This window comes from Oncorhynchus mykiss, chromosome 6 (genome assembly GCF_057628025.1).
Source record: "Oncorhynchus mykiss isolate SJ-2025 chromosome 6, ASM5762802v1, whole genome shotgun sequence".
Classification (NCBI taxonomy): Eukaryota; Metazoa; Chordata; class Actinopteri; order Salmoniformes; family Salmonidae; genus Oncorhynchus; species Oncorhynchus mykiss.
The window spans coordinates 28,142,074-28,214,162 of NC_143027.1; the positions used below are offsets into that span (position 1 = coordinate 28,142,074).

The 72,089-nt window shown below is 42.1% G+C and overlaps 1 protein-coding gene across 3 annotated transcripts; it reads left to right on the plus strand.

Annotated features, from left to right (window-relative positions):
• The first annotated feature begins 7,240 nt into the window (after positions 1–7,240).
• LOC100136655 (beta-3a-adrenergic receptor) lies at positions 7,241–32,951 on the plus strand. 3 transcript variants are annotated; one of them, XM_036979129.2, is made up of 2 exons: positions 7,241–9,499; positions 28,055–32,951. In XM_036979129.2, the coding sequence occupies exon 1, from the start codon at positions 8,145–8,147 to the stop codon at positions 9,495–9,497; it is 1,353 nt and encodes a 450-aa protein (XP_036835024.2). In that variant the 5' UTR covers positions 7,241–8,144; the 3' UTR covers positions 9,498–9,499; positions 28,055–32,951.
• The last annotated feature ends 39,138 nt before the right edge of the window (positions 32,952–72,089 follow it).

Genomic DNA, 72,089 nt, shown 5'->3' on the forward strand with positions numbered 1-72,089 from the left:
AAAGTGTGACACCAATCAGGTCCTCGAGGACTGGAGTTGCCCAACCCTGCTAGTGGGATTACATGAATCCCTACAGTGGGATTACTTTTTAATTTACGGTGAACTGATGGAATTTGATATAATACATTGGACATATGAAGAATAACAAACTTTACCCCCTATTGGCCAATTTGTTCATACTGAATCCGTTATATGACGTGATTTAAATTTCATTTTTGTTTGACTGAGTTAAAGCCTAAAGCCTCCCTGTAGGCCTTTGGGGTGGTGTCTCCTTGAGAAATAAGCACAACTGGAAACTTCAGTTTCATGTTTTAGGACACCTGCATTGCCTGATATACACCCCAAAATACCATAACTACATTTACATCAGGGGTATTTGCATGTATGAAAATACCTCTTTTTATTTTCTTTGGCTTCTCCAGCTGTATGACGAAATATCCTTTTCAGTAAAAGACAACAACATGCTGACAAGCACATGTCTCGTTAATCTAGTTACAACATAAGACTCACTCAAACTTGAGTCAAGCACATGGGAGCCTAGAAAATGTCATATTCATGAATTCACGAAAATCTCTTTTCTTCCCAGGTTTCTAATCTGCTTTACAATATTTTTTATCCATTGCCATAGGCCACTTTAGTAAGTCATCTAAGAACAGACACACACCAGTTGTGTGAGAGCACTAACTAATTTGATAATGGTAAAAGTTTCCATAGTAATGAAGAAAACATTCCCATGACGTGGGCAGGGTCTGTGATAAACAGGCTCCCTAACGCTCTGCGACAGTTCCCATGATTTATTGGCTGACACACTGTATTGAGCAGTTCCTGCAGAGCCTCTGAATTATGTAAACTGGGTTTCCTTCCTATGAAATATGGAGTTGCTGCTCTTAAACCTCTCAAAGGATGCAGAGTGTGTTCATCATAAAGGGTACAGTAAAAGTGAAATAATACTGAACAGATATGGATCTGTGTAGCGAGAGCACTTTGATTTCACCTTTATTTATAAAGTTAAGTCAATTTAAGAACAAATTATTATTTACAATGATGACCTGTAAAGCATCAATAAACAGCACATCAATTAACAACAATTACACTATACATACAGTGCCTTCAGGAAGTATTCACAACCTTTACCACATCTTGTTGTGTTACAGTTTGCATTTAAAATGGATTACATTTATGACTACCTCATCGCTCTACTCCACAGCAGTGGCGACCCATCATTCAGGGCACTTTTTGCTGATTTGATTTCCTACAGTTCTGACTTGGTGTACAGAGAGAATACCTGAAGAATGGCCCATGTTCTGAATTCTGTCGCTGTACATTTCAAAAGTGCTTAACAAATAGTTAAATTGACTACGCCCGTCCTAGCTCGCTCACAGATTGCCTCTTATGCGCTTGTCGTCCCCTTATACCATATTTTGTACATCTCAATTATCAGCTATGTTTTTTAAAAGGCAGTAAATGAGGCTGAATGAACTGTTTCACTTCCAGACAAGGCTCCTCTGATAGCCAGGTGTAGCAGGGGTAAGGTGTTGGGACTGCTGTACGCCCTAACAGTTTGTGGACACCGTTTGTCACCGTTATAGTGCAAAAATGTATTGTTTAGTGTTGTGTTGTGTAGTGTAGTGTCTTTGCTCGTATACATCCCCAACATTTTTTTTGTTTGTTTGCCCCACCAAGATTTACATTCTAAAATCGTCACTGCTCCACCCACACAATTATCTGTAAGGTCCCTCAGTCGAGCAGTGAATTTCAAATGCAGATTCAACCTCAAAGACCAGCGAGGTTTTTCAATGCCCCATGAGGCCAATAGTGACTTTAAAACAGTTACAGAGTTTAATGGCTGTGATAGGAGAAAACTCCACAATACTAACCTAATTGACAGATTTAAAAGAAGGAAACAGAATACAAATATTCCAAAACATGCAACCTGTTTGCAACAAGGCACTAAAGTAATGCAAAAATGTGGCAAAGCAATTAACGTGTTGTCCTGAACAAAGTGTTATGTCTGGAGCAAATCCAATACAACACATTACCGAGTACCACTCTCCATATTTTCAAGCATAGTGGTCACTGCATCATGGTATGGGTATGCTTGCAATCGTTAATGACAAAGGAGTTTTTCAGGATAAAAAATAAATGGAATGGAGCTAAGCACAGGCAAAATCCTAGAGGAAAACCTAGTTCAGTCTGCTTTCCACTAGACACTGGGAGAATAATTCACCTTTCAGCAGGACAATAACCTAAAACTCAAGGACAAATCTACACTGGAGTTGCGTACCAAGAAGACAGTGAATGTTCCTTGGTGGCCGAGTTACAGTTTTACTTAAATCTACTTGAAAATCTATGCAAGACCTGAAAATGGTTGTCTAGCAATGATCAACAACCAATTTGACAGAGCTTGAAGAATTTTGAAAAGCTCTTAGAGAAAAGCTCTTAGCTCTTAGAGACTTACCCAGAAAGACTCACAGCTGTAATTGCTGCAAAAGCTGCTTCTACAAAGTATTGATTCAGGGTAGTGAATACTTAAGTAAATAAGATATTTCTGAATTAAATTTTCAATAAATTTGCCAACATTTCTAAAAACATGTTTTCCCTTTGTCAATATGGGGTATTGTGTGTAGATGGATGAGGGCAAAAAGTATTTGATCCATTTTGAACTCAGGCTGTAACACAAAATGTGGAATAAGTCAAGGGATATGAATATTTTCTGAAGGCACTGTACAGTATATACACATAAATGATACCATACATGAAAGCAAACACGAGAAGCAAAACACGATCATATGATCCCATGTGGTTCAGTTGGTAGATCGTGGCACTTGCAACACCAGGGTTGTGGTTTTGATACCCACAGTGGACCAGAACAAATTAAAATGTATGCCCTAGCTACTGTAAGTCACTCTGGATAAGATGACAGTAAAATAAAATATGAAACAAACACATTATTCAGTAAAAAAGGCTTGAACAATATGTTACTAGTTGGTTGGAAAGGTTATGTGTATGTGAAGGCCTTAATTCAGAATAATGACTCTGGAATTACCAAATTAAAAATAAGTCCACTGCAAAGAGGGGGGAGGTCAACACAATAAAACAGATACATTTAAGTAATTTATGTTCTGTTATTTATCTTTGGCTTAGGCTACATGCCACAAGTTGCCCAAGTGGCATTTGTTTGAAATGCATCACAGCCATGATAGGGGCAGTCTCCAGAAATGTAAACAGCCTGTCCAGTGTGGAAGGGTGAGAAAGCTGTACCCATATCAGGCCCATTCCTCAATCAACACCTCAGACTGTGCCAGTCACCATGCCCCACTGGACTAGCACCAGCTCTGGATTCATCCATGGCATATTCTCACGCAAAGACAAACGAGTGGCTGTCAAGCTGTCATCTCGGTGTCACTGAGTCTCTCCCCTGATGCCTTTGAAACCGGCCTCTCTGCCAAAACCAAGGTTAAGCACTGTGTTCAGTGCTCTGTCTCCTCTTGCCTTTGCACCTCTGCCCTCCCGACTACCCTGCTTCATCTCTGAGCCGTACAGCACCACAGAGCCTTGGACAAATAATTACATTAGAGGGAACAGGGGAAGAGGGAGGGACTCACTCCTGAGAGGGCACTGAGAGAGTTAGTGGTAATGCATCATGGTGACAGGGAGCAGTACATGCTTTAACTACAATTCAATTACCGGTAAGCATCTAAAACAGTGGTCACCAACCGGTCGATCGTGATCTCCAAGCCATTCCTAGTCGATCACCAAACATTTCTGTAAAAAACCCAATGATAAAGCCTTGCATTCCATTTTTTTTTATTTGTTTTTATTTGTTTTTAGCACCAGGAAGGCAAAGTGTTCCCATTTTTAACCATTTCCTGTGTCTGAAGCTAGAACGCTTACCTGGCGGGCCCAGAGAGCAAATCAAGTGCACCTATAGGTCTACCGGTGGCCAATCAAATGGCACAGATCACCGTGTCTGCACAGTTTCCTTGTGTCATAGACTGTAAAAACTCTCTAATTCTCTCTTTCTTTCTCTCTCTCGGAGGACCTGAGCCCTAGGACCATGCCCCAGGACTACCTGACATAATGACTCCTTGCTGTCCACAGTCCACCTGACCGTGCTGCTGCTTCAGTTTCAATTGTTCTGCCTTATTATTATTCGACCATGCTGGTCATTTATGAACATTTGAACATCTTGGTCATGTTCTGTTATAATCTCCACCCGGCACAGCCAGAAGAGGACTGGCCACCCCACATGGCCTGGTTCCTCTCTAGGTTTCTTCCTAGGTTTTGGCCTTTCTAGGGAGTTTTTCCTAGCCACCGTGCTTCTACACCTGCATTGCTTGCTGTTTGGGGTTTTAGGCTGGGTTTCTGTACAGCACTTTGAGATATCAGCTGATGTACGAAGGGCTATATAAATAAATTTGATTTGATTTGATTTAAAAAGAAACCTTGAACACACAGCAAAATTTATAATGTAAGATTTCAAAACTTGACTAGAGATGACTAGAGAGAGACTCAACAAATACAGCAAAGAGTTGCTGTTTTTATGTGTAAGTTCATGTTTAAATTGTTATTCAGCACTGTCAACTCTTTGTTCAACAGTTTTATAAACCATAAAATGCACATTCGCTACTTCCACTCACGCTACAACCAGCACTGCAGCTGCAATGAATGTATAGAAAAGTGTTTCGATAAACTTATGTTGTAATTATTTGCAGCTTGTGTCTTTGTTAATATAAAGGAATGGTTATAGGAGTAACAACATGAATTGGTGCATGAGTCAGAAATAATGCAGTGAACCTTAAGTGAAGTTTTGCCAATCAGCTGGAAGACATTGTCCCCTTTTTTTACCGGGGGGCGGGAGAGAGGAGGGACGGTGAGTCGGGTGAGAGGCAGCCTCACCACTATTCCCTTCCTCCCCTCAGACTGATCATCAGATGCAGGCAATCAGTCCAGTAAAAAAAATCCTATTATTATGCTCATTCAGCTGTGCCTCACAAGTAATACAACAAATGATCTATTACCAGTGCCAAAATGTTGTATTTTGACATGTCTCTCCGTCAACCCTGTGTCACCTCTAGGAAGATTTTAATCCATTTAACCCCCTTAATTTCTCCAAGTTTGACCTTCATTGTAAAATTCATTGTAAAATGTATTTATTTTGTTGCTCTGACAAAGTCATTCCTGAAGATGATTGTTTATTTCAAGAGATTCGTGATTAATTTACTTCTGAACCTCATTTTAAGGTCAACCCTGTTACGTGAACTGAATTTTCATTTCAATATGGTGAAATTATTCCTTTTAAAATATTTATTTCTAAATTAACATTGAACATTAACAGTTAAATCACAGTATAAAAGCATATGAGCTGGTTGTACTGTTTTTGGCCATTTTCTGGTGTTTTGTGGTGGAAAACTGAGCAGGTCGAGCATAATACCTTAACCCTGTTGCCCAGAGACAGGCTAAAAATGTTTTAACAATAAAAACAACTTTGTGAAGCTTGAATTTAATTGTTGCACACACAAAGCTTCCATTCCCCCTGTCACAAGGGGATTTATGGCTGATTTAAGCTTAAATGGTCAACCCTATTACGGTCAATCCTGTTACTTTATTTGGCACTTAATAAACACTCACTATATAAACATGTTTTTTATGAAGTTGAACATGTGCTCTTCATGACAGAATGTTGAAATTAGGCCAAATCAAAAAGCCACACTTCTCAAAAGGCACCAAATTGGTGGAATGACCCTAATGGAACATTTACTTTAGAGAGAGCATTTATTACCCACAAACAAATGAGTACAGATGCAGACAGCATCTGTACAAATCTAATTCACCTTTTTTTTTCTTAAACCATGGTTAATAAAGGCAAATCAAAAAACATACAGTACTGTTATACTGGTATGGAATAAAGGACGTAATATCCCAAAAGAAGAGATGCCAGTCAATCTGATCTCTGGTTTGACATAGCTTCTATTTAAATGATCCCTGCAGCCAGTAAAGGAGTTACTGCATCAGCAACGGATCGATCCTACAGCCATGTCCTTGACCAAGGTACCTAAACTAAGCTGCTGCGTCAGTGAAGATCGTGATCTATGAAAGTCATAGGTAAATAGTTCATGTTTCTTATCATTATTAATGACCATTTTAGCAGAGGAGTCCCTCGTGTTCTGTTTTGTATTCCTCTGAACGTTTGAATAATTCAAACATAAATCAAAATGTTTATCCAAGATAAATAACAGTCAGAAGCTGGTTTTCATTTCCTAGAAATAAGTTCCTAATTAGCAATGGATTTATGTAAACATTATTATGTTTTGGAGTACAAAAAGGCAAGGCACAGTACTGTTCTCACCCCAATTGAATTAGAGAAACAGAAATGACATTATCATTGTGACAGATACACACTGAGTTAGTAAAAGGCATTTTGAAACTTCTGTTAGTGAACTGTCCATAGAAGGAACTACGATGACAACACCCCATAGCACCCCCACGGCTATCTGAGGTGGATGGCATGCCAGGCATTTGCTTGATTGTTCTTCCTCAATGTACTAGCTGGCGTGAGTCATGTCAAGATAACAATCTATTATTTTTAGTGCTGGTCTACTAAGTCAGAAGGAGGGCACTGGTTTCCTTTTCAGCTGGGGGTGTCCTGACTTGCAGTCTACACTTGTTCGAGAAACGTTACCACAAATTGTGTTAGTGTGTCAACAAATAACTGAAGCACATGCCCAGTCAAGAAACCTTTCAATTTTCCTCATGGATTAGAATTGATGGTATGAATTTTCCAGCGAATGAGGAAGGACTGAAAGTGTGACAAACAATATGTAAACAATACGTTTTTTGTGCAATTCCAATACCATCTGTAACAATATATAGAACAACTCAAAAAGGTCTGTGCAGCATGCAAGTGACAGTGATTCATCGGTTACATAATTGAAAAGCCACAGAATAAAAGGGAGCTGTCTATCTTAATGGGGCCAGCAACGAACAAGCCTGTCAAGTCGTGGGCACTATCAGGTGATGTCAGCAAAGTCATGGGTTAACCTACAGTAAAATCACGTAACCTCCGGCAATGCTCCATCAAGACTAAAAAGGAACACCAGTAGCTGCAGCACTTGATCACACTGAAGGAAACCTTACCTCATACAAGAATTGGTCTACTAACTAATAGTTACCTGCTAGGCTTTGAAAGTGAGTATCTTAGAGTGTTTTCCAGGCATGAATCGCCTGTGATTGGTTTAATTCAAATTCTACACACTGGGCACAGGCGTCAATTCAACATCTATTTCACATTGGTTCAACGTTATTTCATTGAAATGACGTGGAAACAATGTTGATTCAACCGGTGTGTGCCCAGTGGGGATTGAGTATGTGGTAGTGACTGTACAGCATGAGCAGATTGCTCCCTGACTAGCAGTGTCTCAGTACACACAGGCAGGCACGCTTCACAGCTCCTCCCTCAGCTAGGGTGTGATTAAAGCCAGTGCACACAGAGAGAGAGAGAGAGAGAAGGGTGGAGAGATAGGGAGGGAGAAACACTCAAAGAGGGAGGGGCAGCTACTTGGTGGACTTTTGTGGTTCTTGCAGCAGCGTCACAGCTACTTGCTCTCGACAGTGTGGCATCACTCTCATATTACACAAGGCGAAAAGCGCTCCAGCCAAATACTACAGTATGTATGATTGGATTTATTTCACAGGTATAAGGGTTGGCCTTCTTTTTGAAAAGTTTTTCTTTACTTCTTGAATTGGTTGTTTGTTTCACTATCCTCTCCATGGATGTATAAAACTAAGGCAAAATAAGCAAAAAGGATTGTAAAGTATTTTTTATTTTAATTTGTACATTTTGGATGCATTGCACTGACAAGACAACATGTTGTTGTCAGCGACATTAGAGGAACTTCTCACCAACCTTTTTTGTCTTTGGAGACAGACATCCATAAACCACTGGTAGTGTTTGGAGGATCTGGACACTGGCCAGTGATACATGAAAGCTGTTTTACGTTTGCTTTGAATGAATAGAAGCGAGAGGATGTGACATAGAGAGACCAAGTTCTTGTGAGTTTGACTTTAAAAATGCTGGTACAAAATGTATTTTTTTACCCTTAATACATGAAAAATATATTTTCACTTTGTGTATCTCTCTGCTTATGAAGATGGATTTCAACTTGAGTAGCACAGTGCTCTATGCGGTCAACAGCACTGTGACCCCCTTCCTCAACAATACAGGGCCCTACCATCCTGCAGCGGGACCCTGGAGTTTATTACTGCTGGTGATCATCATCATGACCATCGTGGTGGGCAACCTGCTGGTCATCATCGCTATAGCACGCACATCCCAGTTACAGACTATAACTAACATCTTCATCATGTCCCTGGCCTGTGCTGACCTCATCATGGGGGTCCTGGTGGTCCCTCTGGGGGCCACCATAGTGCTGACAGGGAACTGGCAACTGAGTGACACCTCTTGTGAGCTCTGGACCTCCGTAGACATGCTCTGTGTCACGGCTAGCATTGAGACTCTTTGCGTGATTGCAGTGGACCGCTATATTGCTATTACAAGGCCCCTCAGGCACAAGGTTCTGCTTAATAAGTGGCGTGCCCGGTTAATAGTGTGTGTGGTTTGGATTGTGTCTGCTCTGATATCCTTTGTGCCCATCATGAACCAGTATTGGCGAGCAGAGGATGACCCGGAGGCCGTGCTGTGCTATCAGGACCCTGCCTGCTGTGACTTTTTGATCAACCGGACCTTTGCCATTATATCCTCTGTAGTGTCATTCTACATCCCTTTGCTCATAATGATATTTGTCTATGCCAAAGTCTTCCTTATAGCCACACGACAAGTACAGCTCATAGACAAGATCCGTCTGCGCTTCCAGAGTGAGTGCCCAGTCCCCCAGACGCAACAGCTGAGCCACCACAGTAACAACATCCTGCCCTTGGGCTATGGAGGCTCCTGCAGCAGAAGCAGCACCAGCTCAGCTCGCAAGAGGAGCTCCAGGCGAAGGCCTTCACGGCTAACGGTTATCAAGGAGCACAAGGCCCTCAAGACCTTGGGCATTATCATGGGCACCTTCACCCTCTGCTGGCTGCCTTTCTTTGTGGCTAACATCATCAACGTGTTTGACAGGAATGTGCCCCCTGGAGAGATCTTCCGCCTGCTCAACTGGCTGGGCTACGTCAATTCTGGCCTCAACCCCATCATCTACTGCAGGAGTCCTGAGTTCCGCACTGCTTTCAAGAACCTACTGGGCTGCCCCTGGTTTTCCACCCCACGATTTAACATCTTCTACAAGGAGCTGCGGACACGATGCCCCTGCTTCCTGGGTTCGGCTGAGGCAGGGGCGGCCTCTTTTCAGAAGCCCCCTGCTGCTGCCACGCCTGAGGGTGATGAGAGCATGGCCAGCAGTCAGAGCAGCTATAAGAGTTTGGAACCTTCCCCAGGACCCCCACACTCCAACGGCATCACACAGTTCAGTGACTTCTCAGAACCAGAAAATTAATTGTAAGTTTCTTCTTGTTATGATTTCAAATTTTGCACACTACATTTTCTCATTCCATGCAGTAAAATACTATAAACAATGCATTAAAAAAAAATTGCACAGATAACTGGGTCTTTCCACCAATTCAGTGGCTTTTGAGATACAGTGCCTTCAGAAAGTATTCACACCCTTTGACTTGTTCCAAATGTTCTTGTGTTACAGCCTGAATTTAAAATAGATGAAATGTAGTTTTTGTATCACTATAACTACACACAATACCCCATAATGTCAAAGAGGAATGACGTTTAGAAATGTTTACAAATGAATAAAAATTAAAAGCTTAAATGTCAATAAGTATTATTATTTAGGCTTGTTACGGCAAGCCTACATAAGTTCAGGAGTAAACATTTGCTTAACAAGTAGCACGTAATAAGTTGCATGGACTCACTCTGTGTGCAATAATAGTGTTTAACATGATTTTTGAATGACTACCTCATCTCTTTACCACACACATACTGTAAGGCCCCTTAATCGAACAGGGAATTTCAAACACATATTCAACCACAAAGACCAGGCACGTTTTCCAATGCCTCGCGAAGAAGGGCACTTACAGTATTGGTAGATGGATAAAAACAAAGAAAATTAGACATTGAATATCCCTTTGAGCCTGGTGAAGTTATTCATTACACTTGGAAGGACACTGCTCAGGAACTTCACCATGAGGCCAACGGTGACTTTAAAACAGTTACAGAGTTTAATGGCTGTGATGGGAGAAAACTGAGGATGGATCAACAACACTGTAGTTAATCCACAATATTAACCTAAATGACAGAGTGAAAAGCAGGGGCGTAAAGTACTTAAGTAGAAATACTTAGTACTATTTAAATCGTTTTTGGGGGGTTTTGTATTTTACTTTACTATTTATATTTTTTGACTACTTTGACTTTTACTTCCCTACATTCCTAAAAAAATATGTACTTCTTACTCCCTACATTTTCCTTGACACCCAAAAGTACTTGTTACATTTTAAATGATTAGCAGGACAGGAAAATGGTCTAATTCACACACTTATCAAGAGAATAAGTGGTCATCCCTACTGCCTCTGATCTGACGCACTCACTAAACACAAATGCATCGTTTGTTAATTATTTCTGAGTGATGGAGTGTGCCCCTGGCTATCCGTATATTTAAAAAACAAGAACATGGTGCCGTCTGCTTTGCTTAATATAAGGAATTTGAAAAGATGTACACATTTTACTGTTGATACTTAAGTATACTTAGAACCAAATACTTTTAGACTTTTACTCAAATATTATTTTACTCGGTAACATTCCCTTTTACTTGAGCAACTTTCTATTAAGGTATCTATACTTTCACTCAAGTATGACAATTGAGTACTTTTTCCACTATTGGTGAAAAGAAGGAAGCCTGTATAGAATACAAATATTCCAAAACATGCAACCTGTTTGCAACAAGGCACTAAAGTAACACTGCAAAAAAATGTGGCAAAGCAATTACTGTTTTGTCCTGAATACAAAGTGTTATGTTTGGTGCAAATCCAATACAACACATTACTGAGCGCCAATCTTCAAACAGCCCTCACACTAAATTCCAACCTCAGTGTGGAAATATAACAAATCTAGTTTTTGACTGTACTGAGTCTTTAAAGGGAACTTTATTGAATATAAAATTCAATATTGGTGCACAATGTCTGCTTAAAAGATCAAAGGGATGCAAAAGTCCCTCATTTTGTGGAACGACCCAACTCACATTTTCACGTTTCAGCATTTGCACTATTAGATTTGGTAATGATAATCTTGAGAAGACACTATGGTCCATGTCCAAGGTGCTCAGTGTGGTCAAAATGAAATGCTTGTGCACATTTTAGCTCTGATAAAAGTTTTAGTCTATTGCCCACAGGACAGCTCAGGCACAGTTAAGACAGGCAGTATGTTTGGGAATCTGCGTAAATGTGTAATGTCTGTGGTAGTAGAAGAAAAATATTGCATCAGTGGTCTGACATGTGAGCATTAAATAGTTTTCTTAAAGTTTAGGGCTCCTCTTATCTTTAGCGGTCTACAGCTGTGAAGAATGATCTGAGAAGTCACAACAGATCTTTTGTTAAGTAGGACACTCTGAACTTCAAATATCCCTATTTCTCTCTTAATACCATCAAATACTGTCAGAGGAACCTTTTTAATGTTTAGAAATCCCAAAACTGTGAAAGACAAGCTTTTTGTTGTCATGCAAGGCGACTAATTCTCAACCCTCCCGTATCAAAATGAGAAAAAAAAGTTGACATAATATCATTTCAGTTAAGTATTAAAGAGAAAACCACTTTAAAAGTGATTTAAAGATGACAGTTTTATGACAAAAAAATGCAAGCATACTGTAAACCAACGCAAGCTCTGAACTGAAAAGTTTTGCTTGTAAAATAAAGACAGACCAAATAGTGTGGGCAATGAAATGAAATCAACCAAAGTACAGGAATATAAATTATGTAGATGCTATACATTTTCAGTTTAGTTCTAATTGTCTTTTCAATGTAGGCCTATTGATATCTGATATTTCCCTGTAATATTGTTGCAATACACTACCATAAGTTAAATAAGCATTTTACAAGTGTTTACAAGTTTTGTGTTTGTGTGTGTGTGTGTGTGTGTGTGTGTGTGTGTGTGTGTGTGTGTGTGTGTGTGTGTGTGTGTACTGTCAATCATTCAATGCATCTCTATTTAAGAATGAAATCAATCCAGAGGGCATGTTTAGGATCGTATCTGTAGTTTTAGCGGTATACCTTTGGGAAACGGGAAATGTTTTTGGTAATCAAACAATCTCTTGAATCTTTCCCTCACATGTTTCATAGAGCTCACTGGGCATGCATGTTGAATATCAGGGAGAATCCATATTTGGATATGTTCTGAATACATCAAGGTGCTGTGTCCGACTAAAATAGATTTGGCAGAACCATGTACAATAAATAAATACACTCAATGCTTACATATTCAAAGATAAGCTGATGTGGGAATATAACATTGGAACATAATGTGAAATGTAATATTTATATTTCCATTATCTTGATCCATAAATATCAAAGTAGTTTGTTTAAACACGGTAGATTAACTAGTTGCTGGTACCATATTATGTTACCTGTAATCCATCTTTGAATCCAGCTCATGTCAACCTTATACAAATTACTATCAGATGTCCACGGTTTTTCTCTAAGAAACAAACACATCAGTAATTTTGTGCTTCTGTAGTTGTATATGTAGCTGTATATGTAGCTGTATATGTAGTTGTATATGTAGCCGTATATGTAGCTGTATATGTAACTGTATACTGTATGTAACTGTATACTGTATGTAACTGTAAATGTAGCTGTATGTGTAACTGTATACTGTATGTAACTGTATATGTAGCTGTATGTGTAACTGTATACTGTATGTAACTGTATATGTAGCTGTATATGTAACTGTATATGTAGCTGTATGTGTAACTGTATACTGTATGTAACTGTATATGTAGCTGTATATGTAACTGTATATGTAGCTGTATGTGTAACTGTATACTGTATGTAACTGTATATGTAGCTGTATATGTAACTGTATATGTAGCCGTGTTTATCCAATGGCATTGAAGAGTATACCACCTCAGACATCGGCTTCATCAATAATTGCACCGACGATGTAGTCCCCACAGTGACCGTACATATCCCAACCAGAAGCCATGTATTTCAGCCAACATCTGCATTGAGTTAAAGGCCAGAGCTGCCTCTTTCAAGGAGAGGGACACTAATCCGGACACTTATAAGAAATCCCGCTATGCCCTCAGACGAACCATCAAACAACCAAAATCAATATAGGATTAACATTGAATCCTACTACACCGGCTCTGATACTCGGATGTGGCAGGGCTCGAAAACTATTATGGACTACAAACGGAAACCCAGACGCGAGCTGCCTAGTGACACAAGCCTACCAGACGAGCTAAATGCCTTTTATGCTCGTTTCGAGGCAAGCAACACTGAAGCATGCACAAGAGCATCAGCTGTTCTGGATGACTGTGTGATAACGCTCTCAGTAGCCGATGTGAGCAAGACCTTTAAACAGGTCAACATTCACCTTGCCGCGGGGCCAGACGGATTACCAGGACGTGTACTGAAAGCATGCGCGGACCAACTGGCAAGTGTCTTCACTATCATTTTCAACCTCTCCCTGACCAAGTCTGTAATACCTACATGTTTCAAGCAGACCACCATAGTCCCTGTGCCCAAGTAAGCGAAGGTAACCTGCCTAAATTATTACTGCCCCGTAGCATGTCAGTGGCCATGAAGTGCTTTGAAAGGCTGGTCATGGCTCACATCAACAGCATCCTCCCGGATACCCTAGACCCACTCCAATTCGCATACCACCCCGACAGATCCACAGATGACACAATCTCAATCGCACTCCACACTGCCCTTTCCCACCTGGACAAAAGGAACACCTATGTGAGAATGCTGTTCATTGACTACAGCTCAGCGTTCAACACCATAGTGCCCACGAAGCTCATCACTAAGCTAAGAACCCTGGGACTAACACCTCCCTCTGCAACTGGATCCTGGACTTCCTGAATGGCCTCCCCCAGGTGGTAAGGGTAGGCAACAACATGTCTGCCATGCTGATCCTAAACAATGGGGCCCCTCGGGGGGGTTGTACTTAGTCCCTTCCTGTACTCCCTGTTCACCCACGACTGCGTGGCTAAACATGACTCCAACACCAGCATTAAGTTTGCTGATGACAACAGTGGTAGGCCTGATCAGTGACAATGATGAGACAGCCTATAGGGAGGAGGTCAGAGAACTGGCAGTGTGGTGCCAGGACAACAACCTCTCCCTCAATGCAAAACAAAGGAGCTGATCGTGGACTACAGGAAAAGGAGGGCGAAACAGGCCCCCATTCTCATTGACGGTGCTGTAGTGGAGCGGGTCGAGAGTATCAAGTTCCTTGGTGTCCACATCACCAACAAACTATCATGGTCCAAACACCAAGACAGTCCTGAAGAGGGCACAACAAAACCTATTCCCCCTCAGGAGACTGAAAAGATTTGGCATGGGTCCCCAGATCCTCAAAACATTCTACAGCTGCACCATCGAGATTATCCTAACCGGTTGCATCACCGCCTGGTATGGCAACTGCTTGGCATCTGACCATAAGGCACTACAGAGGGTAGTGCGTACGATCTAGTGCATCACTGTGGCAAAGCTTCCTGCCATCCAGGACCTATATAATAGGCAGTGTCAGAGGAAAGCCCATAAAATTGTCAGAGACTCCAGTCACCCAAGTCACAGACTGTTTACTCTGCTACCACATGGCAAGCGGTACCAGAGTACCAAGTCTAGGACCAAAAGGTCCCTTAACAGCTTCTACCCCCAAGCCATAAGACTGCTGAACAATTAATCAAATGGCCACCGGACTATTTACATTGACACTGCTGCTACTCGCTAATTATTATCTATGTCACTTCACCACTACCTACATGTACAAATTACCTCAACTAACCTGTACCCCCGCACACTGACTCTGTACCGGTACCACCTGTATATAGCCTCGTTGTTGTATTTTGTGTTACTTTTGATTATTCTTTACTTTATTTGGTAAATATTTTCTTCTTGAACTGCACTGTTGGTTAAGGGCTTGTAAGTAAGCATTTCATGATAAGGTCTACACTTGTTTTCGGTGCATGTGACAAATAAAGTTTGATTTGATTTGTATATGTAGCTGTACGCTACCATGCTCTTTAACACCAGATCTTACTGTGTTGTGGGACCTTAACTACCAGTTGATTATCAATTTAGAACCTGAAGGTCAATACAGCTAAGAAAACATGAACATAACATCTTTGATGAAAAAGGACTGCATTATAAAAATACATGACAGTAAAGTATGTCCAAACTTTACCAAATGAAAGTGTGAATGTCTCATGCAGAGCAACATGAGCTGATCAATGTTTAGCCTGTATAGAGAAGCTTCCCAATAGTTGAGCGGTTTTTATGCCTCTGCTGGGGCCCCTCTGCAGCCTGTCCAACACCACCCGCAGCTGATAAAGCTTTATCACTGGGCCACAATACTTCCACTCACTGGGAGACGCTATTTACAAGACAAATAGGCGAAGGGAGCACACGGTTTGGTTACAGTTGGACTGCTAAACATGTCTTACCAAACCAATCCAATTTGCAGAGTAACTCCATACACTATACAGATGCTGGGATCAGGTTTCCTTTTTAATGACTACCAATTCCCTCTAACAACTTCAACCATATGTCACAACCTGGCTCTTAGATGGTGACAAGCAAGGGAGTCCACACGTTGGCAATTGAATAACAACAAATATTTATTAAATAACAAAGTATAAAACTATAAAGGAAAACTAACCTGAGAAGTGTGAAAGTAGGCATGTGAGGGATGTAATGGAGATGCATGGATGAAGGTAAAATGTGTGTAATCTTGAAGGGTGCACCTAATCCAAAAACATAATCAACCAGATCACAAAACAAAATGGTGCTTGTGGAGAGAGAGAGCCAAGACTGGGCACCAGGAACTTGTATCTCCTAGTTGATCCCAAACCCAGGTGCAACTTGTCACCTTAACGACCCAATCAGCTCCACCTGTCCCCAATCTGAAAACAAAAGCACAAACACAGAGAGAGTGAGGCAGGGAGAGTGAGGCAGGGAGAGTGAGGCAGGTGTAACCCATAGCAAGTGCGGGCACTCACGGCTGTCTGCATCAGTTGAAGGGTAGTGGGCTATGTTATCTTTACTGATCTCCAGCAGGGGTTTGGGGGCAGTTAGGACTCGTTATGAATGCACTTTCTTCTCACACATGCACTATTGGATCTAAAGATTACTTCAAAAGCTACAGAGGTGACGATTGTCTACTAATATGTATAGGCTGGTGACATGAAATTACAATTTTATTTATCCAAACAGTTCATTTGTATCGTCACATTTGTTTCTAGATACATGTTATTTAGCAGACGCTTTTTTTTATGCTGCCATCTCTGAGGTCTTTTACAGATAGAGCCAATCAGTTGGGCAGGAACATGGGAGACATTTTAAGAGCACATAAAGTATTCCTTAAAAGTAGCAGAGCCTGTCCAGTTCAGCCTGAGAAAGAAGGCTATAGCTCAGTGTAATACTACTCACACCGGCACTGCAATGCTTTGAGATAGATTTGATAATGTCAGGAAGATCAATGTGTCTCAGACAAACTGGGCCGTGGCTTTGACAGTATATCGAATGTGGATGATAACGCGTGTGCACCATATTAGCTCGGCAGGCAGGGCGGCTAGGCTAAGACACGGCATGAATCAGGGATCTGTGGTTAGGCTAGGACAGTGATTCCCAACCGGGGTACTAGAACCCCTGAGGGTACCTGTCCTATCCACAGGGGGTACTTGAGAAGACTCATGAGACCATAGGCCTACTGATAAAATGCACATGAGGGGTACTTCACTGTCTCATAATGGTTGAGAGGTCTTTGAAACGTCAGTGGGACAATACTAACAATTAATAACTATTCTTATTAAAGTGCATGACAAACAGCCCTAAATAGGGAATAGTCTGAGCTTTGTTCAAATTACTGCTTATACATTGTTCTTGACAAAGTCGATGCCACATGGGCAATTCATGGTAATTATTTGTTCTCTCAAATGTGATACTGATAGTGCTGAGCATGGGGTAGAGAAAGATAAGCACCCAACACAGAGCAACAGATAGCAGTGCAGCTTTGTGTAGGTTAGCTGTCATCAACAGATGTTTTATTTACGTGACAGACCTCTAGGCACGCAATCGGCTGCCCATATAAGTAGGCACAGTGGCTTACTTTGAGTTTCTGTCACATATGCACCATGTTGTCTGGGTGGATGTTTTCTACATTTTCCGTTAGGCTTACCCCATTTCATGAATTCCATTTACTGTATGAATAGGACATGTAGTATATGAATAGGACATGTATGGAATAGGACATGTGGAATAGGAATAGGAAATGTAGTACAGGAATAGGACATGTAGTACAGGAATAGGAAATGTAGTATATTAATAGAACATGTATGGAATAGGACATGTAGTATAGGAATAGGACATGTAGTATAGGAATAGGACATGTAGTATAGGAATAGGACATGTAGTATAGGAATAGGACATGTAAGATATATGAATAAGACATGTACAGAATAGGACATGTAGTGTATGAATAGTACATATAGTATATGAATAGGACATGTACGGAATAGGACATGTAGTATAGGAATAGGACATGTACGGAATAGGACATGTAGTGTATGAATAGTACATGTAGTATATGAATAGGACATGTACGGAATAGGACATGTAGTATAGGAATAGGACATGTACGAAATAGGACATGTAGTGTATGAATAGTACATGTAGTATATGAATAGGACATGTAGTATATGAATAGGACATGTAGTATAGGAATAGGACATGTACAGAATAGGAATAGGACATGTAGTATAGGAATAAGACATGTAATATAGGAATAGGACATGTACAGAATAGGACATGTAGTATAGGAATATGACACATAGTATAGGAATTGGACACGTAGTATAGGAATAGGACATGTAGTATAGGAATAGGACATTTACGGAACAGGACATGGAAATTGTTAATTCCATATGGTAGTCTTAACTAGCACGCATAGCAGCAAAATAAACAAATCTGTTTATGTCCTCAGAATTTCTCATAACAAACAGTAATGTTTTTTGGAGATCTATAGAGTGACAGCTGCTACTGCATTAGTCCTCATGATGCGGCAGCGCTACATACAGCCTCTTGTAATGGTTATCACACACTCATTCTCTTTCATAAGCAGTGGCCTGCTCGGGATGGGTCAGGGGGAAGGTGATAAGACTGTAATGAGAAAGGAAAACACTTAGTGATAGAACACACATTCCAATGTGTCAATCTTATTTTTAAGCACGGCAGTGGGGTATTTGTTTTCAGAAAAAATAATGATTAATTTTGAGTCAACACTTCTCCCAACATACAGATTATTAAAAAGCAACATAGGCTGTGCTTACATAGGCAGCCCAATGCTGATCTTTTGCCCAATGATTGGCAAAAGATGTGATCTGATTTGTCAAAAGACCAATTAGTGGCAAAAGATGTGATCTGATTTGTCAAAAGACCAATTAGTGGCAAAAGATGTGATCTGATTTGTCAAAAGACCAATGATTGGCAAACGATGTGATCTGATTTGTCAAAAGACCAAATAGTGGCAAAAGAACAGAATTGGGCTGTAGGTGTAAATGCAGCCATAGTTGTCAACTCCTGGAAGCTAAATGCCATGAAGAACTTTAGAATTCTAGAGCAGGGTTTGATTTTATTTATATTTGAGAAAAGGCTTAGGCCTGAAAAAAATAAAGATACGGCCTCTCGGGTGGTGCAGTGGTTAAGGGCCACCAGAGACTCTGGGTTCACGCCAAGGCTCTGTCGTAACCGGCTGGGACGGGGAGGTCCGTGGGGCTACGCACAATTGGCACAGCGTCGGAGGGATTGGCCGGTAGGGATATCCTTGTCTCATCGCGCACCAGCGACCCATGTGGCGGGCTGGGCGCAGTGCACGCTAACCAAGGTTGCCAGGTGCACGGTGTTTCTGGTGTTTCTGGCGGCTGGCTTCCGAGTTGGATGCGCGCTGTGTTAAGAAGAAGTACGGCTTGGTTGGGTTGTGTATCGGAGGATGCATGACTTTCAACCTTCGTCTCTCCCGAGCCCGTACGGGAGTTGTAGCGATGAGACAAGATAGTAGCTACTAAACAATTGGATACCACAAAATTGGGAAGAAAAAAAGGGGGGTAAAATTGAATAAATAAATAAATAAATAATGTATTGTTTGATTATACAAGGCCAACACAATCAATATTGCAAGTTTGATTTCTGGAGCACCATTTCATTGTTATCTTCAATTGAACCATTCAGCAAAGAGTGCATAGCTGTTTTGTTAACACTGGAGCCAAATTGAGATAGAATAGTTCAGTTCAGCCATGGGACAAAAGGAGGAAGACTGTATAATAGAAAGACGCCGTTATCACAAAAAATGTAATGTTTGATTATCATACTAATTAAGCATAAAAAATTCAGAGCCTCAATGTTAGAAGAGAGGTTGGTTTTATAATGGCTTTGCAATCATTAGCTAAGTGGCACCGACTTTTGTGTTTGCCCAGGCACTAAAAGGTTATGGCTTAAATTGCCATCTGACAGAGTCATACCAGGGCTTTAAAAAGGGGAACCTATTGCAGCTTTCTGTGGAAATTCTTTGTGGGCTGTGTCTGGAACAGTAATGTCCATCTGATGGCTGATGGAGTAAACTCTCTTTCTGTATGCTACCAAGCAACTGAGACTGAGGCATGATCCAAACACCACGTCCCTCAAAAGAAACATGTAGTGTGTCAGGCATGATTATCAAATCTCCCTCCCAAAATACAGCAGATGAAAGATTCATAGAACTCACATCGCAAGGATATCACATGAAATCCACAGAAATCCTAGGTTAAGAAGTTTCTGTGCAGCACCTATATTCAGTTCAGTAATTGCTTTTGTGGAATAGCACTCACGAGGCATCACAACAAGTAATGAAGGCCAACATGTTGTGGCAGTGTGAACTCAACTCTCAAATGCTTATGTTCAAAGCAAATTGAATTGCTCAGACACATTACACTTTTCCCCCTCTGAACTTTCAGCTTCCATTTGTTTGGCATGGCAACTATATCAGGCAAGAAATAGCTTTTGGATAGAATCCACCAAGCGTAGAGGCGGTGGAAATATGTCCATCTGCAGGCCTGCCTAATATACTGAGTGACTCAGAGCACCTGCCAAAATTGGCTTATTGCTCCAAATGACTGAGTAAAACATTTATACACACACTTTAGGTGCCACCAGAACTATTTTTAACAGACATTGGCGATGCCTGAGTCCTTTAATAGAACTGCATGCTGAGTGTGTAATGCCACACAGCTAAGTGTGAAATCTACATCCCTGCTCCTGTAGACTGGAATGCAGCGATGTATTGATATGAATAAACAAATACATTGTACTCTGTTTTAGATCATTTGTCAGTTAAACAGCATTATCAACTGTAAAATGCCATTGTAAGTACAGTCAATGTTTAGAAAGGCTAGTCATAACAGTTAATATATGAATTGATTTTTCTCATGACAGGATCAATGCTGCATGAAATACACCACACATGCATTCCAGTTATACTACAGGCATGCAGGATAGTCACAAAAAATAACCAGTGAAACAGGAAATTGATCTGCTGACAGATGAATGCACTAAGGCTAAGCCTTTCCATTCTGTCTCAAATAAATCACATTGTACAATCTTTAACACAATGGTCACTTTTTCAGATTACAGCCAGTGACAAGTATTGTATATCAAAAGTATGGTCAGGATTCCATACAAAGAACAATTGCAAAATGTAAATGTCGTTCTCAGAGTGGCCATTGCAAAAGAGCTCTTTATATGTGCAGACAACCATAACAGACCAAGCATTACCCTTTTTATATGTGAGCACTGACAATAACTGAGACCTGCACAATATCGATTAGGAGTCTTTTGTTGGATTAGGATGGGATCAAACCTCGGAGAACATAAAACGAGGAACAGGATAAGAGGAGCATGGTAATGTGAGTATCTGATCAAATCCTACATCTAAAGCATCAAGAAGAAAATGGTGGGAGTTGAGTAAGCAGTTCACTATGGGACAAATCCAAATGTTAAGCCAAAGTTTTACTTCGCTGTCTACAGCTGAGTAAAGTTTAAAGAAATTGGCAAGTAACTTAAATCAACTTTATCTCATCGATTGTTTCTTTCATACTTACTGTACCATTGATAGTAATGACCGGAGAGAAAGATCTATGCGTTCGAAGGTTCTTAATTTTAAGGAACCATATGTGCTCCAGGTGGTTCTTAAGAAACTGCAAACAACTTGATTGAAATATTTTAATGCCATCAATCATTGGAATCAACATATTTTTACAAAATAATCCCTTTGGCCCCAAACCTCCCAAGGGCCATACCTCACTTTCTGACCACAAAGTACACTTTACCCTGTTGACAGGTACTGTAAAAGAAAGTACACTTTGCCCTGTTGACAGGTACTGTAAAAGAAAGTACACTTTACCCTGTTGACAGGTACTGTAAAAGAAAATACACTTTACCCTGTTGACAGGTACTGTAAAAGAAAGTACACTTTACCCTGTTGACAGGTACTGTAAAAGAAAATACACTTTACCCTGTTGACAGGTACTGTAAAAGAAAGTACACTTTACCCTGTTGACAGGTACTGTAAAAGAAAATACACTTTACCCTGTTGACAGGTACTGTAAAAGAAAGTACACTTTACCCTGTTGACAGGTACTGTAAAAGAAAATACACTTTACCCTGTTGACAGGTACTGTAAAAGAAAGTACACTTTACCCTGTTGACAGGTACTGTAAAAGAAAGTACACTTTACCCTGTTGACAGGTACTGTAAAAGAAAATACACTTTACTGAAATGATGGATGTCTCTGCATGAGACTTTGGGATGGAGCGAAAGCTACATTTTAACAAAGTTTTAAACTGCACAGGCAATTCTTTCCCTCAGAAGTCCACGTGAAAGCACAATACTTGCTGTATAAGGGATGAGGGTACTTCTCTAGATTTCTCCAACAAAGCAATGGTGGTCATTGCTTATATTTTCCTGTGTAGACATGTTCTGTACAGTTGATAGGATCAGAATCTCTGGCATTTTGAAAAAAATATTGGTTGAGCAGGGAGTATGTTTGTGGGAAAGAGAAACCTTAAGAGTACACACTACCATGAAGTGATTGATGGGAATAGGAAGGACATTAATCAATCAGGATAGACACATTCAAAAGCTCAAAATCAAATAAGCAGTAAAACTAACTGTTATTGTTCCCCAGTCTGAAGTGAACCCAAATCACATAATGTTCAATATGGTAATGTGGGTTACACATTTCAACCTCCTTCCACCATGTTAGAGTCATCTCTCCCACTGTGCATTTGCCAAGTCAAACAAACACATCATCTCCTGATGAGACAGTTAGTTGGCCTTCTTGTCGAGATGCTTTAATAGTAAAGAACATGTGCTTGGGATTTCATGGGAAGATGGGATAAACAACAAACAAGTCTGATATTGCAAAGCAAATTTAAATCACAAGTGACACAGTCACATAAGACAATTGGATCGATTTCAGGGTTAGATCTCAATGTTATGAATTCCAATTCCATTATTTAAAATATATATATACACATTTCCCAAAAAGTTATGTCATATCAATGTAAAAATGTTTTCATCTTCCCCAAGGCAGGAACAACAAAACCAATTGTATTATTTTAGGGGGTCAGTGTAAATCAAATAAAACTTTGAAATGTAATTTATTTGTAATGTATTTTTGGAGGTATAGTCAATATTTCACCATTGCTTACAAGAACCACTTTCTGATGGTTCTGAATTGCTCTTTTTTATAACCATTACAGTAAATTGTGCTTAGTACAGTGAGGGAAAAAAGTATTTGATTCCGTGCTGATTTTGTACGTTTGCCCACTGACAAAGAAATTATCAGTCTATCATTTTAATGGTAGGTTTATTTGAACAGTGAGAGACAGAATAACAACAACGAAATCCAGAAAAACGCATGTCAAAAATGTTATGAATTGATTTACATTTTAATGAGAGAAATACGTATTTGACCCCCTCTCAATCAGAAAGATTTCTGGCTCCCAGGTGTCTTTTATACAGGTAACGAGCTGAGATTAGGAGCACACTCTTAAAGGGAGTGTTACCTATATAAAAGACACCTGTCCACAGAAGCAATCAATCAATCAGATTCCAAACTCTCCACCATGGCCAAGACCAAAGAGCTCTCCAAGGATGTCAGGGACAAGATTGTAGACCTACACAAGGCTGGAATGGGCTACAAGACCATCGCCAAGCAGCTTGGTGAGAAGGTGACAACAGTTGGTGCGATTATTCGCAAATGGAAGAAACACAAAATAACTGTCAATCTCGCAAAGGCCTGGGGCTCCATGCAAGATCTCACCTCGTGGAGTTGCAATGATCATGAGAACGGTGAGGAATCAGCCCAGAACTACACGGGAGGATCTTGTCAGTGATATCAAGGCAGCAGGGACCATAGTCACCAAGAAAACAATTGGTAACACACTACACCGTGAAGGACTGAAATCCTGGAGCGCCCGCAAAGTCCCCCTGCTCAAGAAAGCACATATACATGCCCATCTGACTTTTGCCAATGAACATCTGAATGATTCAGAGGACAACTGGGTGAAAGTGTTGTGGTCAGATGAGACCAAAATGGAGCTCTTTGGCATCAACTCAACTCGCCGTGTTTGGAGGAGGAGGAATGTTGCCTATGACCCAAGAAAACCATCCCCACCGTCAAACATGGAGGTGGAAACATTATGCTTTGGGGGTGTTTTTCTGCTAAGGAGACAGGACATCTTCACCGCATCACAGGGACGATGGACGGGCCATGTACTGTTAAATCTTGGGTGAGAACCTCCTTCTCTCAACCAGGGCATTGAAAATGGGTCGTGGATGTGTATTCTAGCATGACAATGACCCAAAACACACGGCCAAGGCAACAAATTAGTGGCTCAAGAAGAAGCACATTAAATTCCTGGAGTGGCCTAGCCAGTCTCCAGACCTTAATCCCATAAAAAATCTGTGGAGGGAGCTGAAGGTTCCAGTTGCCAAACATCAGCCTCGAAACCTTAATGACTTGGAAAAGAGCTGCAAAGAGGAGTGGGACAAAATCCCTCCTGAGATGTGTGCAAACCTGTTGGCCAACTACAAGAAACCTCTGTCAGACCTCTGTGATTGCCAACAAGGGTTTTGTCACCAAGTACTAAGTCATGTTTTGCAGAGGGGTCAAATACTTATTTCCCTCATTAAAATGCAAATCAATTTATAACATTTTTGACAAGTGTTTTTCTGGATTTTTTGTTGTTGTTATTCTGTCTCTCACTGTTCAAATAAACCTACCATTCAAATTATAGACTGATCATTTCTTTGTCAGTGGGCAAATGTACAAAATCAGCAGGGGATCAAATACTTTTTTCCCTCACTGTATATTTTGGCTAATAGGGCATCAACATTCCTCTAAATAAATTCTCATTAACCAAAATGACATTCTTAGTTCACAGTGAATTATAGGCTTTAACAAAGTCTGGAATATGACAGTGTCTCAGAATATGAAAATGACAGGAATATGAGCCCAAAAATTCTAATTTATCCTTATTCACTCAGTTTCACATTACAGGATGGGTGAAAGATTTGGAAACAAATCTCAAGAAATTAAAAACATCAAAAGGCCAACCCCAACAGTGACGTTCACAACTGACTGAGCAGAGATTGGAATGGCTAAGATGAGACTGCACGAAGAACAACCTAATAATGCAGATGCACTGGCCCTGGTGAATATGGGCAAGGAAGATTTACAAAACCCCGAGGAGGAGAACTGGACTGGGCAGTTTGGGTTGGCTGGATATTTGGGAGCGGCACCAGTTTAAAGGTCCAGATCACAAGACTTGAAGACTAACTGTGTCATCACAGCACCCTGAGGAAGACGGTTCACTGCAACCCAGCATTAAACCATCATCATGGACTGAGGTATCCTGGCCTTGTCTGCCACCAACACGCTCACAGCATACTGTGTACAATAGGATGGACTCTTTCTTTACAACCAGGAATGATTGCAGATGTGTAACAGTAATACACCGTAGATATTCATGCACAATGTGTGTGACCTCTGGTGTAAAGTGGGCAGTCAGAATAAATGGTGTACATTATCTAATGCAAAGTTATTTATTTATTATATCCTCACTATCTGCACATGCAAAACTTGTCAACTTAACACAGGAATATCATGTTAAATGTCTTTACTCTCCAGTAATGTCCATAGTGTAGCAACACATTTTCTATTCAGTGTTCATGCCATTAACCTCTGCACTGCCAAATCAACCTAATTAACTGCACTTGAAATATAAGTGTTCGTATCAAGTGATCTGCCTAAATAACACTGGTAATAACCAGACCCATTAACATACAGTACCAGTCAAGAGTTTGGACACACCTACTCATTTAAAAGTTTCTTTATTTTACTATTGTCTATGTTCTAGAATAATAGTGAAGATATCATAACTATGAAATAACACATATGGAATCATGTAGTAACCAAAAAAGTGTTAAAAAATCTAAATAAATTCATAGTAGCCACCCTTTGCATTGACGACAGCTTTACACACTCTTGGCATTCTCTCTACCAGCTTCACCTGAAATGCTTTTTTTTTCAACAGTCTTGACGGAGTTCCCACATATGCTGAGCGCTTGTTGGCTGCTTTTCCTTCACTCTGCGGTCCAACTCATCCCAAACCATCTCAATTGGGTTGAGGTCGGGTGATTGTGGAGGCCAGGTCATCTGATGCAGCCCTCCATCACTCTCCTTCTTGGCCAAATAGCTCTTACATAGCCTGGAGATGTGTTGGGTCATTGTTCTGTTGAAAAATAAATGATAGTCCCACTAACTGCAAGCCAGATGGGATGGTGTATCGCTGCAGAATGCTGTGGTAGCCATGCTGGTTAAGTGTGCCATGAATTCTAAATAAATCACTGACAGCGTCACCAGCAAAGCACCCCCATACCATCACACCTCCTCCTCCATGCTTCACGGTGGGAACCACACATGCGGAGATCATCCGTTCACCTACTCTGCATCTCAGAAAGACATGGCGGTTGGAACCAAAAATCTCAAATTTGGACCCAGACCAAATGACAGATTTAAACCGGTCTAATGTCCATTGCTCGTGTTTCTTGGCCCAAGCAAGTCTCGTCTTTTTATTGGTGTCCTTTAGTAGTGGTTTCTTTGCAGAAATTCAACCATGAAGGCCTGATTCACACAGTCTCCTCTGAACAGTTGATGTTGAGATGTGTCTGTTACTTGAACTCTGTGAAGCATTTATTTGGGCTGCAATTTCCAAGGCTGCAGCAGAGGTAACTCTGGGTCTTCATTTCCTGTGGCGGTCCTCATGAGAGCCAGTTTCATCATAGCACTTGATGGTTTTTGCGACTGCACTTCAAGGCACTTTCAATGTCCTTGAAATGTTCCGCATTGACTGACCTTCATGTCTTAAAGTAATGATGGAATGTCATTTCCATTTGCTTATTTGAGCTGTTCTTGCCATATTATGGACTTGGTCTTTTACCAAATAGGGCTATCTTCTGAATACCACCCCTATCTCGTCACAACACAACTGATTGGCTCAAACGCATTAAGGAAAGAAATTCCACAAATGTACTTTTAACAGGGCACACCTGTTAATTGAAATGCATTCCAGGTGACTACCTCATGAAGCTGGTTGAGAGAATGCCAACAGTGTGCAAAAGCTGTCATCAAGGGTGGCTAAAAGCTGTCATCAAGGGTGGCTGAAGAATCTCAAATATAAAATATATTTGGATTTGTTTAACCTTTTTTTGATTACTACATGATTCCATATGTGTTATTTTATAGTTTTGACATATTCACTATTATTCTACAATGTAGAAAATAGTACAAATAAAGAAAATCCCTTGAATGAGTAGGCGTGTCCAAACTTTTGACTGGTACTGTCCCTATTTTATAAAAAGTGATATGTAACTCAAGATATTGTTTGCAATAAACAGTCATGAATATAAGTCAAGGACTACCAATGTAAACCTATGAAAAGCTAAGACCATTTGGAGCATCAGCCACACAAAATGTACCATCATCAGGTGTACTGACATACAGCCAAATACATCCTCATTGTACTTCGTACACACAGCAGAAAAATCTGCATCTCTGCCCTAAGTCACTGACGACAGACATTGCTTTGACCCATAAGATCTAGTAACCATCCCTTGCATCTCATGCAGCTCATAACTTATTTATTGTGTGATGACGAAGCAGTGAATGAGATTGATGTGATTCCAAAAAAGAACCTTGAATATTGTCATGAACTAAGTCATTATGAATTCTGACAATGTGTACCTCTACAAACCTTTCACTAAACATATGACTGTACAACTGAAATAAATGACAAGGTTTCCATGATCCTTCTCACTTTTGTCATTGTGCGAGAGAGGGACAGACTGAGAGACAGAGAAAAAGAGTGAGTGAGACAGACAGTGACAGAGATTTAGAGACATAACAGAGTGAGAGAGAGAGAGAGAGACAGACAGACAGACGGACGGACGGACGGACGGAGGGGGGGAGGCAGGGAGGGGGGGGGGGGCAGACAGAGAAGATGGGCTGAGAGAGGGTCAAAGAAATAGTGAGTGAGAGACTGAGAGACAGAATCTTGACTATGAAGAGAGATACATATAGATGTAGAGTCTCTCTCTCGCTCTAGGAGAATAAACCCTGGACTCTCTCTCACTATAGGAGAATAAACCCTGGACTCTCTCTCACTATAGGGGAATAAACCCTGGACTCTCTCTCACTATAGGGGAATAAACCCTGGACTCTCTCTCACTATAGGGGAATACACCCTGGACCGCATAATGCTCACAGTAACTGCGTGGGGTTGGAAACAGTCATGCTACAAAAACATCCTTATCTCCTCAACCTCAACTCCTTGGGATGGAAACAATTATCCGGCTGGAGTTCAACTCGATTCCTATCAGGTAATTCCTGTTACAATTGGGTTTTTTAAAAGTGGCAGGCCGGTATAGTATTCATTAATCACAACACAACCTACTGTGGTTTATAACACTACTACTATACAGGCCATAGTATATCAAAGGTGGCCAAAGCCAAGCAAGGCCCTGTGGTGTAGACGACAGATTAACCCAATGACAAAGCCAGGATTGAGCCATTTGTTGTTTTTCAAAGTTAGGGTGTCTAGCCAATATGATTATAAACACCAATGAACAAGTACAAACAAAATACAGTTTGGTATGATCTGCAAGGACAATTATGATGCTATGGTCACATAACCACTGATGAAATCAATTATCAGACACTTACCAGATAGTCATTCTGTACAGAAAGGGATACCTATCTGATAAACTTAAAGGACAGGCAGCTTCTCTGCAACTATTAGCTTGCATAACACACAAACAAGAATGTATTCACACAGTGGAATGCAGTCAAACAGTAGGTCAGGGGGAGTATTCAAGAGGCCATCTCATAATTACAACAGTGATGCGTACTAGATGACCAACGAATGATGTTCTCTAATCAAAAATGGGTACAAATATGCAATGGGATCTTGTGACTCTTGGCATCAGAAGAAAATTAAATTAGGTCAATTGTTAAGAGAGAACAAACATGAGTTTCATCATTCACATTGCCCATCAATATCAAATGTGTGCACATTTGTTATATTCAGTGAATAAGGGCTCTAACAAGAATCAGGGGCTCAAGTAAGTATACCTTCTGCAAATGGAGAGCAACTATTAACCTAAACATGCAGTGCCACCTAGTGTAACAGCTGAGTCTGAACAATCTGCCTTAAATGTTGTAAGTGACCACCGATATAAGCTTTTTACTTGCTTTGTGGTGATGGGCACAATGTTCACACTTGTGCAGTGAGAAATGTGTGCGAAAAAAAAAGGAATGGAATATTTTTAATAGATTTTCGCTATAGTCCTTGCAAATACTTTTTAGTAATTATAACACAGAAATGGATTGGCCCTATTTGCTTATCTAGTCATTTTAAAGTTGGGTAGCCTATGCTGAATGCAACACTCTCTGGCCAAGGGCATGGTTAATGGAGTGGTTACAATGTATAAATCAAACGTTTGCCTGAACATTCTCATAAAAGGTCTGCGGTGAAGCCACGGGAGCAAACGAGTTTGGTACAGGGACATATAACATTTTCAAATTTGATTGGATTCAGCATTTGAATTTTGAAATATTATACTAAATTTAACTACAGAGATGCTTTTTTCTTTCTGAGTGCTAATCGGGGACATTTCCGGGCACAGCTCTAACTGGGGACAGGCAACCAAAATCAGGGACTGTCCCTGTAAATCAAGGGGAAAATTGGAACAAATGGTCATGGTTCCGGTCTGCTTATGGGGTGGCTCTCCCATAGGCACCAATGCATTAGCAGAGTCTGGACTGCTTAGTTCAATGGCTGTATATGAACCAAACAATGGAGTGAGTGAGATGTTTCGCTTCCTCTTCCGTCTCAGGTTAAAAATATATTTTTTTAAGCCTTGAGACAATTGAGATACGGTTGTGTCTGTGTTCCATTCAGAGGGTGAATGGGCAAGACAACACATTTAAGTGCCTTTGAACACGGTGTGGTAGTAGGTGCCAGGAGCACCGGTTTGAGTGTGTCAAGAACTGCAACGCTGCTGGGTTTTTCACTCTCAACAGTTTCCCATGTGTATCAAGAATGGTCCACCACCCAAAAGACATCCAGACATCTTGACATAACTGTGGGAAGCATTCGAGTCAACATAGGCCAGCATCCCTGTGGAACACTTTCGACACCTTGTAGAGTCCATGCCCTGACGAATTGAGGTTGGTCTGAGGGCAAAAGCAGGTGCAAATCAATATCAGGAATGTTTTCCTAATATTACACTCAGTGTATACAGGGCATTCAGAAAGTATTCAGAACCCTTGACGTTTCCCACATTTTGTTACATTACAGCCTTATTCAAAAATGGATTAAATTGTTTTTTTCCCCTCATCAATCTACACACAATACCCCATAATGACAAAGCAAAAACAGTTTTTTTGCAAATGTATTAAAAATATAAAACGTATATATCACATTTACATATGTATTCAGATCCTATACTCAGATCCTATACTCAGTAACGATTACAGCCTCGAGTCGTCTTGGGTATGACGCTACAACACATTTGGGGAGAACGGGATCGTTCTGATGACTGGAGCAGAATAGGTGGAATGGTATCTAAAACATTTTTTAAAAACTGTTTTCAGGTGTACTCCAATCAAGTTGTAGAAACAGCTCAATGATGATCAATGGAAACAGGATGCACATGAGCTCAAATTCGAGTCTCATAGCAAAGGGTTTGAATACTTATGTAAATAAGGTATTTCTGTTTTCTATTTTTCATGTTTTCCAAAATGTTAAACCTGTTTTTGCTTTGTCATTATGGGGTATTGTGTGTAGACTGTAGAAATAATTTAATACATTTTAGAATAAGGATGTAACAAGATGTGGAAAAATTCAAGGGGTCTGAGTGTGGGAATACTTTGGAAGAGGTTTCCCAAATTAAAATCATTTGGGCTGATTTGCTGGTGTTTTTACAATCTTTTATGTCCCACAATTAAAAACAACAACAAATATATACAGTATATCACAAAAGTGAGTACAACCCTTACATTTTTGGAAATATTTGAGTACATCTTTTCATGTGACAACACTGAAGAAATGACACTACAATGTCATTGTACAATGTAAAGTAGTGAGTGTAGTGAGTGTACAGCTTGTATAACAGTGTAAATTTGCTGTCCCCTCAAAATAACTCAACACACAGCCATTAATGTCTAAACCGCTGGCAACAAAAGTGAGTACACCCCTAAGTGAACGCTATCAAATAAGGTTTAAAAACATGTGGATAAAAACTGGAACATGGAAGATCCTGGATAAAAATGTGTTTTTAAAGCTTATTTTATAGCGAGGGATGTTCAACCCAAGTAAGTATTGTTCCTAGAGATTCGTGTTAGGGGTCATTCCACTAATTCTGTGCCTTTTGAGAAAAATAGTTTTCACCTAATTTTAACATTCTGTCATAAAGACCACATGTTCAACTTCATAAAACCACATGTCCCATCTCATGAGGTTAAACTCTTGAGATGGCAATCAGCAGTTGAAACAAGAACAAAGTTCTCCCTGCCACTGTTTTGCTAAAAAGCTTAGGGATGGGGATGGAGAAATGTAACCACTGGTTTTGATGCTATTCAGTGTTTGTTTATATTTACTTTGTTTACAAACATTGGAGTAAACAAGCTTATATATTGGGTTCTGATGGGGTATGACAGTTCATGAAGCGTTTATAATTGATATTCTTCAACAATCAATGGGTGGTACATATACAGTATATCATTAATTTAGTCCAACAATGGATGTAGCGCTTGCAGATTGCCCCTTTAAATAAAAATACTATTGTAAGTGCCCTTTACGTGCCAAATAAAGTAACAGGGTTGACAATTTCATGTAAAATCAGCCATGAATCTACTTGTGACAGGGGGAATGCAAGCTTGTTGTGTGCAACAGGACATCGAAAGGGAATGCAAGCTTCACAAAAAAAAAAAAGAAATGTAAAAAAATGATTCTAGCCTGTCTATGGGTAACAGGGTTGAAGTTTTATGCTCGGCTTCTCAGTTTTCCATAACATAACACCAGAATAATTGGCAAAAACAGTAGAACCAGCTCACCTGCTTGTACCATATGATTTCACTATTAGATTTCAATGTTTCTTTTGAAAAAAATATTTACAAGGAATACTTTCCGCATATTTAAACGGGAGCTCAGATCACATAACAAGGATGAAATGACTTTGTCAAAGCAACCAAATACCCAGGGCTGTACAATGATGGTGAAAAGTCACAGAGGGTGCACGGAGGGACACTTAAGCAAGTCGTTATTCATATTTACATAACGGGTGGGTTTAATCTTGAATGCTGATTGGTTAAAAGAACATTCCAGCTGGTGTCTATTCCACAAGTTACCACCGGCTAAATCTACTCTGTTCCATCTGACTGTGCAATCCACTGTCTCATCCGCCCATCCAGGCAAATTATGAACTTGATCTCCACTATAAAAAGCATTGAGACATTATCTCACATTTCTTTTAAACTAACATTTAGTTTTCAACAGCGGAAATTTGTATATCTTTCCAGTCTGTCTCTCCAACATTTGCAACATTGTTTCAATATTTAAATGAAATCTCCAGCCGTCCAGTAGTAATGAACGTGTCGGGAATCGGGACGAGACAGACAGATAGGCAGGCAGCGTTTCTCAGCCAGTCGAAATCATGAATCAGCTGGCATCATTTGTATGGATATATACAAAGGCATGTCAATTGAGAAAAAGTAAAATGAATGAAGTGCAGCTAGTTTGAGGTCTTTACAGCTTCAGTGTTTGAAGTGATTGTGTTTGTGTTAGCTGTGTTGTTGGCTAGCTCCTCTGAACAACAGTGTCCTGACGAGAGAGCACATTTTCTATGCCAGGCGAAATCGCGCCTTATTAGCTCATTGTTATGAATGTATCCAAATAAATGTCACTAGAAAACAGCTTAAACAAATGCAAATGCAGCTACTGTTGTTATTGTTGTTTACATTTGGCGTGACTGTAAGTTAGCCATAGTTGGCTAGCTAGCAAGCAAGGAATAAGAATTTTGCCAGCCAGTATGGCAGTGGAATATTTAGAACGAACGGCTGGGTCACGTCGATAGATACAGAACAAAAAAACTGAACGACTGGATCGCATCTCTGGCAACCAAACCAATAGAACGAATGACAAGCCAGTTTAGGTGGCAACCTTAGATTTGTGTTGGGACTATATCTTGTGAAATAGTATGAATAAATTAATCTAAATAAAGTTAATGAAAATATGTCCATCATTATTTGATTATGTTGGTAACCCGTTGTATAAAAGTGATAACACACTTTTTTGGTGAAACCAAATAGTTTAGGTTAGGTTGATCAAGGACATCACGCTACTGTTCTTAAAAGTCCAAATTGTTAATATAAATATTATTGATATAAATGCCTAGGTGTGGATGAAGCTACCTAAAGTGGGAACCCTCTCCATTGGGTCACAACAGGTAGGTAGGATACATACATATTATGAATAGTCCTTAACAAATATGTCATTTAGTAGGCCTATTTATTATATAGCCTTAAAGTAAAAATTACACACTTGTATTACAGTTAAGTAAATGCCACGTTTACCTGTTCTGGCGCACTTCCTGGAAAATTGCAGCTCTGTGTGGATGCATCCCACTAAGCATGGACCGACGCCGACGTCTTTTGGACGTCTTTTTTAGCGCCAGTCTTGATTTCAAACCAATCATAGGCGTCTATGTTTGGTTCAGATTTTGGTCTTATTTGGGGACTGAGCTCATTCGAATAATACCCAGCATGCTTTACAAGTGTTTGTTTAACATTTACATTTGGGTCATTCAGCAGACACTTTCATCCAGAGCGACACACAGTCAGTGAAACAACATATCACAGCCATGGCAAGAAAAAAATATTTCTGCAACCGTTATTGAGGATGTTTATTTAACCTTTATTTAACTAGGCAAGTCAGTTAAGAACAAATTCTTATAACCCTAACCCTACAATGACGGCCTACCAAAAGGCAAAAGGCCTCATGCAGGGACAGGAACTGGGATTAAAAATATATATTTTTATAAAAAATATAAGTATTGGACAAAACACACATCATGACAAGAGAGACAGCACAACACTATATAAAGAGAGACCAAAGACAACAACATAGCAGGGCAGCAACACATGACAACACAGCATGGTAGCAACACAACATGACAACAACATGGAAGCAACACAACATGGTAGCAGCACAAAACATGGTACAAACATTGTTGGGCACAGACTACAGCACAAAGGACAAGAAGGTAGAGACAACAATGCATCACGCAAAGCAGCCACAACTGTCAGTAAGAGTGTCCATGATTGAGTCTTTGAATGAAGAGATTGAGATAAACTATCCAGTTTGAGTGTTTGTTGCAGCTTGTTCCAGTCACTAGCTGCAGCAAACTGAAAAGACAAGCAACCTATGGATGTGTGTGCCTTGGGGACCTTTAACAGAATGTGACTGGCAGAACGGGTGTTGTACTGTATGTGGAGGATGAGGGCTTCTTAGAGATCATGTTTGACTACTTTGAAATTCATGCTGTTTTAAAGATTGTAAAATAGAACATGTATTACAGCTCCAATCTTCAGTTGGCTCCCCTTTCCTATATTAAATGGATTTACAAATGATTATTATTATATAATGCTTACTTCGTTGAGAAATTTGGCCATTATTTGGAAAGTAATGACCAAAAAATACATCTTGTCAATGTCTGTAAATTGTGTCTTTTCAACTTTAATTCAGAACTGAAAAGGAACCTGATTTCATCCGGAAAATACTTATTTTAAACGTCAGGAAAATACATATGTTCACCTTTTATTCAGAACATTTAATGAATGTCTGGAAAATACGAATCTAAAATTCATATTTTCAATGTCATTTTGCTTATTGGGTGTAGCTTCTGTGCAGAGGTCATGATGACTTAAAATCATTGCCTGAAGTAGAAAGAAGCAAGTCTGAAGAAAGCATTCATCACAGACGTTGCCAAGATACAGAGTAACTAAATTGTATGTTGTGCAGCTAAGCAACAACCATAAACTAAGGCTTGGGAGCATGCTGTGTGCTGAGTCAAAAAAAAAGCAAACATGTAATACTGATTGTGGCATGGTAGAGTACCACTGGAAATGTTCAAGTGCTGGGAATTACTTTTCTCTCCATATTCGTTGACACTCCTACTGCTGCACCGAATCCTGACGTTAAGAAAAATACTTATCTCAGCAAGGTGTATTTAGTGGGAAGCGATGAGTCAGCTTGAGCTGCGTGTGAACAGGTGGCTGACTTCAATGCATCTCAGACATTAGCGTTTGTTGTCACTCTCGGGGCCAGCCAGCACAGTAGCCCCCTTAGAAAGTTTTTGCTTTGAGTAAGAACCACGGACTGAGTTTGCCAATGATTCATTTTCAACTATACTAAATGCCAGAATATCACTAGTAGTGATGAAATAATATTTGTTTTATTATTTAGTTTCCATGTGAAATTACTATTTTACAGCTTAATCTCGATGAGGTTGAGGAAGGTCAGATCTCAGTCAGTGCTCCCACTCATTGGGAAAATAAAGCAACAGATCAGTACAGACTCCTCTCTCTGTCCAGAGTATCCATCATCCTGTGGCCTTCCAAAATTCACCAGGAGAGCAACAGAATTTGCTTCGGGCAGGGACTGCCATGCCATTGTTGAGAACTGAGTAATGTTGACTGCCTACTGTATATCTTCCATGGATCAACTTTACCTCACGTGATCCTCACAGTTTGCTCATACTGTAGATGGCTTGCTGATTTATAGCCGAAAAACAAATGAAACAAGCACTGCACCCAGACACCAGTCACAAACAGCCACCTGGACACACAGATAGGCCTATCACAAGCTCAACGGCAGCATACTCTGCAATTTGGCCACCCCTTCCCTAGCCACACACTACTTTTTATATAACCAATCAACATGAGCTTGTAAGTGGCATCGGATAATGAATGATGACTGTGACTGAATTGATTGTACCGACCTCCCCTGTGCTCATAATACTGTAAGTGTTGTGTGTGCAGACTGGGCTGTACTGGGGGCTGTTCATCTGGGGGCTGAGCTCTTGAAGCACTGGTACAATGTGAGCGGTGTCTGGTGTGTGCCAGTCTATCTTTCCTCCCCCTGTGATGGTAAGTAGGGGCTTAGCAAACTATTATCACAAAAGAAACATGCGCATAGTAAAAAGCACAATCAAAAGGGTAGAGGAATAGTATTGTTATTGCTGACAGTATTGGTGCTGAAACTGTATAGTGATCCTGTTCCTTTTTGCAGACTCCTTGGCTGGTATCTGTGAGGCAGCAGGGATCCAGGATGTCTGTTGGTACCCCTATTGGGATATGGAGCAGAGGGGTGTGGGTGTGCAGAAAATGATGGTGGATCTGGAGATGGCTCCAGAGCAGAGTGTCATTGTTCTGTCTGCTTCTTCTCACTGCCCTACTGGTTCAGACCTCTCCCAGAAGCACTGGAGACTTAGTCCTCACAGAGTTTATGGTGGGTACTGCTCCATAACCCAAATGTTTTTACAGTCTTTAGTAATGATGGCTGTTATCAATGTTTTTTTTTTATTTTCTTTGGAGGTTGTCGTTCTTGTAGTCCTGTTCAGTCTCCTTGTGCTCTCTTTCTCTTCTTCTCTCTGAATCTTTCTCTCCTCTACACTCCCAGAGGAGTAGGTTTTTCGCTGTCTTCCTTCTGCCTGCACAGGGCCCATGCCACGGGGTCTTTGAATAAGACTCCTGGCCAGTGTGTCAGTGTGCCTCTCTGGGGATGGAGCTTCTGTCCTTCTCCTACAGCTTTGGTCTTTACGGTGAGTCACGTCAATGGTTCACTTGCCTCTCAGTGTATCTTTCATCGAATGTGACGATTGCAAGATCCCAGGACATACAGTAGACTGACAGTTCATCTCTGTAGGTAAATGCATTGTCTTATATAGTAGGCATCCTCAATTTGTCCTTACTGCAGTCGAGAGGGTTGGGCACCTCTTATGTGCCCTAAAGCAGAGCTCCAAACTGCTAGCCATTCAGTCCCAGGCCTAATCATTCATGATAAGCTAAATGGACCTCTGTGCAAATCCCTGTCCTAGGCAGTAGGGAGTGAAGAGCATGGTGGAGAGAGGCATGCTGGTCAGAGAGAGGTTGAGAGAGAAGCTCAGGCTTCTGGGATGTCCTGGCAGCTGGGATCACTTGATCCAGCATGGTGGACTGTACTGCTGCACTTGGCTGAATGGTGAGCAAACCATCTTAGTCAAGCTCAAAATGTGTCATCTTTTGACCAATTCAAACAGAACAATGTAGCTACTCCATTTAGGCATTGCAACTTCCGGTCTACATTGATCGTGGAATTGGTCGAAAGTCTAAGAGCATTTGAAAACATCAAGACAGGTTGCTTTCATTTCTTTGCTTTTAAAAAACCAGCATTTTCTACCTAGCCTTTGCTGTCAGCACTTTTCTCACACAATTTCCATGTCTAGTTTGTCCACTTTATTCTCAAATATATTCATTATACCATTATCAATGATGCTGTACAGTTTTACTTGAACTGAATTTAACCCCTTTTAGCCGAGCTAAGTTGCAGCAATCATGCTTTGTAAAAGCGTCTGATAAATGACATAATATACAGTAATATGCATGTCCACAATATTCAATACTCAATATAATAATTGCCAGTTCTTTTGTACTAATACACTACCTGGTACCAGTAAATGATGTAAAATAAAATAAGTGCTATGGTCCATGTTGAAAATGTATTTTCTTTGATCTTCGATTATGACCTCTTCCCCTGTCTACTTTAGTCCAACAAGTGGAATTAATGGAAAATAGGAGACATATCTACCTGCTTCCCAATGGCTGTCTCAATGTGAGTGCTATCAACAGCCATAACCTAGACTACGTAGCTGAGTCCATCCGACTTGCATTGACCTCTGTCTTCTGAAGTCCGAGGCCTCATTACATTATAGTGACAACCTCTATAAAACTCTTATTCAGCTTGACTAAATCCTGTGAAGGAAGCATATTTATGTCACGTAGAGTACCAAACGAATGAGGGCTGAACGCATAAGGAAAATGGCTTTTAATTATCATTTGAAACTAAGTGTAATGTCAAGCTTTCAAATAGAGATAGGGAATATGAATTATTATCTGCATAGCTGGAGAAATACAGTGGGCATGTAGTTGTGGTATGATGGTCCAGTAAGGAGCACTCTTTCCTCTGGTCCCAACCTGGTCTCAGAGCATTTTGTAATATTCTGTATGTAAATCTGAGACACTCCATTTAGTATGATATGTTACATTTCGTATGATATGTTACATTTCGTATGAAATTTATTAATTTGTGGATGTCCATCACCCATTTCATATGATATGTTATGAATTACAGTTCTTATTATATCTTACGAATTTGTAAAACGTATGATACTGTACGTGACCGACCGGCTATATTCGGTCTTATGTAGCAAAACGTTTTTTATATTAGATAAAAGTAGAAAATGGTATATCATACTCGACTGTTGCGGAACAATGGAAAAGTAATTAAAAAAGAAAAAAATAGAAAAGTAATCCTTTGACAGTTGATAAAATTATTACCTCACTTTAGAGAAAATGGCCCTGGGAATGTTTTGGTACACCTACTGGAGAGCTCTTCTTTGTCAACAACCGTTCAGCATCATTCACACCCTCTAAAGCCTTATCCCCACCCATCTCTTTAAGTATTCACATGTGAGACCATGTACTAAACAACCAAAGATTTAAAGACTGAAGGCTGGTTTATACAATGTGTGTATTAATATATTTAATCTGGAGTGCCAGAGTGTGCTCAGAGTGCGCTCTGGGCATTAGTAAACTCGGGGGCATTGTCAGATTGTCCGTTGGTAAATTCAGAGCATTTCGCTCTCGTAGTGTTCACTGGACGCTCTGGCCGAGGAGTAGGGTTGATCCGAGCGTTCTGACCTAACAACAGCAGTCAAACTTCCAAGCTAACTGGCTAACGTTGGCTAGCTTGCTAGCTACTTCCAGACACAAATGAGAGACACATCACTCTGATCATTTTACTCGCCCTAGCAGAGCTGGTTAGTCTGTTTTTACATTATCCAGAGCGTTGGTGACTGCTACTGTGTTTCTGGCAACAATTTAGTTACATTTTTTCGGACACCGTCCATATTCACCGGGTGTTGAGTGTTCGTAAATTCGTCAGTTATTCTGTGCTCTGGCACACTCCGACTAGAGTGCTCTGAAATCAGAGTATTTACTAGCTACGCCTATCGTCAGTTGTCGCATTTGACATAATGAACATTCTATTAAAATGGTTACTTGCATAGTGGAGTCTTTTGTTTAGACATGTAGCTAGCTAGTTAAACAATGAACAACAATCCCAACTCATAACGTTACTACCCTGCATGAATCTGCAAGTAGCTAACCAATCAGGTTTAATATTAGCTAGCTAAGATTAGGCTATAACTAGCAATGCAAATGGATCTGACATACGAATAATATAACTCCATAGATTATACACGTAATGTTAGCTAGTGAACCAGCCGGCTGACATTAGCTAGCTAGGTAACAGTACACTTTAACTTGAAATGAAAGATATCATGTAGTGGAACTGCATAAGTGTTGCTCTCCACTTTCTGGAGGACCGAGTTTTGAAATCTTTGGAATGCACCATGGAATTAGAGTACGATAGCTAAGGAGATGGAGACAATTATTGCGTTTGTTTGCAAATTATGCAGACGGAGTCAAAAAGAGAACACACTGAAGTCTGTTGTATAAAATACCTGTCTCCGGATTACATGGAACTGCATAAGTGTTGCTCTCCACTGTTAGAAAAGTGTACTGTTAGCTAGCTAGCTAGCTAATGTCAGCCGGCTGACATTAGCTAGCTAGCTAACAGTACACTTTAACTTGAAATGAAAACAGCTTTCTGACAAAATTAGAAAGGTCTAATATGAAAAATGCAGCTAGTTAGGCCATCCTACATGGATGGACACTTCGCCCTCTCTGTCACGGATGCCGTGGCTGCCCTTAGTTTGAAGATGTAATCCGGAGACAGGTATTTTATACAACAGACTTCAGTGTGTTCTCTTTTTGACTCCGTCTGCATAATTTGATATCTTTCAAAAAAGCTGTGTTAGAAAGGATTACTTACACATACTGACCAGCTCATGTTATAGACAGAAGCATGCTACATGGCAGACCAATCAGAACTCATCTCTCGGCATGTCCAGCCCACTCATTATCTCAGCCAATCACGGCTAAACCAACTACACAGCTAGCAATGAGGAAGCGGCCCAGAAGCGGCCCACTTCCGGAGGGCCGGAACTGATTGAATCGTCCCGGAATCGGGTGTCGGACTCGACCCGGAATCAAAATGATTGACTGCCCAGAATTTGCCCAAGTACATCGGGCCCTTTCCGTCAACCGTAATTCAGCCTACTTTGCTGACATCTTACCAGAATCCCCCCAGAAGCAGCCTGATACAAATTTAAATAAATGTACACAAAATGACCCGATTTAGTCATTTTAAATATTACTGTTATACATTGTATACAGTGGGGAGAACTAGTATTTGATACACTGTGATTTTCTGGATTTTTGTTTTAGATTCCGTCTCTCACAGTTGAAGTGTACCTATGATAAAAATTACAGACCTCTACATGCTTTGTAAGTAGGAAAACCTGCAAAATCGGCAGTGTATCAAATACTTGTTCTCCCCACTGTACATACAAATTATACCCATCCACAAAAAAAAAACATTTTGTCAGAGGAAACACCATACACCTGGTGACCGTGTCAGTGTGGATGCGCCTGGCCCACCACAGGAGTCACTACAGCGCGATGGGACAAGGACATCCCGGCCGCCAAACCCTCCCCTAACTTGGACGAAGCTGGGCCAATTGTGCGTCACCTAATGGGTTTCGAACCAGCATCTGTAGCAATGCAGTTTGCACTGCGCAGACCGCTGCGCCACTCAGGAGGTTCTAGCCACAATGTTTTTAATGCTTATCCACAAAGTTTTAATGCTAAATAAAATACTAAAAGTATCAAAATACTAAAATAGTGCACAGTACTCTTAAATAATTTCATTTAAATGTTAATTGTATTAATTGAAATGTTAATTAAATAAATCAGCCCGTGAAATCATCTGCCAGAGAGTAGCCCCAATCGGCCCGAGCCTAAGTAATACATTTGGGCCAGATAACTCACACTGGAATCGGCCCGAGCCCCAAGTAATTTATACATTTGGGCCAGATAACTCTCACCGGAATCGGCCCGAGCCCCAAGTAATATATACATTTGAGCCAGATAACTCTCACCGGAATCGGCCCGAGCCCAAGTAATACATTTGGGCCAGATAACTTACACCGGAATCGGCCTGAACTCAATCCCTACATCCTAGCCATAAGTAATATTGCCAAAGGCGGCCCAGACTCGGGCCACATGATGTCGTCTGACTCTCAGCCAAGTGCCCCGACTCTCAGATGGAATTGGCCCAGATCCACTGTGCTAGCTGGGTAGGCTCGTAATTTAACAATTTTATTTGTATTTACAGATGGCATAGAAGTTTGTTATTAAGGCACATGAAAGTTCACATGTTCCAGAAGGCATTTCTGCCAAATAACATAGTGACGCGCGACATACACCTAGTTTCCTTAAACTGTTATGTTATGAATTCTGGCTAGGTGGCTAACATTAGCTAGCCTAGGGGTTAGGGTTAAGATTAAGTTTAGGAGTTAGGTTAAAGGTTTAAGGTTTTGTTGCTAGGGGAAGGGTTAGCTAAAAGGGTTAAGACAGATGGTTACTTAAGGCAGAAGCGAAAGTAGGGTGGGTGGGCGTATAAAGCAATTGCCTAGCAAGGCACAGGTTGTGAGTTCAAATCTCAACATGGACAACTTTAGCATATTAGCAACTTTTCAACAACTTGCTACTTTGTAACTACCTAGCATGTTAGCTAACCCTTCCCTTAATCTTAACCTTAATAACCATACCAAACATAACATAAAACTAATTTGAGTGTCCCGGATTTACATTTACTATGTTACGTCTAGGCTGCTGGTCCAAGTTGATCCCAATACCCTAATATGGTAAGATGGTTCTCTTGTGTAGTCAAGGCAAGCATTCATATTTTGGATTAGATGTTAAACAGAGGCCCTGACTTACAGATACACCTATTATGACACATACTATATGGAGGGAGTAGAGGGATTGTCCTGGCCAAATTCCCAGTCGGACTCTAGCCTATCTAGCCTATTGGTCTGCCATTTAATACTTGTGGAAGTCTTCATTCTCATCACTGCAATACCTGTTGTTTGTGCTGAACACTCACAGAACACTGAGTGTTTTAAATCTACCCATGGGTTCTGAAATGGAGACTAATATCTAAATGTTTTGATGGCCATCATTCATTGATATCCATATTCTGAACGCACTAGCTAGCCATTTCACATCGGTTGCACTCACCCCCCTTTTGACCTCCTCCTTTTCCACAGCAACCAGTGATCCGGGTCACGACACCAATGTAACAGTTTAGCTTCCGTCCCTCTCCTCGCCCCTACCTGGGCTCGAACCAGGGACCCTCTGCACACATCAATAGAAGCATCGTTACCCATCGCTCCACAAAAGCCGCAGCCCTTGCAGAGCAAGGGGAACCACTACTTCAAGTCTCAGACTATTGTGGAAAGCTTGTGGAAGGCTACCCAAAACGTTTGACCTAAGTTAAACAATTTAAAGGCAATGTTACCAAATACTAATTGAGTGTATGTAAAATTCTGACCCACTGGGAATGTGATGAAAGAAATAAAAGCTGAAATAAATTATTCTCTCTACTATTCTGACATTTCACATTCTTACAATAAAATAAATGACCTAAAACAAGGAATTTTTACTTGGATTACATGTCAGGAATGGTGAAAACGGAGTATAACTGTATTTGGCTAAGGTGTATGTAAACTTCCAACTTCAACTGTATATCATGCTTCTTAGGTAGTTCTTCATTAGTTTTAGTTTAGAAAACGATCTCTCCGCAGAAGAGACAGATACAGGGATGGAAAAAACAGCTTGATTGCCATAGCAACATCAGGGGAACTTTGGCAGACTGGAGTGGTGCTTCAAATACGCTAGTTCTACAACACCTTTAATTGAGCCTCTCATTCTCCTTAATTGCCAGCCTCAACACGTTACGGAAAGAGAATAACTTTATTGGAAACTCTAGGGACATGTCGTCTGGATTCTGGTCATCTTTAGTGGACAATAATTATTGAGGGCTTGAACACAAAAAGTGGTTTGCGATTTTGTTAATACTGCAATATCAACAGACTCTTATCTCTGGTACAGTATATCCTGAAAGATGTCATTCAAAACTAAGTTTAAATTGTGTGCAGTGCTATTGACATATAATGCACAACGTCTCAGGAACGATTGTCTGGGTGAAATACTCGGTGTAGAAAACAGCCGGGCCTGCAACCTGGGCCTAAAGGCCTTGGTGAAAACATTTGCACACAAGAAAGTAAGACTTCAGGAGACGAGTCTCTCAAGTTGGATTTAATTTAATTTAATTTAAATTTAGCCTTGAGTAGAGTTCAACAAAAAATAGTGGCTGAATTTATCCTCAAGCCAACTACTTTTTTCCTCATTGTTAGGCTATTTGATTAGTCATTTTTATAAAAAAGTTTCTAAATAGCAGATAAATACGGTATATAGCTATTGATAGTAAACTGCAGAATGAAAGCTAGTTTTCTATCCAAGCTGGGAGAGGCGCAAGAACAGCTCATAGATTTCCCAAGTCTAAATCGTGCACCTTGTGCTTTCAGGGGAACCTCAAGACACAATTTATTAGTACAAAACAACACATTTGGCTATTCAGTCCTTTGGGTGGTGGACCATTCTTGATACACACGGGAAACTGTTGAGTGGGAAAAACACAGCAGTATTGCAGTTATTGACCCACTTAAACTGGTGAGCCTGGCACCTACTACCATACCCTGTCCAAAGGCTAAGGATCCACCCCTTTTTTACATTTTTGCCTAAAATGACATACCCAAATCTAATTGCCTGTAGCTCAGGACCTGAAGCAAGGATATGCATATTCTTGATACCATTTAAAGGAAACATTTTGAATTTTGTGGAAATGTTAAATTAATGTAGGAGAACACATAACACATTAGATCTGGTAAAAGATAATGCAAAGAAAAAAAACATGATTTATTTTGTATTGTTTTGTACCATCATCTTTGAAATGCAAGAAAAAGGCCATAATGTATTATTCCAGCCCAGGCGCAATTTAGATTTTGGCTACTAGATGGCAGAAGTGTATGTGTAAAGTTTTAGACTGATCCAATGAACCATTGCATTTCTGTTCTAAATGTTGTATTGAGACTGCCCAAATGTGCCTAATTGGTTTATTAATACATTTTCAAGTTCATAACTGTGCGCTCTCCTTTAAACAATAGCATGGTATTCTTTCACTGCAATAGCTACTGTAAATTGGACAGTGCAATCAGATTAACAATCATTTAAGCTTTCTGCCAATATCAGATATGTCTATGTCCCGGGAAATTTTCTTGTTACTTACAACCTCATGCTAATCACATTAGCCTACGTTAGCTCAACCGTCCCATGGGGGACCACCTATCCTGTAGAGGTTTTAAATATTTTGTCTTGCCCATTCACCCTCTGAATTGCACAAATACACAATCCATGTCTCAATTGCCTCAATGCTTAAAAATCCTTCTTTAACCTGTCTCCACCCATACATCAAAACTGATTGAAATGAATTTAACAAGTGACATCAATAAGGGATCATAGCTTTCACCTGGATTCAGTCTATGTCATGGAAAGAGCAAGTGTTTAAAAATAATTGTATACTCAGTGTATTTTATTATGTATTCTATTAAATTAATAGTAAACTATCCTTCTTGTGAAAGAGTGTTGAAGGCTTTTCCTGATAATATATATTTATGTTCTCACAAAAGTAGGCTCTCTAGAGTTCATTCTGTTTGATCATGTCCTCTCACCGAGGCCTAATGTCTATGCTTTACTGTTGCTTAATAATGAACCTGACATGTCTGTGCTTTCATCCGTTTTTGTCTAAATTCAGTTTGACAATGTGAGCAGGAAGGACACTGTGTCACTTCCAAAAAATCCAACCAAGATGGCACACACCTACGCCTCACATAACACATAGTTTCAGCCCAGTGTAGATACGTCCAGCCCCCACTCCTACACCCTGCCAATTTTCCCAGGCAACTTTTTGTGGCTTTTGTTTATTTATGTGGAATGGTAGCATAAACTGGGTACAAATTTATATTAGCTAAAGACCCCACAGTATGTTCATAATGCATACATTACAAAAAACATTTGGGGTGACAGGTAGCCTAGTGGTTAGACCCCACAGTATGTTGAATTGGGTCAGTAACTGGAAGGTTGCTGGATCAAATCCTGGTAAAGGTAAAAATCTGTTGTTCTGCTCCTGAACAAGGCAGTTAACCCACTGTTCCCCAGTAGGCTGTCATTGTAAATAAGAATTTGTTCTTAACTGACTTGCCTGGTTAAATATGTTTTTGATTTCATAAATGTGACATAGCCATATCATTATGAATGTATGAATAAGAGAATAATCACAGATGTCAGAGCTTAACCCATAATACATAGACAGCTGATGTCATAATAGACAGCTGACAGATAGACAGCTGATGTCATAATCATACACAATCCCTAACATCACAGAGGAGACAGTCTAATTGAACGGTATTGTGCTTGGTCATGTAATTTGTATACCTGCAAACATCAGTCTGTGCCTCTAGACACTGGGACTTACCAAACACAATCTATCATATGTTAAATCAAAAGGACAAAAACAACCCGAGGAAAACAATAGGTCCTGATAAGCTCCAAGCAAGCACCCATCAATCTTTTACTGAAACACGCAAAGATGCTCTCCAGCCATGGCAGCCTCTCTGCTGCCATTAATATCACCCACGTATATAAAACCAAGATATATGTCCACAACAAAAGACTCTGTGTACATAGCAGATCACAGCTCCCAGTTACAAGAAAACAAGGTTTACTGAGTAAATGACCTCCACAGGAACATCGTCATACCTGTCGGTGCTTCCTGACACTGACAATACTCATGTACAGGCAAATCTATTTAAGGGGCAGTGCAGTTAAAAACATGCTTATCCATATTTTTAAATCATATTTCCAAACTTTGTGGGAGAAATATCATTCTAAATTGTGAAAATTATGATAATGCCCTTTTTGAAAAGAAAATGCTGGAATTTCAGCCTGTTCAGGTGGGACTTTTGGTCCATATCATGACATCGCAATATGATCTGATTATAAAAGACTGTTCATCTGAGTAAGGGGGTGGGCTCTAGACCATCCTATCAACCAATTAGGGCTGTATATGTAATTATCTTCTAATTTGTTTCCTAGAGCCCACACAATCAGACAGCATTCCAAGGGCAACAGGAGGCTCAGGGAAATAAATTATATAAAATGTATTTTGGAGTTATTTTCATTTAATAAATATACACAGGGATTTATTTGATATACATTGATGATGTAAACATTTTATAATTGCAAAGACTGAATGGGGGCTTTAAAAGAGCCTTATATATTTCATTTACATTGAGTCTACAAAACATTAAGAACACCAGCCTGGTCAGTCTATGATCCCTTATTGATGTCACATGTTAAATCCACTTCAATCAGTGTAGATGAGGGGGAGGAGACAGGTTAAAGAAGGATTTTTAAGCCTTGAAACAATTGAGACATGGATTGTGTATGTGTGTATGTGAATTGGAAAATATTTGTGTGCCTTTGAACGGGGTATGATAGTAGGTGCCAGACTCACGCTCAACAGTTTCCCATGTGTATCAAGAATGGTCCACCACCCAAAGGACTGAAAAGCCAACTTGACACAACTGTGGGAAGCATTGGAGTCAACACGGGCCAGCATCCCTGCAAGGTGTGTTTGACACCTTGCAGAGTTCATGCCCTGACAAAATGAGGCCTTTCTGAGGGCAAAAGGGGGTGCAACTCAATATTAGGAAGGTGTTCCTAATGTTTAAACACTCAGTGTATGTTAACCATTAGTGGGAGGATAAACCCACTAGTACACGACCAGAAAGTGCATGTACTACAATGTAATTACTAGGCGTTACACAGGATTCAGCTAGCTAACCCTTTGACGCATACGAGCACATGGTTGTGATCATTCTACAGTGGTCCCTGCAGCATACGCTCAAACTGGTTTCATTAGAACACTTCGTTAGAATGTCTAGTTAAAATAGACACATCAAATCAAATCAAAAATCAAATCCAATTTTATTTGTCACATACACATGGTTAGCAGATGTTAATGTGAGTGTAGCGAAATGCTTGTGCTTCTAGTTCCGACAATGCAGTAATAACCAACGAGTAATCTAACCTAACAATTCCACAACTACTACCTTATACACACAAGTGTAAAGGGATAAAGATATGTACATAAAGATATATGAATGAGTGATGGTACAGAACGGCATAGGCAAGATGCAGTAGATGGTATAGAGTACAGTATATACATATGAGATGAGTAATGTAGGGTATATAAACATAAAGTGGCATAGTTTAAAGTGGCTAGTGATGCATGTATTACATTAAGATGGCAAGATGCAGTAGATGATATAGAGTACAGTATATACATATACATATGAGATGAGTAATGTAGGGTATGTAAACATTATATTAAGTGGCATTGTTTAAAGTGGCTAGTGATATATTCTTACATCAATTTCCATTATTAAAGTGGCTGGAGTTGAGTCAGTATGTTGGCAGCAGCCACTCAATGTTAGTGGTGGCTGTTTAACAGTCTGATGGCCTTGAGATAGAAGCTGTTTTTCAGTCTCTCGGTCCCTGCTTTGATGCACCTGTACTGACCTCGCCTTCTGGATGATAGCGGGGTGAACAGGCAGTGGCTCGGGTGGTTGTTGTCCTTGATGATCTTAATGGCCTTCCTGTGACATCGGGTGCTGTAGGTGTCCTGGAGGGCAGGTAGTTTGCCCCCGGTGATGCGTTGTGCAGACCTCACTACCCTCTGGAGAGCCTTACGGTTGTGGGCGGAGCAGTTGCCGTACCAGGCGGTGATACAGCCTGACAGGATGCTCTCGATTGTGCATCTGTAGAAGTTTGTGAGTGCTTTTGGTGACAAGACGAATTTGTTCAGCCTCCTGAGGTTGAAGAGGCGCTGCTGCGCCTTCTTCATGATGCTGTCTGTGTGGGTGGACCAATTCAGTTTGTCCGTGATGTGTGCTTAAAACTTACTACCCTCTCCACTACTCCTCTACTGTCCCGTCGATGTGGATAGGGGGGTGCTCCCTCTGCTGTTTCCTGAAGTCCACAATCATCTCCTTAGTTTTGTTGACGTTGAGTGTGAGGTTATTTTCCTAACACCACACTGCGAGGGCACTCAACCCCTACCCGTAGGCCGTCTCGTCATTGTTGGTAGTCAAGCCTACCACTGTAGTGTCATCCGCAAACTTGATGATTGAGTTGGAGGCGTGCATGGCCATGCAGCGTGGGTGAACAGGGAGTACAGGAGAGGGCTCAGAACGCACCCTTGTGGTGCCCAGTGTTGAGGATCAGCGGGTGTAGATGTTGTTACCTACCCTCACCACCTGGGGGCGGCCCGTCAGGAAGTCCAGTACCCAGTTGCACAGGGAGGGATCGAGACCCAGGGTCTCGAGCTTAATGACGAGTTTGGAGGGTACTATGGTGTTAAATGCTGAGCTGTAGTCGATGAACAGCATTCTCACATAGGTATTCCTCTTGTCCAGATGGGTTAGGGCAGTGTGCAGTGTGGTTGCGATTGTATCGTCTGTGGACCTATTGGGGCGGTAAGCAAATTGGAGTGGGTCTAGGGTGTCAGGTAGGGTGGCGGTGATATGGTCCTTGACTAGTCTCTCAAAGCAATTCATGATGACGGAAGTGAGTGCTACGGGGCGGTGGTCGTTTAGCTCAGTTACCTTAGCTTTCTTGGGAACAGGAACAATGGTGGCCCTCTTGAAGCATGTGGGAACAGCAGACTGGGATAAGGATTGATTGAATATGTCCGTAAACACACCAGCCAGCTGGTCTGCGCATGCTCTGAGGACGCGGCTGGGGATGCCGTCTGTGCCTGCAGCCTTGCGAGGGTTAACACGTTTAAATGTTTTACTCACGTTGGCTGCAGTGAAGGAGAGCTCGCAGGTTTTGGTAGCGGGCTGTGTTAGTGGCACTGTATTATCCTCAAAGCGAGCAAAAAAGTTATTTAGTCTGTCTGGGAGCAAGACATCCTGGTCCGCGACAGGGCTGGTTTTCTTTATGTAATCCGTGATCGACTGTAGACCCTGCCACATACATTTCTCTTGTGTCTGAGCCGTTGAATTGCGACTCTGCTTTGTCTCTATACTGACACTTAGCTTGTTTGATTGTCTTGCGGAGGGAATAGCTACACTGTTTGTATTCGATCATGTTTCCAGTCACCAGTGGTTCGCGCTTTCAGTTTCGCGCGAATGCTGCCATCAATACACAGTTTCTGGTTTGAGAATGTTTTAATCGTTGCTGTGGGTATAGCATCGCCGATGCACTTTCTAATGTACTCGCTCACCGAATCAGCGTATTCGTCAATGTTGTTTTTGGACGCAATGCGGAACATCTCCCAATCCACGTGATCGAAGCAGTCTTGAAGCGTGGAATCAGATTGGTCGGAACCGGCGTTGAACAGACCTGAGTGCAGGAGCTTCTTGTTTTAGGTTCTGTCTGTAGACTGGAAGCAACAAAATGGAGTCGTGGTCAGCTTTTCCGAAAGGAGGGCGGGGGAGGGCCTTATATGCGTTGCGGAAATTAGAATAACAATGATCCAGGGTTTTACCAGCCCTGGTACCACAATCAATATGCTGATACAATTTAGGGAGTCTTGTTTTCAGATTAGCCTTGTTAAAATCCCCAGCTATAATGAATGCAGCTTCAGGATATGTGGTTTCCAGTTTACATAGAGTCAAATAAAGTTAGTTCAGGGCCATCGATGTGTCTGCTTGGGGGGGAATATATACGGCTGTGATTATAATCGAAGAGAATACCCTTGGTAGATAATGCGGTCGACATTTGATTGTGAGGAATTCTAAGTCAGGTGAATAGAAGGACTTGAGTTCCTGTATGTTGTTATTATCACACCACGTCTCGTTAATCATAAGGCATACCACCCCTCTTCTTACTAGAAAGATGCTTGTTTCTGTCGGCGCGATGAGTGAAGAAACCAGCTGGCTGCACCGACTCCGTTAGCGTCTCTCGAGTGAGCCATGTTTCCGTGAAGCAAAGAACGTTACAGTCTCTGATGTCTCTCTGGAATGCTACCCTTGCTCGGAATCCATCAAGCCTGTTGTCAAGAGACTGGACATTGGCGAGTAGTATGCTAGGGAGTGGTGCGCGATGTGCCCGTCTCCGGAGCCTGACCAGAAGACCGCTTCGTTTGCCCCTTTTACAGCGTCGTTGTTTAGGGTCGCCGGCTGGAATCCATTGTCCTGGGTGGAAGGCAAAACACAGGATCCGCTTCGGGAGAGTCATATTCCTGGTCGTAAGTGTTTGAGCTGGTCACACTGTGTTTTCACAGAAACATTTTTGCACTAACAGTCTTTCCAACATTATGTTCTCAATGTGTGCACTTTTGTATGAAGATGTTAAGACATTCACAGAAGTAGCAACAGCATAACACAAATGTCATCCAAATCGGAAAATGTGAGCTACATTAGTCCCAGCACTGACTGGGGAAAGAGTAGGCTAACACAAGCGGTCATGTTTAGCTAACTCTCGGCTGACAGAAACCCTAAAATGAATTAGCTAATAACAATTGCTATTTTCAATTGATGACATGATGGGCTCATCAGCGATCAAAATTAATTGAGTAAAAACACTTTCTAATATTAATCCGACGGTGGGTAGAGTTTGTGCATACCGCCATGTTTGTTTTTCCATGTCAACCAGAGATAAGACGAGGTGAAAAAAATGAGTTGGGTCTGTATGCAGTATGCATGCCGAAGGCGAAGCGGTGTGTTGTCTACCATCATTCACTTTTCATGATTCACTTCCGGAGGTTTACTCAAAAGGCAAGTGAACCATCCCTTCACCTCATTTTGCAATAGCATCCTATATCTGACACACATTTACGTGACACCCAGAATGCTTTGAATGATGTCAACAAACAGGGCTCCGTACATAGCTGGCAAATAGCTTAGCCTTAGCTCATCAGAATCAGTACAACCTTCAAAAAAGTATTTTACACAAATCATATGTCTCCATTACAATCTATGCAAGAATCGGAATGCATGATTTGCCACCAGTACTTGAATACTTGAATAGAACACCAAATAAAAAAATGACTACCACACAAACCATTTTCTGATAGTGATTTATTTATACCAGTGGCCCATGCCGGTGTTCTGATACTGATGATTTGTCGCCACAAATGATTTGTTTATGTTTCTACCATTGTGGCTAGATGGAGTAGCTAGGCATCTTCCTCACTCAGCGCAAAGCTGTCTCTGAATTCAAACAGCAACTGCCACAACTGTTCCTGCTGCTCAGGGTCAATACCAACACAGTTCCTCCCTCATATCTACCTCACAACAGACAGTATCCTCTCCTCTCCCATCTGGAGTAGCTGGGCTACTGTTTGTCCACCCGCCTCTAGAGGATTGACCACAAGTTCTCAATGGGATTAAGGTCTCGGGAGTTTCCTGGCCATGGACCCAAAATATTGATGTTTTGTTCCCCGAGCCACTTAGTTATCACTTTTGCCTTGTGGCAAGTTGCTCCATCATGCTGAAAAAGGCATTGTTTGTCACCCCTAAAAAATTGTCACATTGTTTGTCACCAAAATTGTGAGTGAGCCCACTCCCTTGACTGAGAAGCAACCCCACACATGAATGGTCTCAGGATGCTTTACTGTTGGCATGACACAGGACTGACGGTAGCGCTCACCGTGTCTTCTCTGGACAAGTTTTTTTTCCGGATGCCCCAAACAATCGGAAAGCGGGTTCATCAGAGAAAACAGAGAAAACGACTTTACCCCAGTCCCTTTACCTTTTGCAGAATATCAGTCTGTCCCTGATGTTTTACTGGAGAGAAGTGGCTTCTTTGCTGCCCTTCTTGACACCAGGCCATCCTCCAAAAGTCTTCGCCTCACTGTGCGTGCAGATGCACTCACACCTGCCTGCTGCCATTTCTGAGCAAGCTCTGTACTGGTGGTGCCCCAATCCCGCAGCTGAATACATTTTAGTAGACGGTCCTGGCACTTGCTGGACTTTCTTAGGCGCCCTGAAGCCTTCTTCACAACAATTGAACCGCTGTTCTTGATGATCCGATAAAAGGTTGATTTAGGTGCAATCTTACTGGCAGCAATATCCTTGCCTGGGAAGCCCTTTTTCTGCAAAGCAATGATGACGGCACATGTTTCCTTGCAGGTACCCATGGTTGACAGAGGAAGAACAATGATTCCAAGCACCACCCTCCTTTTGAAGCTTCCAGTCTGTTATTCAAACTCAATTAGCATGACAGAGTGATCTCAAGCCTTGTCCTCGTCAACACTCACACCTGTGTTAACGAGAGAATCACTGACTTGATGTCAGCTGGTCCTTTTGTGGCAGGGCTGAAATGCAGTGGAAATGTTAAATTAATTGCAATTCTTCTGATCACTCTTCATAACATTCTGGAGTATATACAAATTTCCCTCATACAAACTGAGGCAGCAGACTTAGTGAAAATTAATATTTGTTTAATTCTGAAAACGTTTGGCCTCGACTGTATATGTCAGTTTCAGGGATAAGAGGAGCTGGGGGGGGGGTCAATGTTTATTTACCTCTGTAGGTTGTGCGAGCAGTTGCCATACCAGGCAGTGACGCAACCAGTCAGGATTCTATCGATGCTGCAGCTGTAGAACCTTTTGAGGATCTGAGGACACATGCCATATCTTTTCAGTCTCCTAAGCGGAAATAGGTTTTATCTTGTCCTCTTCACGACTGTCTTGGTGTGCTTGGACCATGTTAGTTTGTTGGTGATGTGGACACCAAGGAACTTGAAACTCTCAACCTGCTCCACCGCAGCCCTGTCGATGAGAATGGAGTCGTGCTCGGTCCTCTTTTGCCTGTAGTCCACAATCATCTTCTTTGTCTTGATCTCGTTGAAAGATAGGTTGTTGTCCTAGCACCAGACGGCCAGGTTTCTGACCTCCTCCCTAGAAGCTGTCTCGTTGTTATCAATGATCATGCCTACAACTATTGTGTCATCAACAAACTTAATTATGGTGTTGGAGTCGTGCCTGGCCGTGCAGTCATGAATGAACATGAAGTACAGCAGGGGACTGAGGACGCACCCCTGAGGGGCCCCTGTGTAGAGGATCAGCGTGGCGGATGTGTTGTTACCTACCCTTACCATCAGGGGGCGGCCTGTCAGGAAGTCCAGGATCCAGTTGCAGAGGGAGGTGATTAGTCCCAGGGTCCTTATCTTATTGTTGAGCTTTGATGGCACTATGGTGTTGAACGCTGAGCTGTAGTCAATGAATACATTCTCACATAGGTGATCCTTTTGTCCAGGTGGGAAAGGGCAGTGTGGAGTGCAATAGAGATTGCATCATCTGTGGATCTGTTGGAGCGGTATGCAAATTGGAGTGGGTCTAGGGTTTCTGGGATAATGGTGTTGATGTGAGCCATGACCAGCCTTTCAAAGCACTTCATGGCTACAGATGTGAGTGCTAATGGTCGGTAGTCATTTAGGCAGGTTATCTTAGTGTTCTTGGGCACAGGCACTATGGTGGTCTGCTTAAAACATGTTGGTATTACAGACTCGGAAACGGAGAGGTTGAAAATGTCAGTGAAGACACTTGCCAGTTGGTCAGCGCATGCTCGCAGTACATGTCCTGGTAATCCGTCTGGCAATGCGGCAAGGTGAATGTTGACCTGTTTAAAGGTTGACCTGTTGCATTGGTATCAAGTTTCTGTAACTAAATAGTTAGATTACAAATAAATACAACTTTATTTACCTAATAGCAGTTTGTCGGACGGAGAGCTCTCTCGAGCTGTCACCAGCTGTCTACTACCTTAAAACTTCTTAGGGATCAAATCCCGTTAACAGGATCGATTTGACAACATCTGGTGAAATGGCAGAGCGCCAAATTCAAATTAAATTACTATAAATATGAAACTTTCATGAAATCACACATGCAATACACCAAAGTAAAGCTACACTTGTTGTTAATCCAGCCAAAGTGTCAGATTTCAAAAAGGCTTTACGGCGAAAGCAAACCATTCGATTATCTGAGGATAGCACCCCACCAAACAAACACCTGACATTCATATTTCAACCCACCGGGCGCGACACAAAACTCAGAAACAACGATATAATTCATGCCTTACATTTGAAGATCTTATTTTGTTGGCACTCCAAAATGTCCCATAAACATCACAAACGGTCCTTTTGTTCGATAAACCCCGTTGTTACATATCCAAAATGTCAACTTATTTGGCGCGTTTGATTCAGAAAAACACCGGTTCCAACTCGTGCAACATGACTACAAAATATCTAGTAAGTTACCTGTAAACTTGTTCCAAACATTTCAAAGAACTTTCCTAATACAACTTTGGGTATTTTTTTACGTAAGTAATCGATAACATATCAGACGGGATAACCTGTGTTCAATACCGGTCGAAAACTAAGTGGAGCGTGCTTTCAGTTCGTGCGCCTCTAACAAACAATACACTTCACTCGACCCTCGTTCTGAACTGCCCTACTTCTTCAAACATCAACCAATTTCTAAAGACTGTTGACATCTAGTGGAAGTGATAGGAACTGCAAGCAAGTGCCTTAGAAATCCAGATCCCCATGGAAAACCCATTGAAAAGAGAGTGATCTAAAAAAAAATATTCCTGGATGGTTTGTCCTCGGGGTTTCGCCTGCCAAATAAGTTCTGTTACATCTTTCAAACAGTTTTAGAAACTTCCGAGTTTTTTCTATCCAAATCTACTAATAATATGTATATCCTAGCTTCTGGGCCTGAGTAGCAGGCAGTTTACTTTGGGCAAGCTTTTCATCCAGACGTGAAAATACCTCCCCCTAGCCTTAAGAAGTATGGCTGACGTGATTGGCAGGTGTGATTAGCAGCGTTAGTACCATAGATAGTACAAAAGTTTTGATTGGTTTACAGTTTAGTACTTGGCGGCATTTGCCTGTCCAGCTAGCTAACATAAAAGTAAGTATTTAGAAAAAGCAAGATTTGACATTACAATCGTAAATGTGTGAAGAATAAATAAATATTCACAATATGTGAAGCCAGCTCCACCTTCGACAGAGATCAATCATGTCAAAAAAACTAATGCAGATCAAATTAAATCAAATTTTATTTCTCACATAAACATATTTAGCAGATGTTATTGCGGGTGTAGTGAAATGCTTGGGCAAGACAGCTTGCCTATTACTGAGTACAATTGCCACCAATTACATATTGTTTGTACAGTGTAACTATTAACTATTACTAAATAATTACAATACTTGTTAAAGTGTAATTACATTTGTAATCACACCGTTTATTTATTTCACCTTTATTTAACCAGGTAGGCAAGTTGAGAACAAGTTCTCATTTACAATTGCGACCTGGCCAAGATAAAGCAAAGCAGTTCGACACATACAGCGACACAGAGTTACACGTGGAGTAAAACAAGCATACAGTCAACAATACAGTAGAAACAAGTCTATATACGATGTGAGCAAATGAGGTGAGATATGGGAGGTAAAGGCAAAAAAAGGCCATGGTGGCAAAGTAAATACAATATAGCAAGTAAAACACTGGAATGGTAGATACAAATACATGAGAATTTAAACAAACTTTTCTGTGTACACAGCCCAAAACAACTATCCTACTTTTATTTAAAGTATTTGAATGTGAAATTGTAAAACCAAATATTCTACCAGGATATTTTAAGACAGTACAAATAGTATTTTGGGAAAGTATTTGAATGTAAAAGTATATTTATTTACTGTATGTGTAACATAGTCTGTATACGTATCCTCTTGTCTAATAAAAAGTGTGACAGAAATAATAATGATTCCATGCTATTTTCTCCCCTATTGTGTAGTCTTCTCCTCCATACTTGTTGCAATGGTTTGAAAATTATTCTTCACACACCTGAGATTCCTGTGCCTGCAGTGTTCATTATGTTTCATGCATATGGGGACATGTTTGAGACATCACAGCTAGAACAACGTTTAATATCAACTAACGGCACCTCACAGCTGCCAACTGGAAACTACATGTCAGATCATCTAAAAATCTATTTTATTTGTCACATACACATGGTTAGCAGATGTTAATGTGAGTGTAGCGAAATGCTTGTGCTTCTAGTTCCGACAATGCAGTAATAACCAACGAGTAATCTAACCTAGCAATTCCAAAACTACTACCTTAAGGGATAAAGAATATGTACATAAAGATATATGAATGAGAAAAGAACGGCATAGCCAAGATGGAGTAGATGGTATAGTGTACAGTATATACATGAGATGAGTAATGTAGGGTATGTAAACAAAGTGGCATAGTTTAAAGTGGCTAGTGATACATGTATTACATAAAGATGCAGTAGATGATATAGAGTACAGTATATACATATACATATGAGATGAGTAATGTAGGGTATGTAAACATTATATTAAGTGGCATTGTTTAAAGTGGCTAGTGATATATTCTTACATCAATTTCCATTATTAAAGTGACTGGAGTTGAGTCAGTGTGTTGGAGGGAGCCACTCAATGTTAGTGGTGGCTGTTTAACAGTCTGATGGCCTTGAGATAGAAGCTGTTTTTCAGTCTCTCGGTCCCTGCTTTGATGCACCTGTACCGACCTCGCCTGAATGATAGCGGGGTGAACAGGCAGTGGCTCGGGTGGTTGTTGTCCTTGATGATCTTTATGGTCTTCCTGTGACATCGGGTGGTGTTGGGGTCCTGGAGGGCAGGTAGTTTGCCCCCGGTGATGCATTGTGCAGACCTCACTACCCTCTGGAGAGCCTTACGGTTGTGGGCGGAGCAGTTGCCGTACCAGGCGGTGATACAGTCTGACAGGATGCTCTTGATTGTGCATCTGTAGAAGTTTGTGAGTACTTTTGGTGACAAGACAAATTTCTTCAGCCTCCTGAGGTTGAAGAGGCACTGCTGCGCCTTCTTCACGATGCTGTCTGTGTGGGTGGACCAATTCAGTTTGTCCGTGATGTGTATGCCGAGGAACTTAAAACTTACTACCCTCTCCACTACTGTCCCGTCGATGTGGATAGGGGGGTGCTCCCTCTGATGTTTCCTTGAAGTCCACAATCATCTCCTTTGTTTTGTTGACGTTGAGTGTGAGGTTATTTTCCTGACACCACATTCCGAGGGCCCTCATCTCCTCCCTTTTGGCCGTCTCGTCGTTATTGGTAATCAAGCCTACCACTGTAGTGTCGCCCGCAAACTTGATGATTGAGTTGGAGGCGTGCATGGCCACGCAGTCGTGGGTGAACAGGGAGTACAGGAGAGGGCTCAGAACGCACCCTTGTGGGACCCCAATGTTGAGGATCAGCGGGGTGGAGAAGTTGTTACCTACCCTCACCACCTGGGGGCGGCCCGTCAGGAAGTCCAGAACCCAGTTGCACAGGGCGGGGTCGAGACCCAGGGTCTCGAGCTTAATGACGAGTTTGGAGGGTACTATGGTGTTAAATGCTGAGCTGTAGTCGATGAACAGCATTCTCACATAGGTATTCCTCTTGTCCAGATGGGTTAGGGCAGTGTGCAGTGTGGTTGCGATTGCGTCGTCTGTGGACCTATTTGGGTGGTAAGCAAATTGGAGTGGGTCTAGGGTGTCAGGTAGGGTGCATGTTACGGTGCGTGAATGAGGACCCAAAAGCGAATTAACGTAAACAGAACTTCTTTAATAACAAAACATAGGTAGGCTCAGATGGACCGGCAGATTCCGACAGGACAGGACAAGGTTGCAGCAAACATGACGATAGTCTGGTTCAGGCATGAAAAACACAAACAAGAATCCGACAAAGACAGGAACAAAAACAGAGAGAGATATAGAGGACTAATCAGAGGGAAAAAGGGAACAGGTGGGAAAAGGGGTGACGAGGTAGTTAGGAGGAGACAAGGAACAGCTGGGGGAAAGAGGGGGAGAAAAGGTAACCTAATAACGACCAGCAGAGGGAGACAGGGTGAAGGGAAAGGACAGAAACAAGACACAACATGACAATACATGACAGTACCCCCCCACTCACCGAGCGCCTCCTGGCGCACTCGAGGAGGAAACCTGGCGGCAACGGAGGAAATCATCGATCAGCGCACGGTCCAGCACATCCCGAGAGGGAACCCAACTCCTCTCCTCAGGACCGTACCCCTCCCAATCTACTAGGTACTGATGACCACGGCCCCGAGGACGCATGTCCAAAATCCTACGGACCCTGTAGATGGGTGCGCCCTCGACAATGATGGGGGGGGGGGGAAGACGAGCGGGGGCGCGAAGAACGGGCTTGACACAGGAGACATGGAAGACCGGGTGGACGCGACGAAGATATCGCGGAAGAAGGAGTCGCACTGCGACAGGATTAATGATCCGAGAAATACGGAACGGACCAATGAACCGCGGGGTCAACTTGCGAGAAGCGGTCTTAAGGGGAAGGTTCTGAGTGGAGAGCCAAACTCTCTGACCGCGACAATATCTAGGACTCTTAGTTCTACGCTTATTAGCAGCTCTCACAGTCTGCGCCCTATAACGGCAAAGTGCAGACCTGACCCTCTTCCAGGTGCGCTCGCAACGTTGGACAAAAGCCTGAGCGGAGGGGACGCTGGACTCGGCGAACTGAGATGAGAACAGCGGAGGCTGGTACCCGAGGCTACTCTGAAAAGGAGATAGCCCGGTCGCAGACGAAGGAAGCGAGTTGTGGGCGTATTCTGCCCAGGGGAGCTGTTCTGACCAAGACGCAGGGTTGCGAAAAGAAAGACTGCGTAAGATGCGACCAATAGTCTGATTGGCCCGTTCTGCTTGACCGTTAGACTGGGGGTGAAAGCCGGAAGAGAGACTGACAGAAGCCCCAATCAAACGGCAAAACTCCCTCCAAAATTGAGACGTGAATTGCGGACCTCTGTCCGAAACGACGTCTGACGGAAGGCCATGAATTCTGAAAACATTCTCGATGATGATTTGTGCCGTCTCTTTAGCAGAAGGAAGCTTAGCAAGGGGAATAAAATGAGCCGCCTTAGAGAACCTGTCGACAACCGTAAGAATAACAGTCTTCCCCGCTGACGAAGGCAGTCCGGTGACAAAATCTAAGGCGATGTGAGACCACGGTCGAGAGGGAATGGGAAGCGGCCTGAGACGGCCGGCAGGAGGGGAGTTACCGGACTTAGTCTGCGCGCAGACCGAACAAGCAGCCACGAAACGACGCGTGTCATGCTCCCGGGTGGACCACCAAAAACGCTGGCGAATGGAAGCAAGCGTACCCCGAACGCCAGGGTGGCCGGCTAACTTGGCAGAGTGAGCCCACTGAAGAACGGCCAGACGAGTAGGAACGGGAACGAAAAGAAGGTTCCTAGGACAAGCGCGCGGCGACGGAGTGTGAGTGAGTGCTTGCTTTACCTGCCTCTCAATTCCCCAGACAGTCAACCCGACAACACGCCCCTCAGGGAGAATCCCCTCGGGGTCAGTGGAGGCTACTGAAGAACTGAAGAGACGAGATAAAGCATCAGGCTTGGTGTTCTTAGAGCCCGGACGATAAGAAATCACGAACTCGAAACGAGCGAAAAACAGCGCCCAACGCGCCTGACGCGCATTAAGTCGTTTGGCAGAACGGATGTACTCAAGGTTCCTATGGTCAGTCCAAACGACAAAAGGAACGGTCGCCCCCTCCAACCACTGTCGCCATTCGCCTAGGGCTAAGCGGATGGCGAGCAGTTCGCGGTTTCCCACATCATAGTTACGTTCCGACGGCGACAGGCGATGAGAAAAATACGCGCATGGGTGGACCTTGTCGTCAGAGAGGGAGCGCTGAGAAAGAATGGCTCCCACGCCCACCTCTGACGCGTCAACCTCGACAACGAACTGTCTAGAGACGTCAGGTGTAACAAGGATAGGAGCGGATGTAAAACGATTCTTGAGGAGATCAAAAGCTCCCTGGGCGGAAACGGACCACTTAAAGCACGTCTTGACAGAAGTAAGGGCTGTGAGAGGAGCTGCCACCTGACCGAAATTACGGATGAAACGACGATAGAAGTTTGCGAAGCCGAGAAAGCGCTGCAGCTCGACGCGTGACTTAGGGACGGGCCAATCAATGACAGCTTGGACCTTAGCGGGATCCATCTTAATGCCTTCAGCGGAAATAACAGAACCGAGAAATGTGACGGAGGAGGCATGAAAAGTGCACTTCTCAGCCTTCACAAAAAGACAATTCTCTAAGAGGCGCTGGAGGACACGTCGAACGTGCTGAACATGAATCTGGAGTGACGGTGAAAAAATCAGGATATCGTCAAGGTAAACGAAAACAAAGATGTTCAGCATGTCTCTCAGGACATCATTGACTACTGCCTGAAAGACAGCTGGAGCGTTAGCGAGGCCGAAAGGAAGAACCCGGTATTCAAAGTGCCCTAACGGAGTGTTAAACGCCGTCTTCCACTCGTCCCCCTCCCTGATGCGCACGAGATGGTAAGCGTTACGAAGGTCCAACTTAGTGAAAAACCTGGCTCCCTGCAGGATCTCGAAGGCTGAAGACATAAGAGGAAGCGGATAACGATTCTTCACTGTTATGTCATTCAGCCCTCGATAATCTATGCAGGGGCGCAGAGACCCGTCCTTCTTCTTGACAAAAAAAAACCCCGCTCCGGCGGGAGAGGAGGAGGGGACTATGGTACCGGCGTCAAGAGCTACAGACAAATAATCTTTGAGAGCCTTACGTTCGGGAGCCGACAGAGAGTATAGTCTACCCCGGGGGGGAGTGGTTCCCGGAAGGAGATCAATACTACAATCATACGACCGGTGTGGAGGAAGAGAGGTGGCCCTGGACCGACTGAACACCGTGCGCAGATCGTGATATTCCTCCGGCACCCCTGTCAAATCACCAGGCTCCTCCTGTGAAGAAGAGACAGAGGAAACAGGAGGGATAGCAGACATTAAACATTTCACATGACAAGAGACGTTCCAGGAGAGGATAGAATTACTAGACCAATTAATAGAAGGATTATGACAAACTAGCCAGGGATGGCCCAAAACAACAGGTTTAAAAGGTGAACGAAAAATTAAAAAAGAAATGGTTTCGCTATGATTACCAGAGACAGTGAGGGTTAAAGGTAGCGTCTCACGCTGAATCCTGGGGAGAGGACTACCATCCAAAGCGAACAAGGCCGTGGGCTCCCTTAACTGTCTGAGAGGAATGTTATGTTCCCGAGCCCAGGTCTCGTCCATAAAACAGCCCTCCGCCCCAGAGTCTATTAAGGCACTGCAGGAAGCTGACGAACCGGTCCAGCGTAGATGGACCGACAAGGTAGTGCAGGATCTTGAAGGAGAGACAGGAGTAGTAGCGCTCACCAGTAGCCCTCCGCTTACTGATGAGCTCTTGGCTTTTACTGGACATGAAGTGACAAAATGACCAGCGGAACCGCAATAGAGACAGAGGCGGTTGGTGATTCTCCGTTCCCTCTCCTTAGTCGAGATGCGGATACCTCCCAGCTGCATAGGCTCAGCACCCGAGCCGGCAGAGGAAGATGGTAGTGATGCGGAGAGGGGGGCAACGGAGAACGCGAGCTCCTTTCCACGAGCTCGGTGACGAAGATCAACCCGTTGCTCTATGCGAATAGCGAGTTCAATCAAGGAATCCACGCTGGAAGGAACCTCCCGGGAGAGAATCTCATCCTTTACCTCCGCGCGGAGACCCTCCAGAAAACGAGCGAGCAAAGCCGGCTCGTTCCAGTCACTGGAGGCAGCAAGAGTGCGAAACTCAATAGAGTAGTCTGTTATGGATCGATTACCTTGACATAGGGAAGACAGGACCCTGGAAGCTTCCTCCCCAAAAACAGAACGATCAAAAACCCGTATCATCTCCTCCTTAAAGTCCTGATACTGGTTAGTACACTCAGCCCTTGCCTCCCAGATTGCCGTGCCCCACTCACGAGCCCGTCCAGTAAGGAGAGATATGACGTAGGCGATACGAGCTGTGCTCCTGGAGTAAGTGTTGGGCTGGAGAGAAAACACAATATCACACTGGGTGAGGAACGAGCGGCATTCAGTGGGCTTCCCAGAGTAACACGGCGGGTTATTGATTCTGGGCTCCGGAGATTCGAAAGCCCTGGAAGTGGCCGGTGGATCGAGGCGGAGATGGTGAACCTGTTCTGTGAGGTTGGAGACTTGGGCGGCCAGGGTCTCAACGGCATGTCGAGCAGCGGACACTTCCTGCTCGTGTCTGCCTAGCATCGCTCCCTGGATCCCGACGGCAGAGTGGAGAGGATTCGAAGTCGCTGGGTCCATTCTTGGTCGGATTCTTCTGTTACGGTGCGTGAATGAGGACCCAAAAGCGAATTAACGTAAACAGAACTTCTTTAATAACAAAACATAGGTAGGCTCAGATGGACCGGCAGATTCCGACAGGACAGGACAAGGTTGCAGCAAACATGACGATAGTCTGGTTCAGGCATGAAAAACACAAACAAGAATCCGACAAAGACAGGAACAAAAACAGAGAGAGATATAGAGGACTAATCAGAGGGAAAAAGGGAACAGGTGGGAAAAGGGGTAACCTAATAACGACCAGCAGAGGGAGACAGGGTGAAGGGAAAGGACAGAAACAAGACACAACATGACAATACATGACAGTGCAGGTGATATGGTCCTTGACTAGTCTCTCAAAGCACTTCATGATGACGGAAGTCGTTTAGTTCAGTTACCTTAGCTTTCTTGGGAACAGGGACAATGGTGGCCCTCTTGAAGCATGTGGGAACAGAGGACTGGGATAAGGATTGATTGAATATGTCCATAAACACACCAGCCAGCTGGTCTGCGCTTGCTCTGAGGACGCGGCTGGGGATGCCGTCTGGGCCTGCAGCCTTGCGCGAGGGTTAAAGTTTTAATTGTTTTACTCACGTCTTTTGCAGTGAAGGAGAGTCCGCAGGTTTTGGTAGTGGGCCGTGTCAGTGGCACTGTATTGTCCTCAAAGCGGGCAAAAAAGTTATTTAGTCTGTCTAGGAGCAAGACATCCTGGTCTGCGACGGGATTGCTTTTCTTTTTGTAATCCGTGATTGACTGTAGACCCTGCCACATACCTATACTGACGCTTAGCTTGTTTGATTGCCTTATGGAGGGAATAGCTACACTGTTTGTATTCGGTCATGTTTCCGTTCACCTTGCCCTGGTTAAAAGCAGTGGTTCGCACTTTCAGTTTCACGCGAATGCTGCCATCAATCCACGGTTTCTTGTTTGGGAATGTTTTAATCCTTGCTACGGGTACGACATTATCAATGCACTTTCTAATGAACTCGCTCACCGATTCAGCGTATTCGTCAATGTTGTTGTTGGACGCAATGCGGAACATATCCCAATCCTCGTGATCGAAGCGTGGAATCAGATTGGTCGGACCAGCGTTGAACAGACCTTAGCGCGGGAGATCCTTGTTTTAGTTTCTGTCTGTAGGCTGGGAGCAACAAAATGGAGTCGTGGTTAGGTTTTCCGAAAGGAGGGCGGGGGAGGGCGTCGCAGAAGTTAGAATAACAATGATCTAGGGTTTTACCAGCCCTGGTTGCGCAATTGATATGCTGATACAATTTAGGGAGAATTGTTTTCAGATTAGTCTGGTTAAAATCCCCAGCTACAATGAATGCAGCCTCAGGATATGTGGTTTCCAGTTTGCATAGAGTCAAATAAAGTTTGTTCAGGGCCATCGATGTGTCTGCTTGGGGGGAATATATACGGCTGTGATTATAATCGAAGAGAATTCCCTTGGTAGGTAATGCGGTCGACATTTGATTGTGAAGAATTCTAAGTCAGGTGAACAGAAGGACTTGAGTTCCTGTATGTTGTTATGATCACACCACGTCTCGTTAATCATAAGGCATACCCCCCCACCCCTCTTCTTACCAGAAAGATGCTTGTTTCTGTCGGCGCGATGCGTGAAGAAACCAGCTGGCTACACTGACTCCGTTAGCGTCTCTCGAGTGAAGCAAAGAACGTTACAGTCTCTGATGTCTCTCTGGAATGCTACCCTTACTCGGATTTCATCAACCTTGTTGTCAAGAGACTGGACATTGGCGAGTAGTATGCTAGGGAATGGTGAGCGATGTGCCCATCTCCGGAGCTTGACCAGAAGACCGCCTCGTTTGCCTCTTTTACGACGTTGTTGTTTTGGGTCGCCAGCTGGGATCCAATCCATTGCCCTGGGTGGAAGGCAAAACACAGGATCCGCTTCGGGAAAGTCATATTCCTGGTTGTAATGATGGTGAGTTGACGTTGCTCTTATATTCACTAGTTCCTCCCGACTGTATGTAATGAAACCTAAGATGACCTGGGGTACCAATGTAAGAAATAACACGTAAAAAAACAAAATCCTGCATAGTTTCCTAGGAACACGAAGCGAGGCGGTCATCTCTGTCAGCACCGGAAGTGCCTAACAGACTACAATATCAGCATAATTTAAAGAACATACTTATTTACAGTGACGTCCTACCAGAAGTCAAAAGGCCTCTTGCAGGGGGCTGGGATAAAAAATAAAAAATTAAAAAATTAAATAAAAATATAGGACAAAACACACATCACGACAATAGAGACACCACAACACTACGTAAAGAGAGACATAAGACAACATAGCATGACAACAACACATGAAAACACAGCAGGGTAGCAACATGACAACAACATGGTAGCAATACAACATGGCAGCAGCACAACATGTTAGCAGCACAACATAGTAGCAGCACAAAACATGGTACAAACATTATTGGGCACAGACAACAGCACAAAGGGCAAGAAGGTAGAGACAACAATAAATCAGGCGAAGCAGCCACAACTGTCAGTAAGAGGGTCCATGATTTAGGTTTTGTAGAGATGTAGAGATGAAGATAAAACGGTCCAGTTTGAGTGTTTTTTGCAGCTCGTTCCAATCGCTAGCTGCAGCAAATTGAAAAGAGGAGTAACCCAGTGATGCGTGTGCTTTGGGGACCTTTAACATAATGTGACATGTGTTGTATGTAGAGGATGAGGGCTGCAGTAGGTATCACAGATAGGGGAAAGTGAGGCCAAAGAGGGTTTTATGAATACGTATCAACCAGTGGGTCTTGCGAAGGGTATACAGAGATGACCAGTTTACAGAGGAGTATAGTGATGTGTCCTATAAGGAGCATTGGTGGCAAATCTCATGGCCGAATGGTAAAGAACATCTAGCCGCTCAAGAGCACCATTACCTGCCGATCTACAAACTACGTAGCCGTAATCTAGCATGGGTAAGATGGTCATCTAAATCAGGGTAAGTTTAGCAGCTGTGGTGAAATAGGAGTGATTATGATAGAGGAAACCAAGTCTAGATTTAACCTTTGCCTGCAGCTTTACTTTGTGCAGAGAGAAAGACAGTGTAACATATAGCCATATTCCCAAGTACTTGTATGATGTGACTACCTCAAGCTTTAAACCCTCAGAGGTAGTAATCACAGCGGTGGGGAGAGGGGAATTCTTCTTAACAAACCACATTACCTTTGTTTTTGGAGGAGTTCAGAACAAGGTTAAGGGCAGAGAAAGTTTGTTGGACACAAAGAAAGCTTTGTTGTACAGCATTTAACACAAAATCCAGGGAGTGGCCAGCTGAGTATAAGATTGTTTCATCTGCATATAAATGGATGAGCTACTGCTTGAGCTATGCTTAATTTTTCTTGAGCTATGCTCAATGTAAATTGAGAAGAGTGTGTGGCCTAGCATCAAGCCTTGGGGTAGCCAGTCAGTTGATTATTGACAAGTTTCTCCAACACTTTTGATAAACAGGGCAAAATAGAAATTGGCCTATAACAGTTAGGATCAGCTTGATATCCTACTTTCAATACAGGATGCACTTTGGCTGCCTTCCAAACAATGGGAACCTCCCCAAAGAGGAGAGACAGGTTAAAAAGGTCAGAGGTAGACTTGGCGATGGTAGGGGCAGCAACCATAAAGAGGAAAGGGTCTAGACCATCTGAATCAGATGTTTTTTGGGGGTCAAGTTTGAGGTGCCCCTTTAGCACATCAGACTCAGTGACCGCCTGCAGGGAGAAACTTTGTAGCGGGGCAGGGGGGAAAAAAGGGAGGAGCATCGGGGATAGTCGCATTAGAAGGGGAGGGAGATGAAGAATTGTTGAATGGGAAAGGAGGCATGGCAGAGCCAAATAGGAATCCTGACTTGATATGGTGATTAAAAGAGCTCAGCCATGTGCTCCTTGTCAGTAACAACCACATCATCAACATTAAGGGACATGGGCAGCTGTGAGGAGAAGTCTTTATTCTCCAGGGGCCTCATTTATAAAAATGTTCTTAGATTTATACTTGAACTTAGTCGTAAGATAATTTCCGACAGTGTGCTTAAGTTAGATTCATAAAAAATGCTGAGCATAAAAAAAATCTTGCTTACGCAGGTTCTAAGAAGCCCATTTGTGACTTACACACCTGTGATCTATATATCTCAAATTAACTGCACCTGAACGTGCCTTTACAATCAGCAATTTCCCCTTATAGAATGCTAGCACAAATGAGGGTTTAGTCAGGAAAAGCCATGGACCAAAAGAGAAAAGTAAACTTTTTGGAAGACGAGATCACGGCGATGGTAGAGGAGATTGAAGACAGGAAACACGTTTATTCGGTGGACTAAATAGTGGGTTGACCAGCAAAGCCAAACAGGTAGCTTGGGAGTGTGTCACTGCTGCATTGAACAAGGTGGGGCAGCAAGACAGAACTGTGGCTGATGTGAAAAATAAATGGTATGACCTTAAACTGCAAGGGGAAAAAATAATAGTCATATATAACCGCCGCATTAAGGCAACAGGAGGGGGACCTGGAACGCCGGAGCTCTCCCAACTGGACCAGCGCATCGGGGCAATCATTGTGGAAAGCGCAATTGAAATGTTTTGGTTTATCCCAACTTTTACATCGTTAAGCAGTAACATCGGAAACTGTGAAGTCGGGCAACGAAACCACCACGACTACATCACTGGATCACGGCAAGTAATTAAGAGAATGTGAAACTTGGTTGTCAGTCATTGTAATATACAATATACAAGACATGCACTGATTTATTTGATTATTTTATTCACATGGAAATGGGTGGAGTTGCGTTGCAGCCCGTGTGCCGGGTGAGGGTGCCCCCTCCACCAAGGGAGGTTTGCAGCCCGTGTGCCGGGTGAGGGTACCCCCTCCACCAAGGGAGGTTTGCAGCCCGTATGCCGGGTGAGGGTACCCCCTCCACCAAGGGAGGTTTGCAGCCCGTGTGCCGGGTGAGGGTACCCCCTCCACCAAGGGAGGTTTGCAGCCCGTGTGCCCTCCACCCAGGGATAAAGTGCGTAAGGCTCCCAAATCAGCAGGTGCCAGGAGTGAGGGGGAATGTTTGGCCACAGGTGTCGAGGGTCCGTCTGTGTCCGTGTGCAGGGATGAATTCCCCAGCGTCGCAGACCCGCAGGTGCCAGGAGTGAGGTGGAATGTTTTGCCACCGGTGTCGAGGGTCCATCCATGTCTGCGTCCACGTCTACAGTTCGCGTGTTGACTGCCTCAGTCCTGCAAACCCAGAACAAGTTGAACACATTGGTTGAGCAGATTGTGACTGAACTCGGAAGAATACGCAGGCTTTTGAATCATTTACATAATGCAATTGTTGAACGTTTTCCACAACATGAATAAAAAAAACTTTGTATATTGTCTGGCATTCTGTTTCTTACCACCAATCTCTGTATGAGCTGCCGCCTCCTCAGGCGGGACTCAATTGGGTGGTAGGTTAGAAGGCTCTTGGGGGTCCATTCTAATGCCATTCCTCAGGGCTATGTTGTGGAGCACACCACATGCCAGTATTATGCCTCTCACCTTTGATTGGGGATGAAAACCATTCGTTCTTAAAACCGGCCAACATTTTATACTTAGGTGTTCTTGTCAAACAAACTTGCACTACTAATGGGCACTACAGTCACTGAGCTGTCCCCTGGAAATCTGTTTGCATTCTGTTACAATGCTAGTGGAAATGATAGGAATCAGCTGATTCCATTTGTTTACACTAGTGTTGCTTCAAAATGCACAAGCTTCAAGGTGACATCTCAGTAGCCGCAGGGCCAAATTAAAACTGTTTTAATCTATTTGGCCAGAACCTTTGGGTGTGTAATTTCAATAAAATGCTAAATATAAAATGTTTATCTGTTGCTTTAAGTTGACCCATTTTAAAACGAAATTACATTTTAGCATTTTTATTAAATGGAGTTACATTTTCTGGCTTGTAGAGGAGTTTTCCACCTGATGCATCAAGGCAAAGCCACCTGCCCTTCAGCAGTCCGATGGTGCGCCCCACAACCGACCTTGTTCTGCCGTGTGGCAAGTTGTAGCCATTTCCTCTGCTGTTCGGGGATCGGCAAAGGGAGTGAGAAGCCACGTTTTCAGTGGATAGACCTGTCACCTAATAGGGTAAAACCGTTGTTACATTATTTTGCACGGTTAATAGGCTATTATACACTGAAAAGAAAATAACTCACCGAGAAGCCACCTGCCTCCACTCTCACCAGCTTCTAGATGCAGGCCTACTCTGCTGTGGCGCAGAATGAATTAGTCGTGGGTAGACCCTGGCCACTTAGAGCATACAGCATACAGAAGTTAAATACAGGCATTGCAGATAATCTGAACATTCAATTAATGGAAATTCTTCCTGTTAACATATTCATGCTCATCTGTAGATGGTGCACGTAAGGCAATATGCGTGCAGTCAACTGCACCTATGACCCTTGGGAAATTAAATGAGCGCACAAACTCGGCTTTGAGGCGCGCCTGTTCGTCGGCTGTAAATGGGAAACTAATGTATCTCCTGGACAATACGTGTAGTATCGCCTCGATCACTTGTGGCAGGATGCGGTTGAATGATGGCTGTGATATAGAACATTTCATCCTGTTGTTAATTCAAAACACATTGCCTCTGGCAATTAATTCCTTGCACCTTTAATTGATAATTCCTAACAAATTGTTCATAAAGCTAATGCACAGTTCACCACAGGCTTGGACGCATATGCGCCCCAAACTGCAATACTCCTACAAAACCAGCAGGAAAATCACTTACGTCAAGACTAGACTTTGCGTAGAGACAAGATCATTTCCACATCAAAGTGAGGTTTTATAAATAACTACTTATACATGGTTTTCTGCATAAGTCATACTTAATTAAGATCAACATTTATCGTAAGTCCGTTTTATAAATGAGGCCCCAGGGTTGAACCGTTTTCAAGAACTTATTGGGGTTAGACCAAGAGAGAGAACTGCTCCTTAAAGTAACTAACTTTGACCTTCCGGATAGCCTGAGTGCACTTATTTCTCATTTGCCTGAACGAGAGCCAGTCAGCCTGAGTATGCATGTGCCGAGCAATTTGCCAAATGTAATTCTTGAGGTGGAGTAACTCTGCCAGATCACGGTCGAACCAGGGGCTGAACCTCTTTTTAATTCAAATTTTATTTATGGGCACGTATTTGTTAGTAATACTTCTGACAATATCAAAAAAGAAGGTCCAAGCGTTTTCGACAGAGGGGATTCTATACCAATTTACAGAGGCCAGATCATGAAGGAAGGCTTGCTCATTAAGGTTTTTTAGCAAGCGTCAATGACAAGTCAGGACAGGTCATTTCACTGAGCAGCCATTATGAACACAGGCTGTAAAACAGTGATCACTAAGGTTATTGCAGAAAACACCAGACTGATACCTATCAGGATTATTTGTAAGGATAACATCCAGGACTTGACTTTAATGAATCAAATACCAGTTCCCATTTGAAAATAACATATATTTCTAATCATTAGGTTTGCTTGGTGAAGCTGTAACAAAATAATGAATTATATGGAGAGCGAAACAACTGAACCCAGTACATTACATTACTATCCATCCCATCCGATCTGTAAAATTGTAAGAGAGCAGACAAAACAGGACCAACAAAATCATTTTTGCTGTTGTAGTTGAGCTTACAGCTCCCAACAATCACTGTGAGTCATGAATATGCAATTGCAGCTGTCAAAACTGCCACCGGCTACATTGTGCATACTGTAGCATTGCTTAGAAACCTGCCTATTGCCTACAGACTGCCTTCACACCACTCCAATTTAACACCACACTGTCACTATGGCTCACTTCCCAGGTGGCTGACACAGCCAGGAGCAGTGTTTTGTACGAGTAGGTGAGGGAGGTTAACATCTATTGATCTCACTACTATGTGTTCTATGATGAACAGCCCCATGCTTTAATGAATGCAACTGTCAGAGCGAATGAAACACCTGGTCGCCCCTGGCCTGGCACGTAGCCCTGGTCTTCTTAAATCACAGTCAATGATTTAGAATGAATAGGCATTCAATGAATAGCCAATTATTTAGAATCGATAGTCATTCCCTCCAACATGGACAGCCATTGATTAAAACCTAGAGATACTGGAAGACGAAGGCTTTTCTCTACATTCATTGGCCATGAAAACAGGGATCATGTAATCAACCCATGTCACGTCCTGACCTTAGTTCCTTGTTTTTGTTTCTATTTTAGGTTGGTCAGGGCGTGAGTTGGGGTGGTCATTCTATGTGTTGTTCTAGTTTTGGTTTTCTATGTGTTTGGCCTGGTATGGTTCTCAATCAGAGGCAGCTGTCAATCGTTGTCTCTGATTGAGAACCATACTTAGGCAGCCTGTTTTTCCCACTTGAGTGGTGGGTGATTGTTTTCTGTGTCTGTGTTTCCTCCATACAGAACTGTTTCGGTTTTTCGTTTCTGTCTTTCACTTTGTTATTTTGTATTTTTGTGTTCAGTGACTTTTCATAAAAAAATGACGAACACTTACCATGCTGCACATTGGTCCTATCTGTCATACTCCTCATCAGAGGAAGACGAATTTCGTTACAACCCAGTCTAATTGACAAATAAATAAGGATGCTTGAGGAGATCCATTTGAATAGTTACTGTTGCGTTTCCACTACGTGATACCGCTATAAATTCAATTTTAAACCCTATGCTTAACCCCCCCTGTTCTGCCGTTCCAATATCCACTTCCAAAAATAAAACAATTTAATCTACGGTGATGTAGACATGATTGATATGAGTAACTGTATGAATCCATCATGATGCGCTTTTTGATAAAGCCATCACAAATAGCCAACTGTTACATTCAAATAGGCTACTGTATAGGATGCGACAGACCAGTCCAGTACCTGTTGCATACAAGCAGGTGGTCATCAGAGGCAGCTGTGCACACTGCAGGCAGCCCACTGAGGATTTGGTGCACAATTTCACAAATTACTCTACTGTAATGAAGGCTATGCTGTAAAACAGCTGAGAGCGTTCAAGGGTTATTTATTTCCCTCTGCTCCTCTCTCTGGAGTGGGAAACGTGGGGACTGTTGATGCGCTCAGTTTGGTGATTCGCCAATGTGGATAAGTTGACAGTCACAGTCAGATTCACTGTCAGTCTCCGCTGATATTGGAGGAGTTGAAACGTGGACCTGCTCTTCTTGCCGAATAGGTAAGGTTTAAAATGTGAATTTCCATGTTTTCTAGGCTTAATAGGCTATAGGAAATCATTTTACAATCGTTTTTCTGAAAATATTAAATTAGTAATGTCACTTTTCCTATAGCCTCTGTCATTTGCATTATACAATCATTTCAATCAGAGCCAGTTTTGTGCCACTGCAAACTTAGAATACATTTTCTTTCCTGGGAATATATATTTCTAGGATTCATTTGGGTAGAACATTTTACAATGTTTTCCAAATAAGGGAATATTTTGTCAGAATCTAAATAACCTAAGTTTTAGTATGCTATATGTTTACTAAATAAGATGTATTTGGATGTGGTTATGAGGTAAAATGACATGCTTTATAGTAGAACTTATATGGTCTTTAATAACCAGAGATTCTACCTAGACAGGGTGTCTAACAGGCTGACATCCATCAGCACTACCAAGATAAAGACCTGTA

Coding starts and splice junctions, on each gene's coding strand:
- LOC100136655 (XM_036979129.2), top strand. CDS start 8,145: ATGAAGATGGATTTCAACTTGAGTAGCACAGTGCTCTATGCGGTCAAC.